The 71,401-nt window shown below is 44.8% G+C and overlaps 1 protein-coding gene across 1 annotated transcript; it reads left to right on the top strand.

The window, feature by feature from the left end:
* Nucleotides 1-32,947: 32,947 nt before the first annotated feature.
* On the top strand, nt 32,948-70,007 carry DDRGK1 (DDRGK domain containing 1). Its single transcript, XM_010222247.2, has 9 exons — nt 32,948-33,068; nt 39,468-39,635; nt 48,492-48,598; nt 50,750-50,851; nt 60,950-61,072; nt 63,343-63,381; nt 67,159-67,215; nt 68,715-68,763; nt 69,555-70,007. Exons 1-9 carry the CDS (start codon nt 32,981-32,983, stop codon nt 69,725-69,727), a joined length of 906 nt encoding a protein of 301 aa, XP_010220549.2. The 5' UTR covers nt 32,948-32,980; the 3' UTR covers nt 69,728-70,007.
* Nucleotides 70,008-71,401: the final 1,394 nt, after the last annotated feature.

Below are 71,401 nucleotides of genomic sequence, written 5' to 3'. Positions count from 1 at the left end.
TCCCCTGGCCGTGCTCTTAAAGTTGGGCAACTCAAGTTAAAGCACTGAAATTCCCATCCTCCTCCCCCATGTCCTTCAAATCATAAAAGTGCCTTCCTAAAGCACAGAGGAGCATTTCAGGCTTCAAACAGCCTGTTTGAGCAGGCAGAAGCTGGCACACATGGGGAAATTCCAGCAGCTTCTGCTACTGGTGGTTTTATCTGCACCACCTTTTCTGGCTGGATCTCCTACTCAAGCTGTCCAAGGCCAAATGAGGCCCGACCTGGGCATGTGTAAGCCCAGGCCAGAACCCTCATTCCTGGAGGACTTGAAGGACTTGAGTAGTTTGAAAGACTTTTGAGCATTGAGACGCCCTAGGCATGAGGGAGCCAGAGGTAGTGGATTTCTCTCCCAAAGATGTGCAGTGCTAAATCAGGGTTTTCTAGTCTCTTGGAGGAATTTGTAGGCGAGGCACCGGAAAGGCTCCGGAGGCTGCCGTTGAATTTTGATGATGTTCATCCATTATGGATGAAGAGATTTATGTAAGAGCCTTCCCTGGCGTTCATCTGAGGCCAGGCTGGCCTGGCCTGCTGATGGCAATTTGCACATTGGAAGGGACAGAGGGAGGGAGAGGGGCCTTGGAGGAGGAATTACTGCTATGCTTTTCCCACTGGGACCACTACATTTCATTCCAGCTCCAAACAGGGTGCTTCAATACCCAATACAACCTTGTCCTCAGTGTAGGATAAACCCTCGCAGAATGAAACACTGTAAAATTCCTGTTTGGACATGAATCATGCTGAGGTCTTTGGGAAGCATCCTCACCTCCATCTTCCCACCTCATTGAAAGAGGGAGTTTCCAGGAAGGAAATTCCCTCCTGCCCTCTCTGGGGATGTTCTGACCATGCTTTCCCTGAGACTGATGAGACAGCTTAGCCTTGCTCGCTCTGTATTCTTTAAACAGGGAGGAGATTAATTAAACCAGAGAGTTTGCTAATGCACCGTTAGATCTGTCCGCAAATGAGGCAGGCAAATGAGCTGTAGCTTAATTAGAAAAGGTATTATTAGCAGGATAACCAAAGCACAACTTGCCTGCATGGCTTATTGCAGATTGATCCCCACTGTCAGGAAAGGAAAGCCAAAGGCTTGGTAGTGTCTTTGGGCAGGTTTTGTCCTTTTGCTTCCTGACACGGTTGTCCATCATGGTAGATTTGCACTAATTACTCATTTTCCCAGAGTGAGATTAGAGAGACGGGTGAATGGTAACTGCCCATGTAATCCTGACACTGCCTCTACTGGCTACCTGCCTTGGATTGCAGACCACACCAGGCAGCTGCTGAGGATATCTATCCTATCTACGTGTCTCTAGGCTGAGTGATCGCGTGTGGATGTGGCATGGAAGGAGTCCAAAGCCCTAGCAGGACCTACAACAGGATGAGATAGGTGACACTCAGCACGGAGGCCACTGCTTGCAGAACTGCCCAGCAATGTAGTCCAGAGAAACCCTTTGCCTGTTGTGTAATCAATGGGCCACCAAAGTGAACACTACAGCTCCTTATCCTTAAAAAAGACAAAGTGCACCACAAGACAAGCATCTGTATGAAGGTAGATGTCAAAGGGTTCACTTCAAGGCGTCCTTTTCAGAAGCCCAATCTTATCCTCAGTTCTATCCAAACATCTGAACCAACTCACCTACACCTTTTCATTCTCACACTGCGCAGTAAAATCCCACCCCCAGTCTACTTTCCTGTAACAACTGTTTCAGCCAGGAACAAGTCCTTCCCAAGCGTCTGCAGGTTTCCAACAAATCCTGATGCCATGAGCAGAGGATCACTCAAGGGACAGGTGCCCCTCTGTGGGCAGGGGACCCTTCCCTGGCCACCCAAAGCCCTGCCTGTGCTCTCTCATGCTGCCCAATGTGTTTGTCACTTTCCTGAGCACTCCTGTATATTGAAGTGACATCTTCACTGAGCTTGTCTGCTCTGATGGCTATATCTTTGCCTTAATTTTCTCCTTCCCTCCCTCCCCAAAGAGGTTTCACTGGTTTCAGAAGTCCTTTGTGCACACAAAGTGTGTCAATTCAATTTGCATCCTCTTCCACTCAATTTGGGAGTCCTCCCACAGGTCCAGATATGGATGTTCACAAAATACCAGGGACTCACTGGAGCAAGGAAAAAGAAGCAATGTGGAAGAAAGTTTTCTTCACTTTCCAGGAGGTTCTCATCTTCCTCACAAATTCCCCTGAGCGACTTGTCTCTCTAGAAGGAATTATGTTGCTCTCACAAGACTGCAAATAAAAAAAAAATGAACATAAACCTGCTGTCTAGGGAGAAATGGACTGCTCATTTCTTCTCCTTGCTTACTCCTCCCATCAGTTTTATTGTATTTGCTCCAGAATTTCCTGTACTTTCCTGTATACAGGAATTTCCTGTACCAACCCATAGGTTTGTATATGTCTTCTTCAGACTCCAGGACAGCATGTTTATATCCATTTCCCACTGAGTCATCCAAAAATTCAGCTCTAACTTTGTCCCTTCAGTGGAGCTGATCTTGATATCCACTACTTGATATCCTCAACTTCCTCCTTCCACCACCACACAGAGGAACCTGACACTTAACACTACAAGAGCCATTTGCCGTCTTCCCACAAAAACATCCTGAAAGTCTGAACCGTGTTCACCACAGGGGAATCCTGCTCGGAGGGTTCATCTCTCTGCTCATCAGCTGCACCTGGGCCAATGGAGGACACTGCCCATGGGATCTCTCTTCTGTTAGGTCTTCATCTCTGCTTTGACACCTCACTCCACCCCACCATTTCCAGGAGCCCAGCTGAGCTCCCCAGTCTGAAATGGACTGCATCCTCCTGTCTCTGCTGTCCCTGACACAGGCTTGGGACTTCTGCCTGCCTTCAGGCTGAAAGCACAGGCTATCAGGCAGCAGCGACCCCGCAAATCCCTGTTCTTGGCTTTTGCTGTATCTGGGCATCCTCCTTTCCCTGCTCAGCATACTGGTGCAAGGACCAGCCTGAGGCAAGAGGTGAGATTCCTTAAGACCAGTTCCAGGAAGGTCTAACTCACATCAGAGAAACACAACATGCAAAGCTTTGGGGTGATTTGCAAGATATGAGTTGAGGGGAGACAGGATTAAGTCCGTCAGTGATATAAATATTAGCACAAGAGACCTTCCTAGAGATCCCCTTCTTCTCCTGTGGACAGGCAGATGGCAAGTCCACCTCCTTGCACCCACCACCCTCAACAGAAGAGAACAAGGACTCTGCATGTGGAAGGGGAAGGCACCAGCAAGCCAGCTTCACACAGCATCCCCAGTGCTTGGGGTCAGCATCCCTTCAGACCTGCTGACACTTCCATTAGCTCCCTCTAACTTGATCCAGTCCAAATGGGCTGCAACAGCTGAAACAGCGGCTCTTTGCTCAAGCAGTTCATTCAGAGGCCGGGTTACTGCGCTTGGATGCAGCAGCTTGCCAACACATGTGGACTGTGGCTCATCCCAGATGATTGCACATCTGTAGCAGGGTGTCATTCATGGTGAGTAACATCTGGATCAGCAACAACGTGGGACTCCAGCCCGCTCCCATCTGACAGAGGGATAATTAGATCTCTGTCCTGCTTTCCCCTGAGACTTCACAGACTGACTGTATGCAAGATGCAATTCCTCACTGAGGGGAGAATTTCCTTTCAGGCCCTGAGCCCTCTCCTTGGCCTGCTGCCGGACACTAAGCACTACAGACACTGCCCCAAGACAAGCAGACACACTTTCCTGGCCACAAAATAAGCTGCAGGGGTGTAGGACTGCTACATGGATCGACTGCCCCAGCACAAGGAGGGGGGTCATCCAGGGCCTTCAAGTGGATGGGACACAAGATTTATGGGCTGTGGCTAACAGGTGGAGGATGGAGGGCAAGGGATAGATGAGCTTGTGAATGGCCTGAAGTGGCCAAGGTGTTAAAAAGCCCTTGGAATAGTAGCTGTGAAGCTTGACAAGTTGTAAGATCATGAAGGGAGAGAAGAATCTGAGGGCAATATGTGAACTGGTTTGTTGGCCGGAGAGCAGGTGGGACATGCAAAGGCAGCCAGACATGTAATGGCCTGAAGGCGTCTCTGCACGTTACCGCTGAAGAGTCTTTCCTCTTCCAGCCATGCTCAGAGCTACAATCTGAAAAGAGATGATGATTTCTGCTAAAGCACAAACAGCCACGTCCAGGGTAACCCAGCTGGGAATGGGAAGAGATGTCCTTCTTTACTCTCTCTGCCATGGACACTCCTCAGCCAGACTCCCCTCAGAAACTGCCATGTCCCTCTGCTCAGGACCAAGACTTAGTTTTGTCCCTGTCACCAAAAGCCAGAAGTTAGGTGGGATGAAGGAGGCCTTGGTGCCTCTAGGAGGAGTGGAGATGTGACAGTGGGACTGATGTTCATGCAGTTACCGGGTTTCAGGCACTGAGCAGCATCAGTGAGTTGCCCTCTGTCAGGTACTTGTGGTACTTCTTCATCCAGACAAGTTCCTCATTGACTTCTAGACTGGACACAGTCCCAGGTGGACGTTAGAGACAAGATGAGCACGCACAGTTCGTGCTTGTTTTCTTGCACCCATAGCTGTTTTCAGCAGCCAACGCCTGCTGTCTAGCAAGATCCATGAATCCATTAAGCAGGGAAGGGAGAAACTCCGCCACAGAAACACCTTTCCATCTGCTAGTCTTCAGCAGCAAGCAGCAACAGTTGGAAGACAGTGGCATTTTTGGGTAAGAAAAAGATAAATAGTTGCACAGGACACCACATAAATGCCAGCTTCTCTGGAGTCCATCCGACACCAGCAAAAGCTGAGGGAAAATCATCTCCCCTCCCGACAGACTGAAACAAGACAACCCCTCAATGAGTCAGGATGTCCTGGCAGGCAAATGAAGTCAGTCCATAGAGGAAAAAAAGAGAGTTAAAGAAACAACTCTCCCCAAGCCCTCTGCCAACATGTTACAGCACTTCCTAGGTTGTTATAAAGACATACTTTTCCTGATGCCCGGCACAGTTCAGGGAAGACTAGAGTCTGAAAGTGAAGCAGGCAATTAAGAAATTTCCTTTCCGTCCATGACTGTGGACTCATCTTCTAGGAAGATAATTAAAAAAGAGAAGGTTAAGAGGCTGTTTTCAGCATCAATGTTGAAATATATATATAAAAAAGTAAAATAAAAACAGACCATGAAAGGTTTCAAGTGTGAGAGGCCAGGGACACAACTAACCAAGGCCCAGGTATAATTAGACCATGGAGCAGTATGTTTTGTGGAGGGATTGAAAGAGAGGGCAGGTCTACCCAGCATAAAGCCATGCCTTGCTACAACGGGGCCTCAGGAAGGAGAGGCAGGAAGATTTTCTTCCCTGTGTGATGCTACGTCTCCTCTCCTAGGCTTGGAAAGCTAATACACAAAGCTCATGATTGGGAAATACATGGTCTTTCTCCTCTTGGACTTCGGATTGGCCCGAGACCTTCCTTTAATCCACCCTATCCAGCCTAGCCTGGGGTTAACCCCAATCCTCTTCCAGTCAGCTTAGTCCAGTGTTAATCCTCAATTTACTCACCTTATTTCACACTAGAGCCTTGTATCAGGAGCCCTCGTGAGTGCCCAATTCCAAAGATGCTATCAGAAATATTTCTGGCTTTATTATTCTTTTTTATTTGGCAGGCATATTATGGAAATATTTTGGGCAATGCCAGGCAGAATGGTGAGAAAGCTGCTCCCTCCTGGCCCCAGCAACACTCCTGCATCCCACGTCGCTGCCTCTCACACTGGGCTTGAGCCCAGAGGAGCAACACGAGATGCTCTGCTTGGCTGCAGCCGCATCCCATGCACTGGGACAAGGGATAGGGATGATAGTTCTTTAAGCAAAACACCTTGCCGCACTTGGATGCTGCAGGGGCAACTGGAGCTTGTCACACAACCAAAAGACCCCGCAGCGTCGACAGCCGTGGCGCTCGTTTAGCTCCAGGCGGGTCTCCGGCCCACGCGGGTCTGCTGCTCTGCTGCTTCTCCGTGCGCTGTGGCACGGGGCCTGGCTCATGCACGGCGCCGGCAGGCACTGCAAAGGGAACAGCCTGGCACCTCCCGGGGCGTCGGAAGCAGGGCCGGGAGCACCGTGTGATCACAGATCCCTTTTTTTAGCTGTGTTCCTAAGGAAACAAGGCCCATGCAATCGCTCAGTGCGTCTGTGACTGCCGGTGCCTTCACGCTCACCCTTCTCCTCTTGCAGGAACCTGGCGAGTCGGTGACCAGTCTCAACGGAGAGGAGTGAAAACGGGCTGGCAGGGAGCGAAGAGACCATCAACCCCTCCAGACACCAGCAAGGCCTCAGGGGAGAAGGTCATCGCAAAGCGGATCCTGCCTTGCAAAGGGCATCCAGACGTCCCGTGCTCCTTGGGGAGGGGTTCACCCTGCTCTCTTCAGGAGCATCCCTGGCAGCCCCATGCTCCTCGCTCAGCAGCAGCAGGTACCTGCCTGCCCTCCACCCCACGACTGCGTGTCCCTCAGGACACAGCCTGGGCAACGGCTTGTTTTTCACTGTGTTTTCTTCAAAAGGTTTTGGAGATCCCTCAGCTTCGTAAGGATGAGTCATTCCTAGCGCATAACCGGCCCATGTCATTTCTTTAAGTCCCTCCTTGGGAATGTTCCTCGCTGTTTGGCTTCTAACTAGCGATCCGATGCTCCAAGGTATGTGCTTTGCGATACGCTTGCTCAAATACTCCCGAATTCAGCCTGAACTCCATGAGAACCTGGGGAAGGGATGAAACCCAAACTCTTCCTGCTGACAAAGGATGGATCTGAGCTGGCACTAAACTCACCACACACAGAACAGGCACTAGGAAGAAAGGAAAGGAAGGATAGGAAGCGCACGAGTCCTCCTATAATCACCATGCCCAGACTTGCAGTGATGAAATCCAGTTCCAATTAATTATAGAAATGCTTATGTAATTATAAGGAGTTATTGTGAGTCCTTCTGCAGTCAAAAATAGCCAACGGAGCAGCAACAGGCCTGGCCTCCATCACATCTTGTTAGGAGGAGAAAACACGCCGGGCTGCTGAGTGGGTGAAGCTCCAGACGGAACAGAATATTCCCGTCCGCTGGCACTGCAGGGCAGTGTGTGACACAGGCGGACGTGCCACCGTCCCCAGCCGCTCCTGGGCCCCCGCATCCTCGCGCTGGCTCTGGTGACACTTGCGCTGTGTCCTGCTCGCGGTGCAGAGTGGTGGTTCCTCGAGCTGGCACAGGCACATGCCCAGCACGACGGCCTTCTTGGGAAAAAAGAGGCCATTCTCATCCCTGCAGGGAGGCCCTGGAGGGAGTCCCCAGTTCCAAGCACTCGCAGGAAGGGTTGGGATGAATCCAGCTGCCTTCCTGCACGCACATGCGGTGCTGTGATGGGCTGAGCCCGAAGCCAGCACACTTGCTCTGAAAGAGCTTTTAATAGAAAGTTTCTAACTCTGCTCCCCAGCGTTGTCCTCTGAAATCTGCCCAAGCAAAAGGGGATGTTTCCTGCCCTCAGCCCCTGGGGAGGCTGGCAGGGCTGAGGCTGAATCCCCATCTCCCGCCACCACCGCAGAGCCTTTTGCAAAAATAAAATAAAATAAAATAAAATTGCAAAACTGCAATGCAAAGGAGCACGAGCCCTTTCCCATTTCTGAATAGATTTAAATGCCAGGTTGAAGTGCAGCTGTTCGGCCTCCAGGGAGGAAGCGGGGAGAACAGAAGATGCTTCTCTCTGCTTTGAGTGGATATTTGGTAGTTTTGCAACAGGCCACGGTGGTGCAGAGCAGGGACGAAGACCGTGTGCTGGTCTCAGCAGCAGCAAGAGCCATCCCAGAATATGATTGCAAAGCATCTCCTCCTGGCAGGTAAAACTGTTTCCCAACCCCTCATCCCGAATGGTGACGTTAATGCCTGCTGGGATGAGCAGCTGGATCAGGCTCTCAGCAAGCCAGGAGAGCTCTGACTGTCACTCTCCTTTTCTGGGAAATAGTTTGTGACTTTGACTCCTGCAACCCAGCACATATTTCTCAAGTCTTTCCTTGCATCCATGTAGAGTTTTTTATATGAAAAAAAAAGAACACAGGGAACAAGCGAGCAGCTCAGAAGAGGTTCATTTGTACAATAACATCATCCAGACACCCAAACCTGGAGCTCGCAAGCCATGCAATAAGGGATTTGAACAAGATATATTCTCTGCAACCTCTACCTAAGGTCTCCTGAGCCTTGACGAGTCAAACTGACCTGTAATTTGAGCAAGAAGCATCCAGATAAACAGATGTGGTGGGAGAGGCAATCAACAGATAACCTTTCTTCCATTTTATCCTTACCAGTGGTGACCCATCATCAGCACTCAGTGGCACCTACTTGTAGTCATGTTTCCTGAAGGAGCCATAAATCCATCCTCCAACCTTCATTTGTTCAAGCATTCAAGATAAAACAGCAGCTGGTTTAACCAAGGCGTCCTGAGCAGATTTGGGCTTTGTTAGTTTTGTGGCATCACCTTCACAATTTCCTGTAGCTTCACTCTAGTCTCGTGTGTGTGCATGCAATGGCTGCATGTGACAAGAAATCGGCTGCAGGAGCCTGCGACCTTCCTCAAGTCTGAACCGCAGCGCGCTTCAGGCACGGTGTGTAGAAACACCCAGGAGAGCTGTGCACAGCGGGAGCAAAGGGAAGCTCCAAGCAGCGGAGCACTATGCTGCAATTTGCAACATTGCCACCTCCTGCTCACTGTCACCTCCTGTTATTGAGCGCTGCCTCCACCACCGAGGGAGGAGATGAATCTTTCATGTGTGCACTAAGCCTGTGCTCCTGCAATTACATATTCTTATTCCTCACACAAATGAACTGGTTTCCAGCATTTGGGACATGGGTCTGATGCTTTGCTCAGACAAAATATATGCTCAGTAAAGAACAGGAAGCACTTCTGGGGTGCAAAGTGCTTCCTTTAAAATGTCTAAAGTTGGTGAATGATCTCCCATAACTTCCTTTCTCTGTGCATTGAGTAGCAGGGAAGACGTGGATGACCAGCAGAGATGTTGATATTTCCAGGGTAGACATTCAAAGAGGAGAAACAAGCCTCCCTATTGGGACTAACCTGGATCTGCACTCTACAGCAAAACAATAAAAGACTCTGAGATCTGGAGGGCTCCAGGTATTTCTTTTCAGAGGGAAAGTTTGATTTTACACCGAGACAACCAGGGGTTTTCCTGGATGTACAGTATTCCTTGAGAAGTGATTTGGAGAGAGTCATGCTGGCCTGGGAATGACTAGGAGTTTGAAGGAGAACGGAAGCACCATCTGGGCTTGGCAGAGACGCTCCTGAGATCCGTCTTCTTGGCAAACCCCAGCAGCACTGAGGCCTTCCAGGATAAAGTGGCAACGGACCAAACATACCAACTCAGCTGCACTTAGACCGGGGTGGGAGAGTGGTGGAAGGGGGCCAGAAACACTCTGTGAAAGTCACCAAAGATGTCGAAACTTTCCTGGTTGCTGGAGAGGGAAGCGGACACCTGCGAGTCCTGGGAATGTTGTGGTGATGGGGGAAAATGGTGCTGGGAAGAAGCAAAGGTGGCACATGCCATTCTTGAGCAGTCAGGAAGAATTACTCTAAGTTTGTAAGGCCAGGCTGGTTGGTGGAAAGCCAAAGAGCCAGCAGACAGATCTGTATCCAGTGGTCTACCCCAGACCATGAAATATTTTACAGACACTCCTCACCAGTGGTGCAGGTTGAAAACCACTGATGAAACGGTGGCCACAGACAGGCTTGTAGCTGACAGCTGGAGCAGGATGTGCTATCCCGGCTGGAAAACAGCCTTGTTCAATTCAGGTTTTGGGGATGCTGAAGGGTGTGAGGTCTATGTGGCCAGCAGGCAGAGGGAGTGGAGAGCTGGTGTCGTAAGAGGCCCTTGGGATCAGAGGAGTGGGATTGGGCTCAGGACCTTTTAGTCTTCTCCAAGTTTATGTTCCTAGTTGGATTCACAGGGAGACTGTACATTCTACTAAATTCCTCTGTCTAAAGACGGAGGTGACAGAGCTGTTCTAAGAACGTGTTAAGCGTGGGATACATGGATACCCTTCGGAGCAGAAAACACCTTCCTGGGCCAGACCTCCGCTAGTCTGTGCACTTCAGAAGACCTGCCGGGAGTAAGCGCAAGTCCACCCTGCCCTCATCCCGACCATGGGTATCTGCACAGCAAGACTGCAAGTGAAATCTGGGAGATCTGTGAGTCAACAGCAAAGGTTCAAGTCACTTTTCTACATGCCAGCAACCAGCACCCAATATGGTGGGGCACCCACACCTGCTCTTGCAGGGGACAGGGGGCTCCTGCAGGCCCCATGTTCCACCCGGCAGCCTCCCACACTCCTGAGGACATCTCAGATGGCTCCCAACATCATGATCCAGCAACTGAATCACAGTCCTGCATTGTGTCCCTTCAGCGTGGGTATCCCAATGCCAGTCAGACCTCACACTGATAAGGTTAGTGGTGGCACCCAGGTAAATCACTCTGTCCTCAGGTTACTAAAGCTAAAAATGACAAATAGAGTTCTTGGGATCCAAATGCCATGGCACAGTTGGGAGCAGTCATCTGAGGCAACACTCTGTATCTCAGTTTGTCTGGTATTAAAGCAGTTTCCAAACTTTGTGTCTGGAAGCGTATTTACTATTTGGAAGTGGTAGGTTTTTCACACAGCAGCATCTAGGCAGCCCACCAGTGAATTTATGATGAAGTTTTGCTCATGGAAAAAACATATTGTGGTAGATAATGCACTCACTGACAAGCCAGATGTCAAAACATGGCAGGGTAATGTTACTGAAAGCCTCAGCTGCTATAAAAGGGAAGTGAAGAGACAATTGTTCCTTCGTTAGACATCAAAATTTGATGGCATATCACTGGGATTGAAAGGCTCATAAAAGCTCAAAATAAAGCACGGCTAAAAGATCCCCAGGATGTTAGCTAGGATCTTCATGGCAGGGGCCAAGGCCCCTTTGGCACACACACACATGACTGAGTGTGCAGGGCTCGTGTGCGCCACGAGCACCTCCCTCGAGAGCTCACCTAGCACAGACAAGTCATGACGAAGGAGCTCAAGAACAGCTTTTGGTTTTGTTTATTGCTCTTATTTATTTATTTTCCTCTCCAATTGTTCGGTGTAAATTATTTCAGGTAGGACACAGTGATCTCAGTCAAACACCTGCCCTGCGTTACCCTGAGCGCAGGAACACGAGCGACTGTCGCACATTAGAGCAAAGGCCGCTCTAGCCCCGTGTCCAGCGGCCCACAGCGAGTGTGACAGCGAGGGTGACACTCGCAGTACATGAAGGCTGGAGGGACCACATCAGCCTTCTCAAGCCATTTTTATTCTTGATGAAGTCTTCTGGGAAGAAGACACATGCAATCACGCCTGCATGAGATCAATCTCCGAAACCCTTCCAGACATAATTAACGAATGCTGCCCGCCAGCTATGCTCAAATATACCCTCTGCACCCTCAACTTGTTTGAGTTTCTGTGGCCAAATGAAACTGGTGAAACACCACATGGCCAAGCGCACCACATGGCTGGAGTTTCCACCCAGCTTGATCATCCCAGCCCTTTGGCAGTTCAAAGGGGTCCCAAATTTTGCTACCCTTACATGATCTGGGCACTGCAGTCAGAACCGTCATGCTGTGAGCATCAGAGAGCTGTTAATCACCAGCTTATGGTTGGATAATTTCTTGCTATCCTCTGAAGGTGGTGAGGAAATGGATATCCTGAGGAATATGTAATTTGAGGCTTACGGGTTGGGAATTTTTTTCCTGTGGCATTAACTAACTTAAGCTTTATATATAGAGACTTTCATTGGAGGGTGTCATGGGAAAGGAGATCCCAACTTTGGGAACTGGTTAGCTTATCACCCAGACATGTTTGCAAACCAAAATGCAGAGGGGAATGCAAGTCGGACAGGAAATTACTGGCAGCTTGAGGAACTGTCTGCTTGAGCTGGCACAAAAAGCTCTTTGCTCTGTGAAAACTCAAAGGCTGTTGAAGCCCATGCCTGCTGCCCAGATTCTCTGCAGGGGCCTGTTTCTCTGTGGTGCCACACTGCTTCTACAGCAATGCCTAAATGCACTGGATGGATGAGGTTGGTTGGATGATACTGGACAGATGGACATAAGACATGGCTGAACCTTGCCCAAAACAACAGGCAGAAATGTCTAATGATCTACAGGTAGAGATCCATGGAGGGGCTCAGGTTAGACCAACGCGAAGGAGATGGGATGCACCTCACACTGGTGAGGGTCACCCAATTCCCCATAATTTTCTGCTCGGACCAATATGTAGTTTTAACTCTGCAATGAAAAACACAGCTTGAGGGTAATGTCCATAGCAATCATCATCCTCTTTATGAGTCACACACACAAGTAGAGACTGTTCAGACTGCTTTTGAACTTTGCTGGTATCATTTATCTACATCCAGTGCTCCAAGCCCCATCTGTCTCCTGAAGATTTTCTCTTGACACCAGGCCTGCATGACAGTTGTTCATCAACTTCATTGTGTCTTTTAGTGCAAAAGCCTCCACCATGGCTCTTCCAGGAGGCTCTGAGGCTAAGGAGAACTGAAGTGCTCCTGCTTTTAACACTTTTTCTACTTCAAGAGTGATTTATGGCTATTGAATACATGAATTGTTCACAGAGATAAATCTCAGTCAGTTGTGTATGGCTCTTCTCCTGAGCACCTTCAAAGCAGAGAAAAAGGGAAAAAAGGCAGCTGCCAAAAAGGCACAGAGATCTCCACAGAATAAGGGTTTCTTCTCGGGGCACTTCATCTTGTGAAGCATCTCAACACATGCTTGAGAAACAGGTTGTTTCATCCCCTCATTTTACAGATTACAGATGTGAAACGTCATCATTCCCACTTGCTTGCGGGAGTGATTAATTGCTGAATAAAAAACACCGGCCTTGCCAGAATAATGCTTTTTTTCATATCTCCACAGCTTGGGAGATTTTTTCACCATTTAACACAAAAAGTAATGGGACCATGCTCCAGGTACAAGTTTCAGCTCAAGCTTCCCTTTTTTGTAAGCCCACCTGAGTGTTTTTTCTTATAATGAGGAAAGATTAACCAATACACCCGTGTTTCAGAGCAAAGCAACACTAGTTTTTCTCCCTTTATCCAGCACTGACTGGTCTAGGTCCATCAAAAAGCCTCCCATCATGACAAACAGCATTTGGGGCCTATTGGTGCTTTCAGGCCATTTATCAGTATGACAACTGCAATGTACACTGGCTATTTGCTGTACTGCCACCAGGATAAACACAATTTTGGACACCAAAAACGGCCCCAAATGTGTGTTGACAGCATTTGCCTGGTAAGGACAGCACAGTTATGTGTCTGCATCCCACAGGTCCCATTTCATCAACCAATAATGTCCAGAGCAAACGCAACAGAACCTTCTCCATGCCCTGAGCTCTCCACAGATCATCATCCTTACACATAAACACTTCCTCCTTTTTTCTGCCCAGTTTCACCCCATTGCTAGAGCCTGTCATTTACAGATGGCTAAAGCAGTTTCTCAAACCATGAAGAAATTGGCTAGAAAACAACTGAGAAGGTCTGTAGGTCCCTCTTGCTCCCTGCCAACAGCCTGCGGGCAGCAGTGACTGCAGCTCATGTCCCTAACATCATGGGAAGGCAGCAGGTTTCAGTGCTGACCAGAAGGCAAAGGGGAAAACAGAGTAGGAGCACAAAAAGCTCTTAGTACTTTTGCTCCTTTAAATGATCCGCTGTTTCTTAAGGATTCACAAAGACACAACTCCCATAACCTCCCCGAACACTTTTTACATGGAAGCTCTAAAACAGTAGGCAGATCATTATCCCTGTTTCACCATGATGAAAAACAGTTCATTCTTGAGCTGTCACTTTCTACCACTTCCTTTTAGTGGGTTTTAGACACCTTTTCAGGAAAATAAATCCGGGAACGCTCTTAATAACCTGCACGCTTGATTAGTGGTTATTATGCTGAGCCAGGAACGTGACACCCCGTTACATCGTCATTCCGTGTCTGGGGATCAGAAGATGAAGTGATTGATGCAAGATCATCTAGGCTAGCTTTGGAGGAAGCAGGATGCAGGACAAGGTCACTGGAGGTCATGGGAGATGGTATAAGTAGAGACTCTGCTCTTCAGCCTGGCTCCAAGGTCCTAATGCCGATTACTCCCAATGGTGCCATTCACAGAAGCTGTGCTTAGCACGTTGATGGCCACGCTGATGCCTCTGCTACAAAAGTAGCATTGCAGAAGTCACTGACTTTCTTTGCTATTGACTCATATCACTTCAATACACACTGACAGTCCACCATATCATTCCAGCACACACACCAGCGTCACCATCCACCTCCAGCCAGGCATCACCCAACTGGGCCAAGCTCTCCCCGTGCTTCCTAGCCACGAGACTCACTGCTGCGTGGTCTCCATTCTGCCCTGCTCCACAGAACCTGCCTTAACAATCCTCCTTCAGCAAGGAGCCTCCCTCACAGACACGTCACCAATCTTGAGGACAGCCTTCCTGAGCCTCCATTCCCAGCTCCCCCCTCACGTCACTCGCTGTCCTCTTACAGTGGCTTTTCCTCCTCTGCTGTCCTCCCTCCTGAAGGGCCTCAGTTTGTGGCCTCAGATGGCCCAGCCGTGTGGGCCAAGCTGCAGCCACTCCTCAGTCATGAAGCAAAGACTGCCAAGGTAGACCTGCTGGCCAGACAGCACATGGGGACAGTCCAACTCAGCTCAGCCAGAGTGGGTAAATGTCGCAGCCAGGAGGGGATGGCTGCGGGCCAGCCTGGGGAGGGGTGGATGGAGAGCTAGGAAGGGCAAAGAGTTAGAAAAACCTCATTCCTTCTCCATGCAGTTCTGACTTTCAAATGTGCTGCTTGGTGTGGCCTTCAGCACACCTCAATCCTCACCCACACAGCCCAGAAGACAAAAGCAAATCAGCCAGATCATACTGAAGAGCAATCCTCTGCTTTCAGCAGATGATAAATTAAAAGTTCTTTGGCCTCTGACTAAAAGGAAGTTTTCCCACACAATAGCTCAGATCCCATTAATGCAATGACAAGCAACCACTTTGTGCCTCAGTTAAAATTTAGCCAGGAGGGAAAATATTACTTAGGATGGCAGAAGAGATTGCTTTTAATTGAAACTCTTTCTGTGCTGAGCTACTGTTGACACTTAGCTTTCAATTAACAGTTCCAATGGTTTTAGTTAGTTCTAGGAGTCAGTACTGCAAAGTGAGAAAAAAAATCAGATCAAATGAGAACTTCTGGCTAATCTTGGAGAAGTTCAAAGGGATTTAAATGCACCAGTCTTGAATATGCAAGTCTGCTTGTTAGTTGCCCTTAGTGTCCTTTATGAAGTAGGTCTCCTTGTCCTTTCTAAGTATCATAAGGTTAGTTTTACTAACGCTCATGAATTCAGTGGAAGACTTGAGGTTGGAAGGCACCTCTGAGGTCTCCAGTTCAATCCCTTGCTCATAGAAGGGTCAACTTCAAAGTTAGAGCTGGTAGCTCAAAGGGTCCTATACAGCTAACTAGCTCTAAGGATGGAGCCTGCACACTTAGTGGGAGGTTTGGTATGTCCAGGTTTGCCCTTCGCTGTGGTGTCTCTTTGTTGCCCTTAAAAAACAGTGTTGTTCCACTCCGAGCCTGCAACTGCCCATTGGTGTGCTGTCTACAGCCATGAGGTCTCTCGTGCCATACTCAAAAATATCTCCCTCTGCATAGAATAACTGGTTTTGCTGTCTGTATAAAACTGCACCATGCAAAGACAAGCAAAAATATAACAAATTAGCCACAGACACCTGGTCAATTAGAGAAACTGCTGTCACAGCTAAACCAAGTGAAAAAAAAAAAAAGCTGCTGGCAAATGAGGAAAGTCCACACTGAGCACTGAGCAGAGCAGACAAACCTCTGTCCTGAGGCCTTGCAAGCTCTGCACAAAGCTAGGGCTTTGTTATTAGCAATGACAACAACGTACTATAGGGTACAAGGTTAGCCTGGAGTGAAGATATGACTTCAGGAGAGTTTTCACAGATTCAGAGAATGCATCAGAGTCTTAACAGAGCTCAGCTGGTCCTTCAGAGATGTCGGGCCTGTGCCCCTTCTGAAGGACCAATTGCATGATAGGAGTAGAAAAGTAAAAATACAAGATTTTTGTTCATTTTTATCATGCGCAAAGAGATTCTGCAAGCAGAATATGCACAACACAGGTGTTTGAAGCAATTATTCACTGGCTCGTACCCAGAGCAGACTCAGGAACTTCAAGCTCACCCTCCCTGATGAGACACCCCAGGAATCTTGGCTGGCTCTGCTGTCATCAGCCAGGTGGAAAGGGCTGGTCTACCCTGCTCCTGGAAATCCACTCTCTGTGTTGCTGAGCTGTTGTCTTCCAATTCTCTGCTTTTCTCCTGAATATTTTATACCTTTTTGCATCAGTGTTTTCCCCCAGGAATCCTCAAGCTGCTATCACAACTCCGTGATCAGGCGTTCGCCTGTTTTTATACTTCTCTTGCAGGGCTTCAGCTCGCATATTTTTTCACACCTTAACAAATTTCTCAGCCAGCCTGAACCAAGACCCTCTGATCTGCCACAGCAAACTAGGTCTTGGACCGTTAAACCCTGGAGTAAGGGATGCTGCATGGATGGGGGGAGAAAGCCTGGCTACTGCTCTGCAGTTTCTCTGGAAGGTGATAACGACATTTTTTTTCTATGATATTCTGCTTTTCCTATCCCATATGTGAGACAGAAGGACCCCTGTCCAGGGCTCATGTCTTCAACTGCAAAAGGAAAGCTGTACATTTGGGAGCCAGCACATTTCTTAGTGGGCTTTGTATGAGCTGCCCACAAAATGTGATCTGAATATTATTGACCAGTGATCTGAATGGGTCAGAAAAGCCAACTTTCAGCAAAATGTCTACAATACATCTTGCCCAAGCAGTCCTTCTGGAAATAACTTTGATTTTCAATCTCTAAACCAGCAGTTTGCCTGGAAAGAAGCTCCTTTGCTTGAAAGGTTCTAATCTAGTTTGAACCATGTGTTGGTTGTGTCCTAAAAGGTAGTTTTTGGCTCTTCACTGAAACAAAAGAGCTGATACAGGTAGAGAGATACAGATTTATGGACAGAGACAGGAATTTTATGCACTTCCTCTGAGATGTTCCTAAGAAAATCCACCAACTTGAGAATAAACTTTTATCTACCACATGCCTGAAGGTCATTTTTGTCCCGAGGAGAGGAGAACTCTCACACATAAGAAAAATCTTAGCCCACTGGTACAGCCAGAGAAGCCATTTAAAATGTAAACATTTGGTATTGCTGCAACTAAGAGCCCTGCACTGGGCAAGAAGCTGGCTGGAGTGGGATTGCTCCCACCAAGCCCTGCTATGGGAAAACCAGACAGTCCCTGCTAAGGCAGGACATTAAATAGGAGCTCGTGGCAGATTGGTCCAAGCTGCGGTCTGCAAGTCTTCCCAAAGACATCAATCTTCTCATTACAGGCTGATTTAAGTGCTAGAATTTTATTGTCTTTAGTCTCTAGAGGTCAATAGAAGAAATGGCCTTATTGTTGGGCAATTTGTTTGATTCGCTATAATAACATTTAAATGGGTTGTGAAGACAAAACAAGTTGCTCCATGCTTGAATCTATCCAAAGGCTGCTTTCATCCCCCGGCCTTTCTTTCTTTTTCTCTTTTTTTTTTTAATGCTTGGTGATAAAAGTGTTGATCTCACAGGTCCTTCAAGCTATTTGCTCTAATATATTACCCGCTGCATCAGAGGTAAGTGCAGCTCTATCTCCTGAATTACGCGTGGGTTGCTCTTTATTATTTTTGTGAGCCCTTCTGGGCTCGGAGAGAGCGCGTGAATAAGGAAAAAGTTGATTTTATTTATGGGATTTTCCTTCCCCTCCCAATGATAAACAGTGATACAGAGATTATGCAGGTGAGCCTCATATGCCACAGGCAGTTAGCAATGTTAATATAGGCTTAAACTTGGTTCTTTATCCAGACAAACTATGCGCCCAGCTGCAAGCCTGGGTGGCACTGCAGCTCTCTGGACACCAAGACACCTGCGTTCTGCCCCCAGCTCTGCCAGGGCCTCACCCCAAGGCCTCAAGAAGGTCACTCCTGACTTCAGTTGGGGTGGGCAAACTTGCTGTTTAAGGATGTCTCACTCAATTCAGCAGGAATAATCTGGGAAGAGGCCTGCCTCACTTGCACAGTCACCAGGCCACTCTGCTTAGCAGCACTGTTCCCAGGCAGAGCCTCTTAAACTGACCGGGTGAATTAAATCTTCTAACTGTTTCAAGGAGAGATATAAAAACTCTGTTATCAAAATGCTGGGGGTCTGCAGGGATATTGGGTTTTAGATGTATGTGGTCCATGTGATGCGCCTGCATGGCTGCAGGATTTCCCTTCATCAGAGGGTTTTGGAGGAGGAATGTGCCAAGGAGCAGATCAGCTGCTCTGGCAGAAAGGCTCTGCATGGACCCCAGGGAAATACAACTCCATCTGCCGCGTGTATCTGAATCGCAGAGTAAGTGCAGTGGGAAGGGGCCTCTGGAGATCTCTAGCTCAATTTCCTTCTCTAAGCTGGAACATCTTTTAACTTACTGGGTTGCCCAGAGCTGCATCCAGCTGGGTTCCAAATAGCTGCAGGGACGGAAACTCCCCAGGCTCTCTGTTCCCCTGCTCCTGTGCTGGAACACCCTGATGGTGATGGAATTTTCCCCGGCATCTAATTAGAACCGGTTGTTGCCTCTTGTTCTTCTTTGTGCATGGAGGGGAAAAATTTGGCTCTGTCTTCTCTGTAACTTTCCTTTGGGTGGCAATAGACCCCAAATAGACCTTGAACCATTGACCACTATGCTTTGAGCCCCAAAGTGCAGCCACTTTTTCACCCACTCTGTGCTCCCAAAAGCATGTCAAACCCAAACCTACAACACTGCTGCCAGCAGAACTCCCTGGGAAGGACACCCCTTTCTCAAATAATTATGCCCATATCCCCATCATCTTCCTGGAAGAAGGGAAGGAAGAGGGAAAAGGGGAAGTAAAAGAGAAAATACGTCTGCTCAGCTCTTGGCTTGGCTTCCTTATTTCAGTTCGAATGGAGGATGATTTTGTTCTCTGCAATATCCTAGCCGGTGTCTGGAGTGGGTGGAAGAGATCTGCAGAATTAGAGAACTCCAGAGCAAACCACAAGTTTTGGAAAGAGTTACAGAATCACAGGATGGTTGAGGTTGGAAGGGACCTCTAGAGATCACCTAGTCCAACCCCCCTGCTCCAGCAGGGACACCCAGAGCATGTGCCACAAGGTGGCATCCAGGCGGGTTTGGAAGATCTCCAGAGGAGACTCCACAACCTCTCTGGGCAGCCTGTTTCAGGGCTCTGTCACTCTCACAGTAAAGAAGTTCTTCCTCATACAGAGATTAAACTTCCTGTGTTTCATTATCCCTTGTCCTGTCACCAGCCACCACCGAGAAGAGCCTGGCCCCATCCTCCCTACAATTATTCACTAGTTGTAGGGAGTTCACTAATTGCAATTAGAAATGGAGGTGGGTTTGCACGCCCTGGAGGCAGGTGAGCAGTCTGGGCCACATGAGTGTGTGGCATGGCCAGAAGCTCCTTGGCAGCCTCCTCCTGAGCAGACCTTCCTTGGCAGGGCCACTTCATTGCTGCTCCGGCGCTCTCTGAGAATGTGTCTGCACTTTCTCCTTCCCTAAATTAGCTTCTGTTCAAGAATTCCTGATTTTTTTTTTACACGACCTAACAAAACTCCAGATAATGACAAACAAGTGAGCAAGACTTCTGGCACCAGCAAACAAGATCTAATCTGTCAGCCTGTGGGTGGATGGTGCAGGGTGGTGTTGGCTGTATTCTCTTAAGGTGGTTCCTTGGATGCCCAGGAGCTGCTTACAATAAAGCAGCCTGGAATCCAGAATTTTATTCAGTACTGAAACAGGGTGGCTAACCCAGAACGTGCTGCTTTTGGGGGAGTCTCAGGTCTGACGCACTGTGTCTGTACTGTCACTCAAGCAGCACCTGCAAAGCAAATGTCTAGACGTGTAAATGGACAGAGCCAGCAGACCAACTTCCAAGCAATTCTTGGGAATGGATTAGTTGAGTTGAATTCGATGGAGTAAGCTAGGTCTCACCAGTTGGTCCTAAGACAGAACAAATTTGTTGATTGATACATGCAGCTACAATGCAGGGGCAGACCCAGAAAAAAAGAAGAAAGCCTCAGATGGGCCTTCAGTTTGATCCAGAACCACTGCTTCCTTGTCCAGATCCCTTTCCAAGCTCCAGCAGAGACTCTGGGGCTGTGTCTCCCCCACTGCAACACTCAGCCTGCACAAGCACCCGCCAGATGAAGAAGGTACCAGCGTGAAGCCACGTCTCACATCTGCAAGCCCACCCTGTGGACACACCCAAGGTGACATCTAGGCTCTGAAGGCATCACTGGCATCCAGGCTCGCTGGGAACTCAGCAGGCAGGTACCGCTAGCCCGTGGTTACAGGGCAAATGTTGCCCTGGGCAGCTTGGCCAGTGCAGACGAAGCTTTAGCAGGCGCAGTTCAGGTGCTAAAGAGCTGGGAGCAAACGAGCTCCTGCAACACCTTCCACGGCCAGTTTTCTCCTTGCCCGTGGGGTCCAGACTGACTCCAGGTTCGGAGCAGCAGCTGTCAGAGTGAGATGCCCCTTTCTCCTTGTAGAGCTCCCATCATCAAGGACAGAGACACACACTCGTGCCGCAGCAGGACCTGGGGCCATGGGAGATCATCCTGCTGCCGCGACAGCATTCAGCGAATTCCAAAGGCTCTGACCACAGGGTGGCAGCAAAATCCATCGCGGGGGGAATCCACAGCCCATCCTCCTGCTCTGGCATGGCTGATGGCTTTGGAGACACGGGTACGGTGGGTGACAGAGCTACTAGAGGTGAGTCCTGAACTCACCCAGCTGCTGCTATGGGGCAGCGCTTAGCAAAGGTAAAACGGCCCTTCCATAGCTGCCTGCTGGAACATGAGTTCACTTTTGGTTCCACTTCTTAGTTATTTTTGCTTTTCTGATGAAATGGAAATCCCAAAACTGCAGATATACCCATGAAAGCTGCCAGTATATTTCTATTTCTTTCTGTCCAAATCCTTCAGGGTTGGATGTAGCCTGGGGATGAGGAAGAGGGATGGGTGGGTTGAAAAATAAAACTGTTTTTTGACTCTTTTTTTTTTTTTTTTTTTTGCAAATACAAATATAAATAAATATTGCAAGGCTTGGGACAAAGCTATGAGATTTGGTTGTGCTGAAACTGCAACTTTCCAAGGGTGTCTCCCTCCAAGCACTAACCTCTGCTGACGGTATGAGATGACGGGGATGAATATGCCACGTGCAGAGGCAGGGAGAACAGGCTGTTCCACTGAGAAATGTGGAGATCTCTGGATAATGAGTTGGCCTCGTTTCCAGAAGGACTGCCAGGATGAAATGGGGTCTCTCCTCCACTTATTCATTTGAATTGTCTACTTAAAACCTCTCCATCTGTGCCATTTCAAGATGAAAAAAAAAATAAAACAGAAAAGGAAAAATGCACTTCCATTTTTCTCTTTGTAGGAATTTCGGAAAAGCCCCCCCCCCACCACGGTAAATCAGGACTTTTTGTCAGAGCTTTCTAGACCCTCATCTACTCAGTATTCTTCCCCTTGTTTCACTCATTTCTAGAAGAGATTAAAAAGTGCAGAAAGAAGGAAAACTGCAGATGTGGGTTTTTCTTTTAAGTAGGACATTTGGGGAAGAAAATATTTTTTAAATGATCCAAGTAGATATTTACTGCTTAATGTGAGACCTCCTTGACATGAAGCTATGGGCAGACAGGAATAAATCCTGCAGACACACGAAGCGTTTGCTCGGGCCAGCCCAGTATTCACCTGGTACCTTGACTTTGCCATCATTGTCGGTCATGGATGTTTCAATACTTCCCAAGGAACACATGGTTTTCCCAGCTGTGATGCTTTTAGAGACAGCTCCAGAGTTTCACAGAATGGCTGAGGCTGGCAGGGACCTCTAGAGATCATCCAGTCCAACCCTCTGCTCCAGCAGGGACATCCAGAGCACGGAGCACAGGGTGGCATCCAGGCGGGTTTGAGGATCTCCAGAGAAGGAGACTGCACAGCCTCTCTGGGCAGCCTGTGCCAGGGCTCTCTCTGTCACTCTCACAGGAAAGATGTTCTTCCTCACATGGAGGTGGAACTTCCTGTTTTAATTTATACCCATAATGTGTTTTGAATCAAATCTGTGGTACATTGTCAGAACGAAACAAGGGAAGTCAAAAGCTCTTTGGACACTGAAATTCCCTTCATGCCAACACATTCTTGGCTCTGGCAAAACCTCCTTTCTCAGCAGGAGAAGTTCATTCATGTCTAGTGATACTGCACCTTCACACACCGTTTTCTGACACTGGCTACAGCGCTGCCGCCATCTCTGCAGAGAGCTGGCAATGATCCGACTGTGCATTTGCTTTCACACATCATCATGTAGCCAGCGCAATGGGGAAGCTGTTGCTGGAGGCTGTGGGAGAGGTTAGGAGTCTGGTACCCAATGACAGGGATTTAGCAGTTGTTCTCAGCCCAGGGCACATCTGCATTTCAGTATCCATTTCAGCATCCACCTGATGCATCTGGCTCCGAACAGGAGCGAAACTTCCTCCTTGTCCTTTCATCCATACTGGTTATTCCGTACCTCAGGCTCATATATCTTAGAACACAGAGGGGGACAAATTATCCCAGACCCCCTCATCACAATGGCCAGAAAAGGAGGGTTTCAACATAACTGTGTAGAAGGCACAGCTGGAAAGCCACTCTGCTGAGAGTGGACAGCTTCGCTCTATCCCTTTGGGGGGTCAGTGAGTGCACAAATCAAATTTCTATTTCTCCAAGGTGAAAAGACCTCTTAGGAGTGTGAGGTTAGGACTGAAGAGCCAAGTAAGAGCAAAGAATTAAGCCTACAATTACTTGGACTGATTTAAATTAGCTTTTTTCCTCTTGCTTTGATTAAAATAAGCTGATTTTCCTTTCCGCTTATGTTTCTTAAGCAGGCTATTTTATTTTATTTTATTTTATTTTATTTTATTTTAAACTTTGTGAAGGTAAAATTTCGGCATGTCCCTTCATTTGGTTGCAAGGAGTTTCCTTAGTGTGTTGCAACTCTTGTGATATTCATTATAATATCATAGTGGTTTATATATACACCAGTCAGCTCTGCTATTAAATGGATTTCCTGTGAGCTACTAAAGAACAATGACCTTCTTTATTCATTATAGAATTATAATGAATATTTACTACAGAATAGTGATCATGCTGCCTCGGGTAGAGCTGATCCTGATTTGGGGCAGATAGATAGATTGAGCCATCCCTGGCATTCTTACTTTCTATGAATCTAGGAAATCTTCCAATAACCTCTACCACTAGATAGCCAATAAATGAATAACACTTTGCTTAATCACGTAATTTTCAAGCTATGGTTTTAAATCAAGGAGAAGACAATGAAGCCAGGGCAGTCATCACTGGCCATCAATTAATCCCTCCAGCTCTGCATTAATTACTCAAAAGACACTACCTTTCCCCACCACCATTGTCTTGATGGATTCATTAACTTCCATACAACCCACCAGCAGCTGTAGGGAGCCCAGCTCTTCGGGGGCAGAGCATGAACACTTTGAACCTGGGCTACAGCTGGAGCAACACCCAAAACGGCTCAGTAAGCACCTGAGGAACACGTGGATTTAGATGAGAAGGTTATGGGAGCCCTTGGACTATGACATTCACTTTCCTGCCTCCCATACATGTCCACCTAAACAGCTTGAAATCAGTGATGTGAATCCAGGGAAGAAATGCCATTTGAAGGCCCTAAAGCAAAGAGAACCTGCAGCTCCAGGAAGTCAAGGAAGCTCTTGCTGCTCTCCATTTACACAGTCTGCTGGCTCGCAAGAACACAGTTGGGATTGCTAATGTTTCGGGACATCTTGGGAGCAGCTTTGAGAACAGCATCCTCAGTGGTCTCTGTGCAGTGCTGTCCTGCATCTATTGTCCATCCAGTCCCTATGTCCTTGTGTTTGGCTACAGGAAGGTCATACAATACCTCACTGAAGCTTCTGGTGCCTGAGACGTGAAAATCCTACTATCATTCAGAGTGTGGAGATGCAACCTCACAAAACTGTGACTCCTCCAACCTTCTAGACAGAAGAATGTGCCTCCTATGACAGATATCGTCAGTCATTTAAAATAATCCCCCAGCTTTCTGGAAAAGTCTCTTGGATCGTGCTTAAAATTCAGGAGGTTCCCATCTTTCTTCTTGCACCTTATGATAATATTCACTGTGAAGAAGTGTCAAGCAGATGAGGAAACTAATCAGAAAATAGATCTACTAGAAATCAAACAATGGATTCACTACAGAAATCTGCCACAGAAAATACCCCGAAGAAAGTTTATTTCAAAAGGTAAAGTAGCAGGTAAACATTTGCCTTCAGCTGGATGAAAGCAAATGGAAATACTCTCATCATCACCAGCCAGTGACAGCACATAATAAACAAGCAATCAAGTACACACATGCGCTTAAGGACTTGATAGTTTTTAAAGCTATGACAGGGAAACTAGGTATTCTTTAATAGTGCCTTTGGCAGGTGAGTATTTCCACTTCCACAATAGCTCATGGAGAAAGAAAACAAGTAGGAACAAAACAAAACAAAACAACCCTCCGAAAGCCCAGCTATTATATGAACATGTGCAGGCATCAGGATTGTTACAGATTCTGGGAAAAAAAAAAAAACATACCACAAGATTGTCTTTCCAGTTCTTGATTTTGTGAAGTGAGAATACAACCAGTCAACAAAGCTGCAGTTCAGAAGTTAATAGCTGCCAGCACAAGCATTTCTTTCTCGACAAAACAGAAATCATGAAGTTCCACATATAATAGGGCTGAGTAAAAAAAGGAAAAACAAACCTGCAAACCCTCATGTATCTTTCCCTACTAGTGTCTGAGGATGGTTTCTGAAATAAAAGGGGGGGAAAAATCATGTGTATCATTTTTTTTATTGTTTCTATTACTATTTTGATTCGACTGACGTGATTGCAAATGATCAAATGTCAGGTAACATGCAAAAAGACAGTGCCTTTCCCCTCCTCCTGCCTCAGCACTTCTTTCTGCCTTTGTGCTCCCATTCCAAGGGGAAAATAGCTGCAACACAAAAATAAACCTGTACACTTTGATCTTTCCTTGGGTCTTTGGGGTCTCGTCTAGTCTATTTTCTATACCAACCCTGCCAAATATTTGTACATAGGCACCTCTGCATCTGTTGGTAAACAACCCAACTCACTTTCAGTGATCAAACAATCTCTCTTATTTTGTAGTGATAAATTGCTGCAATAGCACTGTTCAAAACTGCAAAACCTCCTGCTCCAAACCTAAGCCCTTCACACCAATTCTTTTTTAAAAATCACACTGAGCACAGTTACATTTCAAAATGTAACCTCTGAAATCCCCCATACACACACAGTCATTAACCCATTAAGATGCTATTTGGGCCTGTGCAATTGGATGATTATACTAGCAATTAAGCCTTGTACAGTCTTAGCTCAAACCTACGGCTCTGGACTTTTCAGTGCTCTAAGTGAGGTGCCGTTTCTGGGTGTTTCTCTGGTGTAACAGCCTGCCTGTAACCAAGGACCTAGTCTCATAGACTACTTTTTCTCTAGTTGTTTGGTTTCAGCTTTCAGATGAAATCCAGGATGTCCCTCTAGTGAGGTTTTGGTTTTGTATCTCCTTCTATGGGATCCAGTTCTCCTTCTTTTGCTCTAGGGTCTGCAGCCCAAAGCAAAGAGCATTTCAGATGTTGGAGACAGGTCCCTGCAAAAGGGCTGCTGTGCCTGCTCCTGAGGGATGAAGCGTGCCTGGGTTCCCTGCCCTTGTTTTGGAGACCTTCCATGAGATCTCTAATGTCATCATGGGCTAGTTGAGAAACCTAGACTTCTCCTGAACATGGAATGATTTCTTGAAGGATTAGATGCCACTGCGAAGAGTTTCACTGGAAGGAACCCAGCATCTGCATGCTGTGGTCAGCATCCAACCTGCAGGTTGCCATCCCCACCACTAACATGTCTAACACCCTTCAAAACACACGCACACTGTGCACGGAAAAAGCAGAGGCATCAAAATAACCCTGCAAGCCCCTGTCAAAGGCCAAGTACCATCCTGCTCTTTTCTCATCTACCCGTGGGATGCAAACTGCCCTATCCTGGCTGTGCAAACCCCAACAAACGGCCCCTATAACCAGCCCTGGTCTACATCATTAGTGAATCAAACTGTCCTAGGAAGCGATAGACACTTTCCTGATTTTTTACTGCAAGTTTCCTTACAAAAAATGGAAATAGACTGATACTTGGAGAAAAAGGGAAAAAGAAAATTGATTTTTGCCGCAAAGCCTTCAAGCAGCTCTTAAAATGATCCCTGGAAGTGTGCCGTGCTGGCTGTTGAAGAAAGCAAGACACTACAATATGTGTGTCTTGAGCCTAATCCAGCCTGACAATTCTTATGCTCTTATATTCCCCCACTTATTCACAGATCAGGTACAAGAGAGACAGCTGCTGCGTTTGTTTTCCCCACACTTCCCAATTAATACTAGCTAGGAGCACCACTTGTTGGAGAGAGACGGCAATTCAGTTGAGACGAGTAAAACACGAGATAAAGGCAGAAGCAGCCAGCTCCTGGTAGCTCCTCATCCTGCTGGAGCCCTGCTAAAAGCTTTGGTTTTAGGGATTAGTTTATTTAAAGAAAGACACTCCCTGTCTTCTCCTGCTCTTCTCCAACTCCCTCCAGCAAAATAATCTATTTGGATTAGCTCCAGGGAGATGAAAGTAGCCTTCCTGCTCTAAGAGTTATCTATGAACTCCACGCAATTCCAGTTGAAAGGCAAATATTCCACATCAGTAATGCAGTGGTCAATAGTCAGCAAGAAGCTGCTGAAAATGAACAGTGCTGTTTCCAAGCCAGATAAGGAGACTGCGCATACTCTGTTCAAGCTGATCTATTCTTGTTCATGCAATTCCTTTTTATTTCATGGACATTTGTGGAATGACTCACAAAAAATAGGTTGGAACCGACCTCAGGAAATACATTGTCCAACCTGTCACTCACAGCAGGTCCAACTTCAAAGTTAGCTCAGGTTTCCCATAGCCTTATGCAGGTGACTTCTGAATATCTCCAAAGAAGGTAATTCCAACTCTTTGGACCTGTGACATCATGTTCTCTGTCCTTACAGTGGAATCCCTTTTTGTTATATTTCCTTGGAATTTCCCTTGCTGTAGCTTGCGCTTGTTGCTTCTTGTCCTTTTACTCTACACTTCTGAGGAGTCATCTCTGCCTTCTGTCTTCAGAAGTACATTGACATGGTGCTAGCTACAAGGCAAAACCTTACCTGGCCACATCATTCACAGTTGAGACAGAAAGAAAGAAAAAAGCAGGAAGAAGTGCCAAGAAGCAAGGGTTGAAATCAAGAAGACCTAGACTTCCTCAGCATCAATGAAGAAGTCCGAAGCAGAGATAAACTCAAAGAGACAACCACTTTACTACTGGGTTGAGATTAATTTCTTTTAGTTCCAACTTCTGAGGCTGACAGTTGCCCACAACCTGGCAGACCTAGTTGGGCCCCTTGTTTCAAGGCTTATGTGTGGAAGGTGGTGATGCCAGATCATCTTACAGCTCTTTTTTTTTCCCAATATTTTCTAGGCTGTTATTCCACAGACACTTTTTCTGGAGACAAAAAGATTATCAGAAGCCCTTTCAACACGTGGTGACAGAGGAGCAGCACAGATAGAAGGGATGGTGAGGAAAGCAGAAACAAGCTTTTAGAGAAGGGGAGGTTTTGCCTGAGAGAGAGACCTAACTGGGAGAACCCTAGTTTAGCCTCTAGCCAAGACCAAGTAAAAGTAGCTTTCCATATATCACAACCAGTATGGGAAATTCAGGCAAACACTCAACCTGCTAGTGCTGAAACTGTGATGTTAAATGGTGAGCAACATTGAAATTAACTGGAGTTTGCAATCCAGCTAAATGCAACTGATTTAAGTAACTTGGCTAGGAATATATATATATATATATATATTTGCAGCTAAAGTCTTATCTCAAGCAGCAATCACATTAAATTTGCAAATTCCCAATCAGACCCTGGAGACAGGCTCATGGTGCTATCGCTGCATTACAGCAACTGCACCCCATTCAGTGGGGTTACACACAGCAAAGGGCAGGGCAGGTTGTCATTCTATTCTTTTTACCCCTATGCAGCACAAAAACTAAATCACATTCTGACAGCTCGGGTTTTCTTTTCCCTTCTGGTGGACATGTCAAGCTCTTTATAATACCCATCGCTGTGCAGAGGGCCTGACCATTGAGCTCTCGGTTGTTTCTCGTGTGTTGTCAGCTGAGTCACAGACTTTGCTACCCATTTATTTGAAATGGAGATGACTGCCCTGTGAGAACAAGGTAGCTTTGTAATTAAATGGGTTTTAATGGAAACAAGTGAAGGGACAAATGAAATGAAACTGGGGCTGCAGTGACAGACTACTTAACTAATGCCTTCTGAAGTGGCTACAATTTACATTTTGAAAAGATACAGGAAGCTCATTAAGGCTTCAGACAAACAGCTCAGTAGGCTAGACTGGAGAGAGGAGGGCTGGGCAAATGTAGCAGAACTGTAGAAAAACATATTGAGAATGAGCAGCTACCAGCCATTAATAACACCACTAGCTCTGTAATGGGTGTCCTCCCTGGTACTTTGTGATCAATATTTTTATCTCTGACTTTCAACGAGAAAATCTCAGGGACAGAAATGTTTGGACTAAAGTCCGGCTAGCTACATAATGCTAGTCAAGAATAACACAGCAAAATGATTTTTCAGAAGAAAATGCACATCTAGAAAAAAACTGACTGTTTTCTGGAAATGCCTCCTTTTCCAAGAAACTTTGATTAGGAATCACTGCAATTTACAGTCAATAGAGACGAAGAAAACAATGATGATAAAGTTGTAGAAAGACACTCACATACATGCACAGACCACAACCACCTGTGCTAGACCAGGCAGGCAGTTTGTGTGTGAGCTAGGGACAGTCCCTGCATGAAATCAGACATCATGAGGAGTAGGACACACAAATACATGTATCTTGCAGGGTTTCACTGTCCATCAAAGAGGCTTTGAAACGTTTTGGGTTTGCCTCGGCACACATCAGGAAACTCATGTCAATCACTTCTCACCCACGCTGTTCTTGCAGCACCCTGGGTCTTACCCCAGCACCCTGTCTGCTGGTCCTCAGGGGTAAATCACCACCTCTGCGGCTATGTGGGAAGACAGCACCTGAATTTTAATCTTAGGGATTTCACTTCTGCAGTATTTTTCCTTTAATTCCCCATTAGCACAGCAGTCTCCACCTCCAAGCATTTCTGAAGATTCGCACAAGGAAATCTTTGCCCTCACTATTTCTCTTAGATTCTTAGCTCTGCTGGCATTAGATGTTTCAGATCTTCCCTCAGTTTTTAAGGCCAAAAGAGTCACTCTTATTTTATAGCTTGTAACTGTGATCACCCCAATTCCTCAGGGTGAAGAAAAATAAGAGTGAGATAAATATGATATTCTACCTACATATTCTAACTTCCAATAGTGCTTTGTTCAGGCTAACCATGGCAGGACCACCAAGTCCTGCTTGGATTTGGCTGCACTCCAAATACACTGAGTGCAAATAGAAGAGAAACCCAAACTGCAGTTCTGCTCAGGAGGCAGAGCCCTGACAAATCGGCCCCTGACTGTAGTATCTTCAGTAACACACACAGCTCCTAAAACTTCCTGCAAGGTGCCGAGTACCTTTTGCACCTACTGGCATGAAGAAGTGGGTCCAGAACACTGCTGTTCATTAGCATTCTTATAGACCAGAATTTGGGGGAATGAGGTACACGTCCAAGCGGCAGGGAGCAGGTAGACACAGCACTTGCCTTAATCCACCCTGTAAATCTATTCTATTACAGGAAAGTCACATCTATACTGTGAATTCGGACATGCCCAAACCATGGAAAATAATTATCCCTGTGGATAATTTTTTAGAAAGTTCCCTAGAACGAATCTGGGCTGTGCCAATTCATGTTTTCCTAGATAATTCCCATGATGGCTCAGCATGCAGAACATCCAAGAACAGCTCCCGAGAGGTAGCTCACATCCAGCCGTCCTGTCCGGGAAGGCAAGGCAGTTTACAAGCCTGGAAAAGGGCTGTTTTGTGCCAGTTGGCCACAGGGCCTGGAATTCATTTAGTTCCTGGATGCACTTAGTTTATTAGCACAGATGAAGCTGAATTGCCTCTACTTAGAGCCTCATTACCGGATATCAATACATGGCGCCACTGCACACTTACTGAATCACGCGCTCCTGGACTGCCGGCTGGATTAATGGGATGGCTACTGCAGCAAGGTGGTGATCGCTCACTCTAGTGCATGATTCCTAAATACACGGAGGCCTTTTTTTTTTTTTCTGCTGGGAAAATGTGCTGCTTGACTTTTTGTCAAAATAAAAACTAAATTGAAAGGCCACGTATTTACACGCACACAAAAAAAATCAGGTTCAGACACTGCTTCCTCAGTGAGTTGGGGGAATCATCTGAGTTTGCAAGTCTTGAACTACTACGATCCCACTGTACTGCAAAATTTGTAAGACCAAATGGGATAATTTATTCTCCAAAAGGTTCTTCTCTCAAGTTCAGTAGTATCCACCTCTCATCCAACCCTCAAGTAACCCTATCATATCACATACTGTTTCCCAGTTTCTTGGCAGCAAGCCAACTTCAAAATCCTTCAAAATCTGCTTGGCCAGTTAAAGAAACCAGAGGAACTTCTCCAGATCTGAATTAGGAAAAACATAAAAAAGCACCTGAGAAATAGAGCCCATGGGATGTAAAATATTAAAAGACATGTCAGGTTTCTAAAGAAGACTCAGGTGTCACAACCAAACTGAACTAAGCATTTCATGCTCTGTGGATAATCTCCGATGCATTTTAAGCTGTTTACACGTGGCATAATGCTGACACCTACAGGGAAAACTAAGATTCTACCTCGGCCACCCAGAGAGGGCTGGATGACATTACATCATGAACATTGCCTTAATGACATTATTTAAGGCTGCAGGGACTGTGCAGGCAAATAAAACACATACCACTCACACCAATAAGCATGGCTGCAGATAAACGCAATTAGCTGGATGATGACAAAAGCGGATCTGAGAACTATCAGCTCAGATAAAATTACCTAATACGTCGCTTTTTACCACCAAATCAGTCACAATTTTTCAAATCTGAAGCCAAATATGTGGGGAAAAAACATATTTTCCTTTCATACAGGGTTTTACTTTAAACCCACCCCAACTATTACACAATACAAAATAATTATTTTCTGAAACACACCTTGATGTAGCATGAAGGAAATTTTCCGTTCATACTTTTCTTTGTAAAAGCAAGTTGCTCTGTGCCAGAAACATCTGAATTTGTCTCAAGTTCATGATGACTGGAGCAAAGACAGTCACGCAGTCCACAGCAATAACTAATTAGCTCAGAAAAATCCTTAAATACATCCCAATGTCCAGTTAGTCCAAAGCACCATAGCACAACATATTTAAGGCTTTGAATGACTCTCAAATCTTCCAGTGATTAAACGAAGTAAATCCGCAAGCCTGATGGCGAAGCCAGTTTCATAGCTGCTTGCAAAGAGGAACGTTGAACACAATATAACACCCAATTTCCATTTTTATTAAAATATTTTACTAGGAAAAAAAAATAAAGCTCCCAAGAACAATCCTCTAAATGGCCACACTAAAGGGATCCCCAGAGTAAGATCAGTCAGGACTTTAAAACCACAGAACAAGTCCAAACCAGTAAAGACTAAAGTGCCTCCTCTCTCACACAGAGACTGGAGCTGAGCCCTGCAAGCGGTTTCAGATCTGGGGGCAGATACCCCAACGTGGAGGGAGCTGGGGGCTGTTCTCCACTCCCAGCTCCAAGTTCATGCAAGGAACTTTTGTGCCAATACTTGCTCAGATCTTTTTTTTTTTTTTTTTTAAAAAAGGCAATAAATAGAAATGATTATTTCCCCGCTCACAGAACATTTAAGTGGCAGCAGGCAGATCCTCCATTTGGCTGGACACCAGCACTAGATCAACGTAAAGCAGTTATCGATCTACAGCTGCAGGCTGCCTACCTTGCACTAGCAATGAATAAACCAAGCCAGCTTGTGAACTTCATTTTATATACATACATATATATATAAAACTAGCCTTCTCTGATAAGAGTAGTTGCATTTTTACCCAATAAATCATCTTACTATATTTTTGTCAACTAGTACCCAGCTCAAGGTCAGCATGAGGAGAGATTTCCTATTTCAATAACAAATTTAATTCAGCTCGGGCCAAACTAGGAAGCCAGTCTGGCCTTCAGCCACCTCACAGAGCCGGGCTGAAGCTCCAGCTTCATTACATGTCCACACACCACCGATCTAAGAGGCAGGAGGTTTAAATTACTCAGGGTTGTAACTGAAACTTGGTAGGGATTGAATTCTCCTAGCAAAACGGGCCGCCTCGGGGCTCGCGAGACCAGTGCCGCCCCAACCCCCGCACACTAGCACAAACGCTTCGGTTAACAACCGTTATTAACGGCCGTTGTAACGGCCGCGCGCGGCGCCCACGTGACCCCCACCCCCATCCCCGCGCGCGGGCTACCGCGTGCCGCCTGCCGCGCGGAGACCAATAGGGTGCCGCCCTGGCGTCAGGCGGCGCGCAGGGCAGCCCGGCGCGGGGTCCTGAGCAGCAGCCGGGGGCGGTGCGTGCCAGGTGCCGCCCCCCCCAGGCCCGTGTGGCGGCGGGGGCGGGGCCGGGCGGGGGGGGATGGACGCGGCGCTGCTCGTTGTGGCTGCCGCGCTCTTCGCTGTGCTCGTCTTCTTCGCCACCCGCCTGCGGGGCCAGGCTAGGGCAGGTGGGTCTGGGGGAATCTCCTCCCTTCCCCCTGTGTCCCTCCGCTCTGCCTTGTTCCGGGTTTGGGGGCGGGGGTGCTCTGTCGGGTCCGCCCCTGCTTTCAACTGGGTCCGGTGGTGGGGTTGGTGGGGGGGAGGGTATGTAGGGAGGCCCTGGTGGGAAGGGGGTCATTGAAGAGGAGCCACTATGGAAGGGGAGTGTGAAACTGCACCCCCTTCTTATTCCCCCTCCCCGAGGGGGAACCTGCCTCTGAGGCCTGGCACAACTCACGTCACCCGCTGAGGAGTGAGGGGAGCAGTAAAGAGTTTGCACAACTTTCCCGGGAAGATCTTTTCCAGGGGAATTCCTGCACTCCTGATCAGTTTTCCAAATATGTATATGGGGAGGATTTAAGGCACCTTGTGCACACTGTGTGCCTGAATCGCAGCATTTTCCCCCAGACGGATCTGCGAAGGACAGGGCCCTCTCCGTCCTGCCGGGCCCACTCAGGGCAGCTCCACAGTGGCTGCAGGTCAGCAGGGCGCTCAAACAGGCTAGGAGATGGCAGCGTTGCTTGTGTGAGGAACCTTGGCCGTATTCACTACACATGGTGTGTTTTCGTCTTAAAGGGTGATTTTATATATATATATATATATTTAATTAATCCTCCAGTTTTCCCCCAAAGATCTTGGCAAGTGGGTAGGGTTATGAGCAGAGCTCGCACCACTCGCGTTACGCCTGAGAGCTGCACCACAGGGCCGCCCTCTCTTCTCACTGCTGGCCTCCATTAGACGAACTCCGCAGAAATTTCCCTCTTGGCACTTCTGCTTTTCCATCCGTCAAGGGCCACTCTCTGCTGCGGGCACCGGCAGGAGCGTTTTTAGGCACTGCGTTATGCAGTCCTGTGTGGGAAGGGGTAGATGATGCAGCATTTGCAAACGGCCGTCTCTTCCCCCACGGTGAGTGTTTCCTGCTGGCCAGCAGCATGAAACCCTGCACAAAATGACCTTGTTTCAGTGGTCATGGGAAGGAGTCAGATGCAACTGTCATCTTATCTGCATTGTTATATTTCCAGAATGAAAGCAGGGAGGTTGTTTAGCTGCAAAGGCTCCTATTTGGATTGTTTAGCCTCAGTAACCACTGAAGCCTCTTGTCAATATTGCAGCACAAGTTGCAGGAGTTAGGAGGGGAGCCTTGGGAGGGAGAATACCTTTGATAATTTTTCTATAAAAACACCCTAGTATAAACACAGTCATACCAGTGCACAGTGGTACCATGCATGAGGACCTTGTTAAAAGTATGTTTTGCTGATAGAAGTTCAGTAGTATGTGATTATTTTTTTTTCCCAACAATCTGAGACCTTTTATTGTTTAGATTTGTTCTTAGTCTTTCTTTCTCAACAGGTTAGAAGCTGATGAAGTTTCATTAGTTCATTAGCTTCTTAGGACTGTGCTGTTGATAAAACTAGATGATGCATATCCTAGAGAAATGAGGCTGCTGCAGGAATATTACAAGTTTCATTTGCATGGCTTGGAGTAATCAGGAGGTATGGGCCTGGGATATTTTTTTTGTCTGTTTTTTTTTTTCTTTTTTTTTTTTCTTTTTTCTTTTTTCAGATGCATGAGGTTCTAACTACATGGAAGCCCAAGCATTTGTTTTAAATAATGGGAGTGCTCAAAAAGGCTTAATGCCACTTTTGAGCCATTTAGTTAAAATGAGTTTATATTCAGGATTAACTCAGTTGTTTTGAAGTCTTTCTAATAGTAACTTCTTTTTGACTCTTCCCAAATAGTCTTTATTTTCTTGACCTTAATGTATTGACTACTGTCATTACAAAGTCCTTTACAGAGTTTCAGTCTTGTGGGAGTGATTTTGTTCTCCTGATGTGACAGAAACTATTTTTCAAAACCCCTGGGGCGTTGGTGTGTTTAATAGCTGCAAAAATCAGCCTCATCAGGAATTTGCTTTCCTGTGCCTTTTTTCTTACCCGGAAAATGGAAATGGTACAAATCTGGTAGTAAATTCATGCCACTAACATGGAAAGAACTTTAATGCAGGGAAGTCTAACCTGTAGAAGTGATGGTCGCTGTTGCAGGATTGAGACCCTTCTCTCTCACCTTTTTATTTTTAAATCAATGGGGAGGAATCAAAACTGTGTATGCTCTGACTGGGGGAGCTGCTGTTTGAAAAAGTTGAAGTTCTTGTGGCTTTAAATAATGAAGGAAGCTAAAAATCATAAGAGGCAAACACTGCAACTTTGTATTTCCTTGAAAAGGTCATTTCAAGCAGCAGGATGTTTTTAGCAGGATCACGTCTGGGCATGTTCTGCTCGGAATAGTGAAAAAAGAAGTAGTAGCATTTCTGGTTTTAATAAAGAGATGGCATGTCCATCACTTGTGTATGGCTATGGTCTTTGTGAACATGCCGTAATAGGATAAACTGGACCAGGCATGAGTGCTTCCTCTGGAAAGCCAAGCATATTTCTATCTGTCCTCTTTGGATGTCTCCTTGGATTTCAGGGGCTAGGTCAGTGTGAAGGTGGAAGATGCTGGATGCTGCGGGGAAGCGTGGTGGGAAGTGCCTGTAATCCGCAGGAGTGCAGCAGGTGGAGCTCTTTGTGCTGCATAGTGCAGAGCAAGGGAGCTAACAGCCTAGCAGCCCAGTTTGTAGGGACTCCAAACTTGCCAGCCTGGAACTACGCTGCCGGGGTTGTTCAATGTAACTGAAGACAGGGCACTGTGATGAGCAAAGTACTGACTGATAAGTGTTTGCTCCGAGGAAGTGGAATTCTGCAGAGCTTCGTAAAGGAATAAAGTTCTACCTGGGAATGTAAAACTAGCTCCTAGGAACCCTGTGCTCCGAGAGATTTCTCAGCACTTTTCATAAGGATCTCAAGGTAAAGCTTCACATCCTGCTTCAGAAACTGTTCTGCTTCCTGTAGGATTTTTTTTTGCTATTTCTTGCGTGACTTACATGAGGATAAAGTGACAGTGCAAGTACAGTCTTATGGTTGTTGCTGTGCCCTGACTGACAAGGCACATGAAATAATCTCTGTTACTGCCTCTGTGCTGTGTTGATTTTTTTTTTCCTCTGAAAATGCAGAGACAAGCTGTTCTCAGCACATCAGTAAACCTGCTATCTTCTGAAGTGAGCTATTCCTTCATTTTTTGTAAGGCTGAGTCATCACCTGGAGTATCTGATGCTTTTAATAAAAACTAAACCATGCTTTCAAGCTATGTTAATTTTTCTGACATCATTATTTTCCCACTCATATGGTCTATTAACTTAGGACTCTAATGTAACTTCTCTGTCTCAGCACTCTGCAAACCATCAGACAGGAATGGGCTCATCTGATCTGACCTGCATAATGCTGGTCATTAAGTTCCACTCAGGGGCCTCTATCTCATGGCTAATTGAAGCATGTCAGCCCTGGTGTGACTAAAGGACACACTAGACGTGTCTGAGACTTCTGTGGTCACAGGAAGCTGCAGGCTGAGATGTGTCCAGATAATCACAGCAGCTGAACCGCACCCTGTGCTGCAGGAGGAGCTCAAAAAATACCCACAGGCTCTGACCTGGGAGAGAATTATTCTTGACCCTAAATCTGGTGGCCAATCCATTTCCAAGAGTATGAGTGAGCGTTTTTTTATTTAAGAGCAAGGTTTTAAAGTTTTTTTTTTTTTTTTTTTCCTGTAGGGTTCTATACCATCAGTCTCACCCCTCCAATTCTGTGCACGTGGCTCTCGTGGGTCTGTAATGATCCCAGAGGGGCAGGAGAGAGAACACAGCCAACTTGGTAGATTCTGGAAGAAACAGATGTTTTCTGAGTCCTATAGACAAATATTTGAAAGCTGAAGAACAAGCCAGGTACAAGCATGTTAGGGGAAAAACAACCTTTTTTTTCCTTCCACCCTGTGAGGGATGGGGGAAGTTTAAGGACTGATGCTCACCATTTTCAAACTACTGTCCAGTTGAATGTCCTGCAAATGGAAGGGCAGAGGAAAAACAGATGGATTAAAGCAGGATTTCTACTAGATGAAAATCCACAGAGCTTAGATGTGTTTTGTTGTGTGCAGAGTGACAGAATTTTGGAGATGTGAAAAGCCAAATAGTGTCCAACAACTACCTTGTGCATTTTGCTGTGATATGACACAGTTTGGGCAGGTTTTATTCTATCTGAGCTCACTTTAATGCTAGCCAACTTTGGGGAGTTACAGTCTTCTGGAGAAAATTAAGACTGGGCTCACATGTTTGCCTCCAGGAGAGTTAAGCAGCTTGGTTTGAAATGAATTTGTAACTTATAAATAGGTTCCTCTTTCAGGAAGTGCATAATGGTCCCTGGTTTGCAGGAAGATGGGAACCAAAACAAGGATGAATGAGCATTTGAGCTGCATAGCTGATATGCTGTGCAGGACCAGCTTGGAAAGTTACTGATGTGGGTGTGTTGAAGCTTTTGAATAGAAGGGTGATAAGTTCTGAACCGTAAGGTATTTTGAGAGAAATACTGCACTTAAATAAACCATCTTTTTTGCGCACTCTAACCCAGAGCATTTCAGACATTTAACAGTGTCCCAAGTAAATGATCTGCTACGCTGCCTTTGAGGCATAACGTTTCCCTCATTGTTTTATAGCACTGAAGATCAGGCTGGGCAAGTCCTGAAGAAGCAGCAGAATTATGTGATCTCTAGAGCCTGCGTTCTGTAATATATTGTGGACTTGTTCTTGGTCCAGAGACCAAAGGGAGTGGATGAGAACAGGAGCGTAACAGCAGGGTGATACTGCAATGACTCAACTCAGAATGTCACAGTGTGTTGTCTGCACTGGGAGCTTCCCTGCGTGCTGCTAACAGCAGCATTGCAGCAATCCTGAACTGGTAAAATGGCTTTGATGTCCAAATACTTCCTCAGATCACCCTGCTTTGCAGTTTATGCTGAGCTCGATGCTGTTGCAGCTCTATTATCGGCACCGAAGTTGGCTGCTTTGAAGCTAGTTCCAATATACAGACATGAGCTGTGAGCACACCTTTGATCATCACGTAGATGTAGTCATAGTGAATCTTGTTTTCACATCTTAGATATTTGAACAGTAGGTTTTTTTAGAAAGGAATTGGTTGGATCAGAGGATGCTGGAAACTTCATGCAGTGGGGAGAACTTTCTGTGCTCCTCTTGGATCACAGAAATATAATCCAGCAAAGGACAAGCATTTGTGTCCGAGTTAGAATACGTGAGCAGTTCCACTGCTTTCTGCAACACCATTCGAATGATTAGTTACATTAAGGCTGTAACAATCAACATTTTGCAGGATTGAGCAGGTAACAACGTACATAAATATCAGTTACGCTTATCAGAGGAATATGCAAAGCAGGTATCAAGGCTGATGGTGCCTTTCCCTTATCTGATTGTTGCCGCAGAGCTACCGTACTAGGTAGTGGTAGAAGCATGGAGGTCTCAGAGGGAAACTTTCCGTGTGGTTCTGTGGAAAACTTTCTCAATGAGCCCACCAGTCAGTAGTTTTCTCCCATGCTGTCTGCTGGGTGCTCCTTTGTTGTGATATTCCTCATTTGCAGAGCTCAGTTGGTAACTGTGCACAACTTTGCAATGTGATGGAAAAGTCGGACTCCTTTGGCAGTCTGTCCTCTCCTGGCATTTGCCTTCTGTCCATGTGTGTAGGGGAAGAAACACAGTTTAAATCAGCATGGTAGAATGGCGTTATGTTGAATGTATGCAAGGCATAATGTGTAGCCCTTACTTGTTCAGGTTTTGTTTCAGGTATAAAGAATTACATGCTCTTTTCCAAAGCGTGTGCTCCCAAGTTGTGTTCTAAATTCTACAAATACAACAACCAAAAAAAAAAAAAAAAAAAAAAAGAAATCTGAATGCTTTAGCAGGGAAGAAAAATATTCCTGGGCTCCTGCCTTTCGCTAACTCAGAATTGCCTGGACTGTCAGTCTCACCAGGTAAAATATTTTCTAGTTTAAGAATGAAACAATCTGTTTGGATTAGTTAAGGGCAATTTTTGGGCAGTTCTAGGTTTTTGGGTTTTTTAAGTGTAAGGGCTCTGTCATATCAGATGAAGTGCAGAAATGTACAATAAATAAAAGCCTTATGCTATATGCTTTAAGGTGATCAATACTCAGTTGCAAAAGCAAGTGCTGTCAGGATGAAGCATTGCACAAAGCGCTGTGCACAGATGGGAAGGTACCAGAGCAAGATGCTGCTTAATCACTGGAGAGCAACCTGCTACTTATAGCTGTGGCCATGCAGGGCGGAGGAAAAAAAGCATGTGAGGATGAAGATACACACTCTAATTTGGAAAATCACTCTAGTAATGTACTTCTGATTGCACAAGTTGACTGGCAAAGTGACCTCTGCATCAGAGCAGAGATGGCAATTTCTTACTGAATGTGTTTCCCTTCTGCAGCTGACGAGGAACAGCAGCAAAATGTGGCGGCGGCGGCGGCAGCACCGGTGGCCAGAGCTCGGCCCCAGGCCGAAGACCGAGGGGATGGGATGCCCAGACGCCGGAGGAACCTGGGGAATCGGATGATGGCCCAAAGGAGAGCACAACAGGCAGAGGACTGGGACGAAGGTAACATTTGATTGAGTTCATTTGTAAAGCTCTAGTAAAGTATTGGTTTGTTGCAAAGCGGTGGGAAGCACTAATTCCCCAGTTTATTCCCCACAACATTGACAAAGTTTTCCTTTTTTGAAAAGCAATCCAGGTAATGACTAGAATCAAGTCTGATTAGCACAGAGACTGCAGCATTTTGCCTTCCAGCAACAGATTGCTGCTAATGAGTCCTCTGTTCCTGTCCTGAACCTACAGTTCATAACTACATTTTTATGGTGTGGTGATAGACATGAAAATGGTGGTAAGTAACTCCTTTCTGCACCCACAAGCCCTACTGCATCCACTGCCTGCTCTGGTGAAACTTCACACCTTTTTATCCCTATTACTCTTCAAAGATGATACCAGTGTGATTCTTCTAACTGGATTTCTTTCACTCACAGATCATAGGTTAAGCGTTCAGGGCTCATGTTCAAGTATAGATAAAAGTGAACCTTACTGCACTGGAGTTTCCAGTGGAGACCAAGGTGATGACTTTGGTCTGCAGTTGTTAAGAGATAGTGATGCCTTCATTTGGGGATAATTGTTCTTTTCCAGCTTTTCTTGACTTGAAGCTTGTAGAAAGCATTTTGTGCTCACATTGGCAGGAAAATGTGCTATCCAAGCTAATTACGTTCAACAGTTTCTCAAATGGAAAATTGACAGGCCTGAACTTTTCAACTTCATTAATTTTCATGTGAGAACATCCTGGAAAGAAAATGAAATATAAAAATCTTCTCCCTTTAGATTCCAGACTTCAAAAGTCTGAATGCCAAGGGACCAAAGTGAAGCTGTCAAAGCAGGCTGCTTATCTTAGTTCGTGTCTGTAGCAATGGAAGAATCCATGCATTGGGATTTATAAATAATTCTTTTGCTGCTTACTTTACATCAGATAACAGCCCTGTTGCTTTTGCTTTAAGTTTTCTTTGGAATGATATTTTTCCTCCTTTTTCCAAGTAGAAACAACTTCTTGCTCTCTCTTCTGTTTCAATTTTGTGCTTTTATGTGTTGCTTTTTGCTCATACTCTGGGATGGTCTTTCCAAGTGCTAGAGCAACTGATATACAGCAGTAACACCACAGCCTCGGAGAGCATGAGTGGGCTTTGGAGAGAAGTATCTGTTTCAGAGGTACAGAATGACTGATGGACACATTACTTGGGATTAGCCTCCCCCCTCCCCCCCACCCGCCGACATGATAACGTGTATTATCACCAAAGTGTTCAGCCTGCCAAGAGCCAGTTCTGTTGACTTGAGGAAACGGGCTAATGGTAACTCTTGCAGGCTTTGTAGTTGTGGCTAACATGAGGGTTTTCTTTTTTCCATCTAACAATCAGATTTCAATTCCAGAATGAAAAAGCTTCAAAGATAAAATTAGTAACTCATAGCTTCTGCTGCCCCTACTAAGTTTTTCTATGTGTCCGTATTGAAAGTAATTCTATGGCTACAAAATTCTTGGTAGGTTTTAGTTGCCTTTTTTTTTTTTTTTGTATAGTCAGCTAAAATTTTCATCTTTGCAAGTCATCTAATTGAAATCTTAAATCTTTCTTACTGGAAGTGTGGGAAAGGGAGAGACATTCAGTGTAAGCATGGATAGAAAATGGTTATTTTGAAGATTCAAATCTCCATTTAGCAAGCGGAGCTAAGTCAAGCTGTAATTTCTTCCTATAGCTCAGGTGGGCTGGGGTAGAACATCTGAACTATTTGCAAGTTGTCAAAGACAAAAAAATAAAGGTCAAAGCACTAAATGCCTCTGGTTTCTTCATACAGCTGTAACCCACAGTGCAAATAGCGGTTCCTTGTTCATGGGTTCCATGTGGGTTGTGCTGTGCTGAGCTGTGGGGGCAGGCTTGCTAGGCAGGTGCCTACACTGGCGCGGTTTGGCTGAGTAATGTTTTTCAGTGGTTAGTTGAGTACTCAAAGGAGGTCATCTCTTATGAGAGAATCAATATCTAATAATAGACTGCTATGACCAAAGTTTGCTGGGAACATATTTTGCTCTGATGACAAAGTGATTCTCAAAATGAGTGAGACCACCAAGCCGTGTTCCATTGACAGAACTTCCAGGCCATCTTAGAAAAACGTGTTTGGTTGGTCCTTCTTCGGAGATCTTCTTATGGTCTCTTTTCAGTGGTGGCCACTGATAGGACTAGAGGAAATGGCCGGAAACTGAAACATCAAAAATTCCATAGGAACTTAAGGAAAAATTTCTTAACAGTGAGGGTGACAGAGCACTGGAACAGGCTGCCCAGAGAGGTTGTGGAGTCTCCTTCTCTGGAGATCTTCAAAACCCCCTTGGATGCAGTCCTGCGCCACGTGCTTTAGGTGTCCCTGCGTATGCAGGGGGGTTGGACTAGATGATCTCTAGAGGTCCCTTCCAACCCTAAGCATTCTATGATTCTATGATTCTATGATTCCAGTCCTGCCTTGATGCCACCCTGTGCCCGGTGCTCTAGGTGTCCCTGCTGGAGCAGGGGGGTTGGACTAGATCATCTCTAGAGTTCCCTTCCAACCTCAACCATTCTGTGATTCTCTGTGTGTGGCCGATGTTGCCCGTCTTAATCCTTGTCATTTCACTGCTGTCTTTCGTGCAGTCCTGTGCAACTGAGGCAACCGTTCCAGTCTATGTTCCTCGGAGAATGTTTGCCCATCTTCAAACGGGAAATGGTCTGGAAGGAGAGCTCTGTGCAGCTCCTTAAGTTACTTCTAATATTCCAGCCAGCAGATTTAGCTCTGTTGGATCGTAATTCAAATCTAGCCTGGCCAGAAGAGGCTTTGTGGAGTTAGCTACAGCAAAGACAAATCAACTTACTGTAAGGCATGAACGTGTGTGGATTTTGGGCATTAATCCTTTGGGGTAGGAAAAGCCAAACTGAACAGTGGAAGGAGGAGAAAGGGACAAATTGGAATCAGGTTCTGGATAATTCGTAGCATGGAGCAGTGTCCATAAATAACATTAGCCATTTCCCAATTCCAGGCCCTGCTCCCGTTCTCACTGAGGAGGTCACTATCAGCCCTTGTTTTTGCCTGACTGATGCTCTGAGTGAGTCCGCTTGGACTCCATTTTTGGATGTCTGTAAGGAGGCTTATCTAGAGCTTTTATTTGTTGCTGGTTATTTACAGAAAAAGCAGTTGTCCAGTTCTCAGGTGGAGCTTGTACTTCCAAAGTTGCTGACTGTGCCTTGAGCACTGGAGAGAGCTCAGCAAAGAAGGAGATTATTTTCCTGATGCTACTTTTTTTTTTTTTTCCTGCTTTTTTAAGCAGAAAGTTACTCAGCCAGCCCAGTTTTTGCCTAAAGGTGAGCTGTAAATTCATATCAAGAAACTTAAAGGAACTTCAAACAGCAAGTATGGCTGGGCTCTCTTGATCCTCCTGCAGTAAAAGTAATGAGGACGGTGATCTGAGGCAAATTCTTCATTGCTTGAAGAACTGTTTTACCTAATTTCAAACAGGCGCTTTGTACAAATATGTAATGGGAGAACCCATCTGCCTATGATAAAAAGTATGTGCAGGTGGAAAGAAGCAGACAGGCGCATGGGAAGTGCCTGATCCAGAGTTGTCCAGGCAGCTGGCGAGTGGGACACAGATTTTTCATTCCAGATTTTCTGTCACTCTGAGCTGCACAATAAGACCTAAAACTTGCTGTTGTCCAGGGAGAGAAAAAGAACATACTTGTCTGTTGAAACTGGTGGGTGTCACTGCACTGTGATTTAGAGCAGTTAGAAAGAAACAACCTTCTCTAAGAACTGATAGCAATCTCCAAACCATCAAGCAAAACAGAGACCACTGGGCAGCCCTGTGGGTGGAAGTTTTGGTGGGTATTGTGGGTGAGGCTGAGCTAGTCTGAGAAAGAAGCAAGCAGAAATGGCATGAGAGAGGGAAATGCCTGAGCAGCCTGGTGCGTGGTCCTGGGGAAATGCTTCAAGGGCTTGTTTTTGAAAGGGGGTCAATTCTACATCCTACACACAAATAAACTAAAAAAAAAAATGCATTAAAGAAATAATCTGGTTTGGTCCACAGCTGTAGCTTTGCTGCTTTTGGTAGAAGTATGACTCAAAAATGTTGAATGTCTCAACCTCCTCTTTGAGCTGTTACCCCTGTGCATCTCAGCAGCAGGTGCAGCAACACACAGTACAGTGAAAACTGGGTTAAATTTAAATGACTTTATTTCTGTAGAATCGGTAATGATAAAACCAGCAGCTTTTGACAGGGTGTGTGTCTAGTGCTACCCAAAGCAGCATCTAGCTTCTGAAAGACCTTTATCGTGTTTTATTTTACAAGTCCGATATAAATTAAATTCCAAGTTCCTTTCTTTTTTGCTTGGCACAGTTTGGAGATCAGAATATTGTTTTCCCTCTGTGAATTGCTGTTGAAGATAGCACAAAACCAAAAGAAAGGTTTTAGAAGCTCAAAGAGCATAATGATTGGACATGCTAAACGGTCCAGTATTGTTTTTTGTAGCATCTAAACCTAGTGTTCATAACTTGCAAGATCTGGAAAGTTGCCTGAACGTTTTGTATATATTCTAGAAAAAAAAAATATTCAAAGTAGTAATTTTAGCCATGCGCTTAGTAATGAATGTTGTATAGAGCTTAATGGGAAGAATGTGTTTTATTGCAGTAAGAGGCATCATTTTTTCCTGAGCAGTCAATCTGTCTGTGATGTAACTTTGCATCTCCCCATATTCTGATGTACTGGAAGGGCTGGGAAATTTATAAGCACTTACGTGGTCCTTGGGTGTTCTTGTGAAACAGGTGGCAATAGCACTATATGCACGTAGTAATTGAAATAAGTGTAGTGCTTAATCAGTAGGAAAACCTTTCTAGTGCAGTTAAACTTTGTCTCCATGACTACTAATATCCTAACTAGTGAATCAAAAGTTAATTTTGACTTGCCACTATTCATATAGAAAGTGACATTAGTGTTATCAAGGTATCCACAGTTTGTGTCTGGCCTTGAGACATTTTGAGCACAGATGGTGAGTAGAAGAGGTAGGTGTGTGTGGTTTCTCCATTGTGCCATATGTATGCAAGAAAGAGGTGTCATCAGGAAAGAGCTTTGAGTGGTTTGACTGCTTCTCAAAGGGCTTCGTGTCCTCTGTTTAGTGTCCTTTTTCTGTCCTAGGTGTAGGCCGATTTTGTGTCTACGGATCGATAGACTGCTGTCTCATTTAGTTCCTGAACTGGAGAGCTACCAAATAGTTTTATTTTAAAAAATAAGCTTGTTATGACTGTACCCCACTGCAGAGCTCTGTAACCCATGAAAGCCCACACCTTTCCATAGGGTGGACCGATTCCTTTCCAGTGGCTCATGTTGTGCATCGCTGCAGTGTTAATCACACCATGCGTGTTCTGCTTCCAGCACGAGCTGTTTGCTTCGCAGTGAACCTGGCACCTTCACCCCTCTCCTGCTTCTTGGGTGCCATGTTCATCATAAATAAAACAGTCTGCAGGGCCCGAGGAAGGTTGTGTGAGCAGCCACACGTACTACTTGTGTCCTCTTTCGTGGATGGGAATCCATTTGCTTTGGTTTCAAGTTTCACCAAGCCTCTCTGATACAGGTCTCAAGGCAGCTGAAAAATAAGATGTGTTCTTTCTGTTTCTTTTGGAGTCCATGCATGCTGGACAGTAAATTCCTATGCTAATAGAGAACATCAGTACATTTTCTTTTCTGTTGATATTTGGAGAAATTTTTTAAATGCATGCTGCAGATTTCAGGGAATTCAAACACCTCCCATGGGACCATTAACTCTGCTACCTCTTGCCAGCCTTCAATGCATTTAAAACATTAAGGAGAAGCTGGAGTGCCCTGAAACTCCCTCTCAGCTGGCCAGCTGAGCAAAACTCACATTCGTACAAAGCAAGAGATGTTAAAGTGGTGTGAAAGCCTTCCCTATGTCAAAACATTTCTGCTGTCTGGTGCTTGGATCTGGAACCTAGTGGGAATGCTCTGCAAGCTCTGGAAATGATGGCATAGCTGGATTGAACACATTGTAAACCCTTAATGATCTGCTGAATCGGGGCCTTAAAAACCCATCAGTATGTCTCTTTTGTTGTTTGTACCTGCAAGCACCAGAAAACGCTTTGAGGAAGTGGGACTTACGGGATCACACCAGCTGCTTCAAAGGGGAGGAAAGAAGAGTATAACTGAACAAAGCCACGTTTGATCCAGGCCTGGAAAAATGGTTTAAAAGAATTGCTAGACTTCTGTCTGACCCCTGGCTCACGTACTTTTAATATATAGATAAAATCTGAGAAGCACTCGGGAATTCAGGTTGAGTAGTGTCATATCATAGAATCGTTAAGGTTGGAAGGGACCTTTGGAGATCATCTAGTCCAGCCCCCCTGCACACACAGGGTCGCCTAGAGCACGTGGCACAGGACTGCGTCCAAGAGAGTTTTGAAGATCTCCAGAGAAGGAGACTGCACAACCTCTCTGGGCAGCCTGTTCCAGTGCTCTGTCACCCTCACTGTTAAGAAATTTTTGCTTAAGTTCCTGTGGAACTTTTGGTGCTTCAGTTTGTGCCATTTCCTCCAGTCCTATCACAGGCCACCACTGAAAAGAGGCTGCCCCATCCTCCTCACTGCCTCCCTTGAGGTACTTATAGACACTGATCAGATCCCCTCTCAGCCTTCTCTTCTCCAGGCTGAACAGGCCCAGCTCCCTCAGCCTCTCCTCATAGGGCAGATGTTCCAGGCCCCTGATCATCCTTGTGGCCCTGCGCTGGACTCTCTCCAGCAGCTCCACATCCTTCTTGTACTGTGGGGCCCAGAACTGGACACAATACTCCAGATGCGGCCTCACCAGGGCTGAGTAGAGGGGCAGGATCACCTCCCTCGACCTGCTGGAGACGCTCTTCTTAATGCACCCCAGGATCCCATTGGCCTTCTTGGCCACGAGGGCACACTGCTGCCTCACGGTCAACTTGTCATCCACCGTGACACTCAGGTCTTTCTCTGCAGAGCTGCTCTCCAGAAGGTCAGTTCCCAGCCTGTACTGGTGTCTGGGGTTATTCCTCCCCAGGTGCAGGACCTTGCACTTGGCCTTGTTGAACTTCATGAGGTTTCTGACTGCCCAGTTGTCCAGTCTGTCCAGGTCCCTCTGGATGGCAGCGCAGCCCTCTGGGGTATCAGCTACTCTTCCCAGTTTGGGATCATCAGCAAACTTGCTGAGGGAGCACTCTCTCCCTCAAATATAATGTTTTATATCTTAACGGTGTTCTCCAAAAGTATTTGTCTAAAGAATAATTCTCATATTCACTTGCGAATGAGAAATAGTAACTTCTGATGCTTGGTTGCTCATCTGTTTTGTTTGGAACTCCCCTTGACTCAGTATTTAAAAAATATATATATATATATCTTAAGGTGCAGTAAAATTATAGAAGCTACTGTGTAAAGTCTTCAGTGTCGCTGTTGTGGTGGAGGAAGGGGGAACCCTTTTGATCATCTCAGTAATCAAATATTGGTGCTTTTTTTCTGCAGCCCAGGCTGACAAGCCTGCCTCGTGTTAACTTCCATATCCTGAAAACAGCTGAGCTGTTTGAGAGCCACCTACACAGCTCTCAATTGCATTTGTTTCTGATGATGTGTCTCGGTGGCTTAACCATCGTACCGTACGGTGTATTGGAATTAGTAAAACAAAAGTGTTTCAGACCTAATTCTACATATAAAAGAAAGAAGAGTATCGTTCATCCTTATGCTTGCTTAACAGGCTGAGAAAAACTTGCACACTCTAATATAAATCCCCCCAGATAAACTCCGAATATCAGGAGGGATGTGAGAGCTGCCCGTGCTCTTCCTCACCCACCTGACTCCTATGGAGCTAGATGTAAAGTCAGTGTCATGAATAGCAGCTCTGTTGGTGCTCAAAATATAAATGATTTCAGGTAATGCAGGGGACCCTCATAGTGAAGATCTTGCCCCATGGTCTTGATTGAAATTCTGATTTGAAGGCATGGATCTCCATGTCACAGCCAGTTTCAGGGAGCTGATGGGTTTAACACTCCCTCCTGTAGAGTTAAAGTCAATCCTACAGTATTTATGTTGCAGGAGCAAGGATTAATTTAGATTAGTGAATGGAGTGATTCACACTGTATTGTGGGGGTAGCAGTTTTTAAAAGCTCCTTTCTCTTAGCCCCCAGTGAACAAAGATGTACATATATTTGCACATCATTTGAGAATATGATACTTTCATATTTCAAGTCTGCACAAATCATCTTTAGAAGCAACCAAATGGGTTGTATAACAGTGAATGACATGCAAATTTGTTGTGCTTTTGAAGTATATTAAAAGAAATTAAGGCCAAGATTTGCTTGTTGGGAGTTTTTTTCTTCCCGGTTGGCTATATAAGGTAGTGGTAGGTATGTGATGCTGGAACTAGATGACGACCAGTATCCCTCTGCATCCCAGTCCTAGAAGGGATGTCTGTTGTGTTAAGGTTAAGGGTAACTGGAAAGACAGTCTTTGTGCCTGGGTATTAAGTACTAAAAGTGTAGTAACAGGGTGCGTGTGTGTATATATATAGATATATATGAAAATAGAAGGTATGTTCTTAATTGTGGAAAGCAAGAAAATGTTTATGGAAAGCTTTCCTTCAAAAGATCCAGTAAACTCTTTATTTCTGACCTCACTGCAGTGCATGTGTTTGCCTTGTTACTTTTATTTTGTGGCTTTGGCAATTCCTTTTTTTTTTTTTCCCCTCTATTTGGTCTTGTCCAAAACACACTTGTGTCTCCTTTTCCTCTACTGCATCTGTCTTTTGCAATGGGTGCCATTTCCTAAACGGGCTCTTCACAGATGATTTAAAGGTCTATTTTTTCACTCTTTTAACTCCCTTTGCAGAGGAAGAGGAGGGTGAGGAGGTGCCAGAATTTCAGGTGTCTGGGAAAATTGGAGCAAAGAAGCAGAGGAAATTAGAAGAGAAACAAGCCAGAAAAGCACAGCGAGAGGTAAGCATTTCCTGCCACGTATAAAACCCTGGGCAGAGCCTGAACAGCAGCAGTCAGCAAAGAGCAGGTGATGACTTACACTCCAGAGAGGCAAAAGCCTTGTGGTCATTACAGCTGCTTCATTTTTGTTCTAAAAATGTTAATTCAGTCTTTTGTGCCTCATCCCCAGATGGGGATGTGTTGTTCCCTCCCTTGCCATCTTTTGGTTGTGCTTGCTGGGATTCTTGGTGGGGAGGAAAGGGCTTAAATCCTTCAATGATCTTTATTGGCTGTTTCCACTAACTTGCTGCTTAATCTCTGTGCCCTGCGTCCCCTTAAATGTACAGTCAAGCACGCATTGCATCTGTTCAGCTTCGTCTAGGCTTTTCTTTTGCCTGAGTAACATTGTCTTGTAAAATTTCGTGTTTTCATATGCTCTGTGGTCTCTACTGCTGCAGCATACAAGACCTGGAGCTGACGAGCCCTTTCCAGAAGGCAGCTGCAATGGATGCAGGGAGGGCTGCTGTTACAATGCTGGGTTCACAGCTAAAACTATGGGGAGATCCGAGTAGCTTTGCATGTGCTGTCAAAGCAGGAAAATTTTATGGTTTTACCTCTGTTTAGAGGTGGTCACTGTTTTCTTAGAAGGTGAAAAACAGACCCTGTATTCCACTGAAATGTGTAATGTTTTGCTTGGAACACGGTCTTTAAAGCAGAGCATACAGAGCAAGCACACTGTAGCTTTTCAGTTGCCGCATTTCTTAATTCTTTGTGTAAAATTACCCATTTAGATACTGTTTCATTTTTCAGTTTTGTCCAGCAAGTTGCTATTAATACCTGGGAAGCAAAACACTTTTTGCAGTTTTCCTTTCTGAAGTATCCTTCTGGATGACTGCTGTGTTATACTTTAAATGCTTTTAGTAGTCAGACTTTTGTTTTTCAAACTTGGTATTGTTCTGTAACTTGGAACAAGGGCTTGCAAGAAGTAGATGAAACTCTGAGACCGACTTTGCATAACGGGACCTGAAGTGCAAAGTGGACAAAAAAGAGTGACTTCATAAAACAACTGAAGTTTCAAATGTGAAGAGGGTCCAGATAAAGCCAAGAAATCCTATCTTGAATTTTCATGTAGCCTGAGGTCTAAATGCAGAGCAAATGTCTCTGCTTCATACTGTAATAGCGTGACCTCTGGCAGGGCAGCTGATACAAACCTGGTTATATATAGCCTTCCATTACGATCCTTTCCTCACTCACTCTGTACTTTAACCATTTTGTCATAACTTTCCGTAGTCATTCTACGTAGTTAGGCTGGATTTTTTTTCTCTTCTTCTTTTGTGGAAAATCTGAGCAAAATTGAATGAAGCTAGATAAGCATTGGTTGGTGGAGGAAGGAATCCTTTGTTTCCTTTTAAAAATGCTGATTGTTATTTTCCCTTTTAGACAGATAAATTCCTTGGTTGGGTCTTTTTCACTCAAATGTTCAAAGCCACAAATCCTCTGTAAGAATGTCTTGTACTTGCTGCCTTAATATAGTCTTACTATATTCAAATTTAAATATATTTAAGAGACCGAAGAACAATTTTTAAAAATCTGTAAACAATACATTAAACACTCTTTTTCCCTCTCTTTGCAACAGTATTTCTCCTAGATTTGGTAAAGAAAAATAAAATGAAGAGGCCTGTGCAATTACTTTGTCTTTTTAAATGAAGTTCTGCTTTTTAAAATTTGAATCCATAAAATCTAAATGATTTTTGCAGAGGTTTACATAGGTTGCATTGTGCCTGTGCTCGTTCCCCCTATCCTGTCCCCTGAGGCCGTTCCAAATAGATTTCAAGTGAGGAGAAAAGCAATATTGTGTTAGGGTGTTTTATACTATCACTATAGTAATAAGTTCATATGCACATACCAAGCTTGAAAGGTCTTATTGTGAAAGAGCCTTCAGAGGGATAATTTATAAACTTATCACAATATTAAATATTCTAAGGATCTAGGGGAAAAGTTAATTGGTAATGACTTTTTTTTTCTTTTTTTAATTGGTTTGTTTCTTTATTCTATCTGAGCACGCATCCAGGAAGATAATAAGAAAACCCCCCACGGTATCACAATATGAAATTTAAAATTACATATATTCAAGAAGAATAAGTCTTGGCTTGCAATTTTTTTTTCCTTTAGGCTGAAGAAGCAGAGCGAGAAGAACGGAAAAAACTTGAGTCAAAGAGAGAGGAGGAAAGGCGAAAAGAAGAGGAGAGAATACGTCTTGAAGAGGAACGACAGGTGGGATTGGCTATAATTTGTAGGTGGAAATTTTGAACCAAGTTTTTCTTTGTAACTTTGCTTTTCTTTAAGCTCTGTGCTGAGGAAAAACTCCCTGTCTCTCATTACCACTGTATGCATCTTTTCTGAGCGTTTTTGCTGCTTCATGTAGTTTGAGTTACAGTCATACCGAGTGATTTCAACAAAAGATCCCATCTTTGTTCGCCCAGGTGCTTTGTAGAAGTGAAAGAACTCCTGCTCCAGATGTCCAAACACACATGCAAGGACCCGTGCAGCCAGAGGACAGGGCAACATGAAAGCAATTTCCTTCCAGGGGAGCCTGTCAGCTACTGCTGTGCAGTAAAAATAATTGTTTGGCCTGTTTGCTATGTTGATAGTTTTGGTGTGTAAGTTCGCCCCTAGTTTGTCGGGGATCAGTTCAAGTGTGGGTATGTGAAGAAGGCAGTTGTGCCCAATAGTGGTAGCAATTTTCTGGGCAGCTAACATGGAACATGGTGCCTAGCAGGCAAATTTTGGTTGTCGCAGAATCACAGGGTAGGCTGGGAAGGACCCGTGGAATTAATATGATCTTGCTCAAAGGACCTCTGATTACAGCAGGTTGCTCAGGACCTTGTCCAGCCAAGTTTTGCCTGTCTCGAGGATGGAGAATTCTCAGCCTCTCTGGCCCCTGTTCCAATAGCTGATTATGCTCATGCTAAAAGCTTTTCATGCATTTAACTGATATTTTTTTCTTCAAAATCGTGCCCTTTGCCTGTTGTGGTGTCAAGTGATGCTTGTTAGCTCTGCCTGCCTAGCAGCAATAACCAGCAGGGTAGAAAATGAAAGACACCAGCAACCAATTTTGCAACCATTGTGCAAAACTATAAAGTTTAATTCAAATGATGCAATTTGACAATGTGCTTCACAATTAAAGACTTCTAAACTCTACACATTAGAGTTTGCTAGCAGAAGTGACCCAGAAAAACAGAAACTGTTTTAGAATACTTCTAAACACTTTCCTTAACGAGGAGGGCAAGCAATTCTCTCAAAGCTGCTCTGTGCTAGTGGCTAAGAAGTAGCAGGGAGCAAGTTGTGCAGTAGCTTTGCAATGTGCTCCTAGAGGCAAGAGCCAGGGTGTTCTGCACTACCTCATGTTGGGTAATTGCCCCCCCAGGGAAGCAGAGCCCTCAGCTTCCAGTGTGAACTTCCCAGGATACTTAAGCATGCAGGAAGATTTTGGTTATTAGCATGCAGATTTATTTTGTTTCAAGCAGAAATTTTATAAATGGGAGTGTGTTACTGATTACATTTTAAGGAGAAAATGCCTTGTCTTTTTTCTCTTCCCTCAGTTGCAGACATGAGGGTAGAATAAAGCCACTCATTATTCTATTTTTTAATTAATGCTTTTTTCCATACATTACACTGCAGGCTATATCCATTGGATTGTTGCACAGCTTCTAGAATGTGCACTTTTGTGGTTATTCCCTGAAAAATCATCTATCTTCCAAGCTCTCTTTTGAAGCCTTCTCATCAAGAGAAGGCTCCTAAATTCAGAAAATGAGTGGCATGCGGAGAATATCAGTACTGAAACATCAGTAATGTGGCCCAAGACTTTGGGTTGTAAAACATCTTTAAGAAGACTTTTTCAGGGGGTTAGTTCTTCCAGAGATGCCCTTCTAAGGAAAGTGCACAAATTTAGAAGTGTCTAGTAGTGGCCCAAGCTAAGATTAGGTAACTGAACTCAGCAAGTACCAACCATTCCTCTGTTTGCTCAAGCTTTTTCATGCAAACAGGACTATCTGATGTAATTTCCTATAGATTTGTCTGTACCTTTTACCTTTTCTCCTTCCCACGGACTGCACTAGCACCCACTTCTGCCTTTGATGCCTGTGACTGCTCTCCTGAACATCTCCAGGTTCTCCCTGTGACACGTGCAGCTCAGCAGGAGGCCAGGCAAGCTCTGGCTGCCCCACAGAACACATCTGCTGCCCGTCCCCCTGCTGTGGGGCTCGGCCATCCTGCAGGCCAAACACAACAGTTTACTGAGTTTGGCTGGGAGGTTTCCTTCAAGCAATACATTGTTCTGTGTGTTTCATCTCTACCCAGTTCCACAATCCACAATTCTTCTTTTTTTTTTTTTTTCCCCCGTTATTTTTCTTAAAGCTTTTAGAAATTTAATATTCTAGAAACATCAAAAGTCGGTTGAAATGAACCAAGTGGCTTAAACGTTTTAGGGGAATGCACTGGCTGGCCGGTAGCGTTGTGAAAGCTTCGTTTCCCCCACAGGAGGCCAACGACAGACTTTCAATTCCTTCCAGAGTGGTGGCCAGCAGAGCAGGTGACTTGCCAGGCAAGTACCAGTTGAGCTCAGCCAACTTGCTCAAAATGAATGAACTTTAGCCCCCAGCAAAGATGTTAACTCTGCTGATTACTGTGCAGTATGACCTGGGGGGTAACGGTGCATCTGCCTCATCTGGATCACTTGGGCATGTTTCAAGAACTGAGTAGAAAACAAAGGTACAACTCTAACCAGAGATGTCTTCAGTGCAGAAATTGCTGCATTTGAAAGGATGAAAAATAAAGCAGATTTAGCCCCTTCAGCTCAATTTAGGCTAATCTGTTTTGCTTGACTCGGGAAAATATTATTTGTTTCTGTTTTAATTTTCACTCTTTCCAGGAAAGATTGCACTGGGATGCTTCCCCCACCATTTTGCAAGGCTTAGTAAAAATGAGGAGTATAATTTACAGCTTTGATTTTTTTTTTTTTTTTTTTTTTTTTTTTTTGCTGTGAATAACAATGCCTAACAATGCAAGGAAGTACTTGCTGTAATTTTGAAAAGCGCTCAGATGACTAAATCTAGCTCGATGTTCACTTCAGGCAATAACTTTCTCAGATACTTAAGGTTAAAATTACAGAATTCATTTTTTTGCTTCCCTTGGTAAGTCATAATTAGGGCAGCAAGCCAACCCACTGGGCTACATCATGAATATTCTGCTACTCAGTGGAAAAATTTTGATTGTTATGTGTGTGTATGTGTTATTTTATTAATTTCTGCACTTTTTTTGCCAAGTCTGAGGCAGGTTGGTAATTCAATAGCTGCTAAACATATTGAGTGTGGATCAAAGTAAAGAAGTCTGATGGTGTTTAGTGTTGGACTGCTTAGTTTATATGTCTCTGTCTTCGTATGAGTCTTTAACAGGAAGCAGATCGATGCGAGACATCTGCGTGTTTAGGCTGTGGTGCTCCAAGTTCCTGCCTCAGTCAGCAGAGAGAGCAGTATTTGCAGGCAGTGCTGTAATAACAAGACTCCAGTGTTTTTAGTCTTGCTTGGGTAAGGAGAGGGAAACGAATTGGATGAGTAGATACTTGATTGCTGTACGTGTAAGTACAACCTGTCATTACAATCGTAACACATTACCTTTCAAATCTCCTTGCAAACCCACTGTATGATGTAAAAGATACTGCCTCTCTGATCCTTTATCTCCCATGCAGGGCTGAAATAATGATGCTGTGTTTTGCACAATTCATAGGATAAAGGATGCTGTTTCCCTAGAAAAAGGATTTTTTGTTTGCACCAGTAGCATTTTGTGCACTGCACATGTACTACCCTCCTGTGTGTGTTAAATGCAAAGGCAACTTTATGAAATGTTGTTCAGGTGGTGATTTGATCAGACATGAGTTTTAAAACAGAGGGCATTTCTGGAAACAGTTTGGTTACCGGCTCTTCTTCAGTTTATATAATCCCACAAAGTGGAAGAAATTCAGAGTTTATTACTGAAGTTTTTCTGAGAAAAAAAAAACTGTTGTCAGATGACTCCGTTTTTCCCTTCTTTTCAAGTACAGTTCAGGAAAGAGGCTAGTGCCAATGAGGACGGTTTATTGCCTCCAGGAAAAGTCAGTCTTTGGTGCACAGGTTGTGCAGTGTTTCACTTGCTGCACATTCAGTGATGTGAACCACCTGCTTTTTTCACATGAATTTACTGGCTAAGTTTAACTTAATTGCAAATAGACTTAATTTGTTTGCCAGAGAACTTAGCTGCCAGAGCAGCTAGTCAAAAAACAAGTTGTCCATGCAACCAAATTTGTTAGCTTTTTAACCAAAAATGTCTCAACTTCCATGAACACTGAGATGTCCTTAGTGTAAAGGAAACTTCCAGCCTGTTAGCTAGACCCTTAAGCTGATAGCTGGATCCTAGGCAACAACAAGGGAGGATTTCAGTGCCATTAAATACTATCTAAAAAGTTTGTCAGATGATAAAGGAAGCCTAAATAGGATCAAGGAGATAGAAAACCATGTTGCAGCTTGCAGGTCTTGTAGAAATCCCTCTGCGTTGATCTTTGAAGCCACTGAATATTAACCCCTCTGTCCCACAAGAGATATGGAAGAAATAATGAATCCCTAAGTCAGGTGAAAAACAGATATATCTTTCCAATTATTTTGGGGCAACTCCACACAGCATTACATGTTGCTGAAGTGTAAAAGGGACTTACGAAGGCTGAAATCTTGCATATTCTTGAAAAAAATAACCCCTTGCTTCTATTTAAGCATATTTGTATGCACATATAAATAAAATGTGGTTGCCCCTTGGCTCCAGTGTTGCAAACCAGATAGTATATTTTTAAATTCAAGTTTCCTTTCCAGTGTTCTGCTGACCTGATTGGCTATATATGTGAGGAAGCTCCTTTATAATTGGCATTTGCTTCAGCTCTGCTTTACCCTGGGGATTTCCCTTTCACTCTTGGAGTTTTTTAGTGGTGAGATGGTTTACCAACCGACACCTTATCAATGAGAGCGAACTTCCTCTGATGTTGCAAAACAGTGTCTTTATACAAGACCTTGCAGATTGCTCACAAAGAGCTTTTTATTATTTCTTTTTCTCCTGTGCACAGGGATTTTTGTAGATTTTTACTTGCTCAGCCTAGCTTTGCTATGCTAAGGAAGCAGCTTCTAGTTATGCTGATGCAGAACTCATGGTGATCTTGCTCTTCTGCACCAAAAGGCAGCATCAAACAGGGTCTGTCACCTGCAAATCCATCCTGCGTGAGCTCTTATTGAAACATGGCCTGATATCCTAAGAAAAAATACTGATCTTCCAGCGAGCAAACTTTCAACTGGTAGGAAGTAAAAGGAGGCTGGTGCAGGAGTGGAAATGGGCATTTGTTTGCCGCTATATTTAAAAATAAAAATCTGGTGGGGTCTTTTTTGTTGTTTCCTCAAGCACAGCTTTACCCAAAGTTTCCAAACTCAGGATACTAAATTTAGTCTTGTGGCTTTGTTTTTGAAGTACCCAAATAAAAAATAGTTTGCTTCAGAGCTCTACAAGTGGGTAATCTGCTAGTAACCCCAAACATAGTGCTTTTAACCCTTAAATTTCATCTCTTTGGTTTGTTGTGTAATCGTGTAAGAACAGGCACCCACTTTAACAGTGTTGACTGGTGGGTTACGTTGTGTAGCGCTGGGCACACACTGAAGTGTTTGCTTCTCAGCAGACCCTTTCAGTAACTGGCCTTGCATTTATGTCAGCTATTCATGCATCCTTGTGCACTTTGGAGGCTGGCGAGATTTGCTACAGGTTTTCAGCATCCGTTTTCAAGCATGTACACTTTTCTAAAATATAATTTCTTCTGAGGAATCACAGATTGCTTGAGCTTGCAGAAAACTCATTCTGCACACTCTCCAGGGATTGAGGACTGGTAGGAAATGCTCCTTTTTTATTTTGCCTTTCTAAAGGTGTTTTCCTTTCTCTCTCTGGGCAATGAGAAAAACCTAGAACTCAGTGTGCTCTATGCCAGATTGTTCACTTGTATTCAAGGCTTGCACTCTCTTCAGGAGCTGCACTATCAGACCGAAAACTGGATGTTACATGGGGTGGAGAAAGGATGTCTCCAGCCTGTGAACCTCAAAGCATTTGCCAGAGGAGCCCAAAGTTTTTTTCCTCATTCGGCAAAGAAAGGATTCGGAGCCACAAGCAGGAACAACCAGCAGCAGACAGAGGCTGACGGGAGCCCAGTGCTTGCTCTACGATCCTCCCCGGCAATGAGATCTCTTCCACTGAGCGGTGGAATAAGCTGCCTATGAATGATTTGTTTGTCAGCAAGTTGGTCCTTTATCTGATTTGGAGGAGAGATGGCCCAGCTCACAACTAGCAGTTTCCATTCTCAGCAAAAGCTGCTTAGGCAAAGCTCTTGGGAAAGCTGCTTATCACATGGGCCAGTATCTCCCCGTCTCTGCACCACCTTAAATGGGTTATCGCAGCGAAAGCTCAAAGCAGGGCTCGATATTTCCCTGCTGGGCAGTGTCCCCTTGCCCTTTGCTGTATGCCAAACCTTTAGAAGCTGTAATGTTACAACCAGCCAGAAAATTGCAGTTATTTATGCAGCATCCTGAGACTCCAAAGGGCTCTTTGGTCCCAAGAGAAGATGGCAAAACTCAGGGTCTGCTTCCAGCTATGAATCCAAAATAATTTTAAAGTCACCCTGGATTTAAGCTGATATGAGATCAGGCTTTTGCGCAGTTGGCACAATTAGTGTTTCTGATGCCATGGAAATAATCTTTGTGATCAAGATCAAAGGCGAACAGAAAGTAATGATCTGAAAGGAGCCTGACGGCAAATCCAGGCTCTCGGTGGGCAACAGGGATGGAGGGAGCCTGGAGAGCAGCGGGAAGGCCTGGGAAGCAGAGCCGAGCAGTTCCAGGAGGGGAGAACGTGCTGAAAAGCGTCTCCCCCAGCGTTGGAGCTCGGCAGCTCCCGGGGCTCTGCCTGCCAAAACACCACGCAAGATTTACAGCACGCAGGTAGATGCGAGGGGATCCGGGCGATAATGTGGGCATTTGGCTGCAGAGAACACAAAAAAAGTGTCTTTTTGAGGAAGCTTGAGCTTATGATCTTTTTCAGTGACTAGATCAGAGTGGGGAGTTTCTGTCCTTCACGTGAAACACAGGCAAATGATCAAAAAGGAGTCCTCACTCTATAACCAGCCCCCAGTTTGGCTACCATTTAGGTGGGTGAGGAGAAAAGCCAACCTGCTTCAGCTGCTTTGCATTTCTTGTTCTTTTCGAAGGTGAGCAGCAGCAGCAGCCACCAGCTCTGCAGCGTGCTGGGATTTCCCTGCCCTAGGGCCGGGGAGGTGGCCCAGCTCTTCTCTCTCCTCCAGGCTTTGCCACTGAGCTCCACCACCATTAACAGCAGATAGAACAGGGAGGGCTAAAGAAACCCCATCAGTGAATTTAAATTTTGTTGTTTAAATGCATTTTTAAGCTGAGTGCAGCCTCTATGGGACATGCAAAGTAAGTGCTGCACCCTGTTTAATTAGCGGACCCTGAAGTCCTGAACTGGAGCTCAGTGTTTCCATGTGTAGGTTGTGCTTGCAGACAGGTGGGGTTTTTTTGTGGGAAGGAATCCTGGCTAAAGATGACCATGTATCTTTCATGCAATTTCTGTAGGACTTGGGAATATGAAAGAAGGTTAGAGTGACTGTGGAAAAAGTAAATAATAATTAAAAAACTGAAGATAACTGTGTTAACAACCAGCCCAGCTTCACTAGGGTTCCACCTGTCCAGCTTCTGCTGCTTTGGCCAGTTGCACTTGTGCAAAGTCATCTCTCTCCTTGCTTTGAACCCATTTAATGTTTGGATATTTCCTTTTTTTCCCTAGGCTGAATTGCAGTGGAATTTAGGTTGAAAGCATTTGAGGCCTCTGCAGGGGAATGGCTGGGATTTGGGGGCTGTTGGTTGAAAAGATTCTGGAATTATTTAGCCTTGTGGAGGAGGCAGCAGCCAATAGGAAACATGAGGCTTTGAGGGCTGGGGTGCCTTAGCTGCCAAAACAGTGTCTCAGACCACCTAGAAAGGTTCCACCAACCACAGCGTGAGAATTTAGGATGTGGAAAATGGATTGGGTTGTAAGGAGATGGCCAAAGAGGGGCTGCTGTCCAAGAGCTCTGCACTCCACCTTTCTCACTTGCAGAGAAGTGTGTGTCTCTGCTGAGCTGGAAATGGAAATAATGATGTTAACATGCTGACAAACTTGAATAAAATTGAAGTTACTGCTCCTTGCGTAGATAAGAAAGACAGCAACGAGGCTTGTTCACTTGCTGGACCTTCCGAAAATAAAGGAAAATATTGCTCAGTTTTTATTACTCCCACTTGCAAATGGGGCAGTGTCTTTGGATATTTTTGTAGAATCATTTGAATTTATTTGCCAAAGCAGTTTTCAATTTTTGTAATTTTTCTCCTTTCAAGTTATGTCCACTTACAACCGTTGTAATAGATAAGAAAAAGAACCTTATTCTTTTATTTTCAGGAGCAAGATTAAATTTGATGTGATTGTTAGCAAAGAAGAGTTGCTGTCACTTCCAAATGAAATATGGTTGTGTTGTTCCTGGCTCCTGCCATACTTACAGGAAAATAAAAACCTGCAGCTGGACTTTTGCTGATAATCGTTATGGTGATGAATGACCCAGAAAATGTTTTCTTTTCGTTTTTTTTTTTTTTTCCTTCTTTTCAAGAGCTTCCTCAGATCTGTAGGTTTTCATGAGGCTGACATTAAAAATGGTTTTGACTTTGCATGTTCAGTAGGATCCTTTCAGTTTAGTTTTTCCTGCGCTTGCACGTTGATAGCATTTTTTCTTGTGACTTCCCAGGAGTTTCATGAAATACAATTAAGAAAATAAATTTTCTTAATTGAATGGAATACATTTTTAATCAGAGGGCATCACTCCTATGCCCTGTGGGCACAATCTAATGGTTTATCTGACTGTTTTTGGCCTTATGTAGTGTCTTTTCTAACATGGCCATTTTTCAGGATGTTTGATGTATAACTTACCTCTATGTCTTAATGTTTTAACGGAACAAGTGCTTGTTTTCCAGCCATTTAAGAAAGCAGTTACTGTATTAGTGGGAAATAAAATCAGAGCAGTCAGCTTTTAGAAATCAATAGAGTTGTTATTTAAGAGATCAATTCCTGCACAGCGCAGACTGTCACTGAAACGTGGAGAGCTCTTCCCAAGCGTTAATCAAGCCACTGCAAAATCAAAACGGGCTCTAATGGTACCATGTGGTATGCAAACATGCCTTTCTCTTGGGTAAGGAATTGTTGTATAAGAACCATTTTTATTCTGTTTAAATTTGTATATAAAGTGTTTCAAGATTAGCAAAGGGCGGGGAGGAAAGCTGCAAACTGATAAAATCCAACTAGAAAACTATTTTTTTTGAAATTCTTTCTTTAAGATATTGTGTGTGATAGAGATCACTTTATAATTACAGTTTTGCTGTGTGAACATGCATGGCTGTTCTGCATTACCATTTCACTCATATTAATGTGTCTGGTTTGGAGTTTTCTGGGTCTGCAGTTGTTTTTTTTGCAAGGGCTTTTTGAGGACTTCCAAAAGTTCTTTTAGAGTAGATAGATAAAAATTCTTTTAACTGTAGATAACTAAAAGCAGAGCCTGTAGGTTTTGATTAGCAGTCCAACCTGCAAAATAACTTCATTTTTCTTAATCTTAGTACAGTCATGCCTTGCCTCATATGACTAAACCACGTTTTTATTGCAGTCCTTTCCATTAACATGATGTGCTTTGCTTGCATGTCGTCAGGAAGAGGTTTTATTGCAGCTCCGTTACCAGCCAGCTTCTCCCCACACGTGGATGGACTCCCGTAAAACTCCCCTATGGCCTGTGCTTGCTCCAAATGTGCATCAGTGCATGGCAGGCGAGTTGCTAAAAACGTGGATGTCACATCAAAGAGCGGGTGGGGGCAGGGCCTTCCTGTCAGGTGATCTGCAGAAGACCCGTGTTCATGCAAATTAAGACAGATCTTCACTATATAAGAGCATTTTTCTCCCCTCTGTCAGATCTGTTAGGAACCAGCCTAGGGCACTGGGTTGCGTGCAGGCTTGTGTTACCATGTCGGGTGGTTACTCTCTCAAACAAATTTCTCAGGCAGAGCAGCTTGAGAGATTACTGAGGCAACTGGGTGAGAACTTTGGTTTTCTAACGTTCTCTATCTGCACTCTGTCCTAATGGAAAAGTGGCCTGCAGATAGAAGAGAGACTCAACTTCTGCAACTAACCCTGACTTGGAGAGGTGCTGCCTGACCACTTGCCATCTTTTCTGTCCAGGAAGAGGAAAAAAGGAAAGCAAAGGAGGAAGAGGAGAAGAGAGAGTATGAAGAATACCTGAAGCTGAAGGAGAGTTTCGTAGTTGAAGAGGAAGGAGTTGAAGAGTCGATGACAGAGGAAGAGGTATGTGAGACTGTTGCAGCAGCCCCCTTCGTCTGTGTTACTCGTATCATCCTTACTGTGCTGTATCCTGTAAAAGGCGCTTGGAAGTGGGAGTCAGCCAATGCTTTTTGGTTTCAAAGGCTAAATTGTGTACACGGCACTTGAACCCGAAATATTTCCCAGGGAATGTTACAATTTTTCATTCCAGAATCTGCTGGAGTTAGTTTGAAGTGCTAAAGCAACTGCTTATTGCTGGAAACGAGCTCTCTCCTCCCTTCATGGGTGGATTGGAGTAAAATCAATCCTAGGGATTGGGCGTTTGTGACTGTGGGCAGCTCTGCCCCATCACTCTGCAATGTGCTAGTGGGTCAGGTAATACGAGATGAAACCGGGGCCAAATTCATAATTTGGAGCCCATATATGTCTGAGGGATGGCCTCATTTTTGGTTCCATTTTCTGCAGGAATAGAGATGTGCAGAGCTGTGAAATCAAATGAAAAATCAAGCTGAAACAGAGCTCGTCTTAAAAGTTTTCATTTAAGAGAAATCCCAGGACTCAACCTAGGTGCTCTGGGTTATGTGTTAGAAAACTGCACATTTTGTTTGCAAAAGGTTGCGCTGGTTGATAGTATTTTAAGCACTGCATAACGCTCTGGTGCGCTGCGGCTGCCTGCAGACGTGGTGCTCGAGGTGGCATAGGGGACATAAGAGCCCAGCAAACGTGGACAAGTTCAGCTCTTGTGGGAGGCAGCGTTCCCGTTCACAGTGTGCCGAAGAGAAACCTGTCAGATGCTAATTTAGTACTGAAGTGGCTCTTGGGTTGCAGCTGCCAAATTTGAGCTGTCCACAACTCCCTTAAATTCTGTATGTTATTTTTGGGGGTCGCATGTGTGTATTCATTGCTCTTCCTGCTCTGCTGCTGTGACCCTTGAATTGAATGGGTTTGTCCTGAGTGTGACTCAGAGACTTCTAATTAGTCAACACAGCTTGGCCTCAGTCACAGGTTCTCACCATGTTCCCTTTGCCATTAACACATTAACCCTTGCAATGTTCCCTGCATCGTGCCAGGGTTAGCACCACGAGATGGGACATTTTCAGAAAAGGAAGGAACAATTAAATGCCTAGCTCTTACCTAAAGGCCCTTCCAAAATGTGCTCTTATCCTCTATCTTTCCTATGCAAAATACACTAGCTATAAAGACTTGAAAGAGGAAAGCATGGTGAAAAGATACTGTTCCACCTTTTCGTTAATGAAGTGTGCCCAATTAAACTCTATAGAGACTGCTAGAAGATCAGATTATTGATAAAAATTGAATTGGTCCATTTTAGCTTCACTTCAAAGCTAGAATGTATCTGTTGGCTGTTCCTTTAGCTACCTGTCAGAGAGAAATGAATCTTCCTGCATGTGGAGCAGAGCAGGTCATTCCTCCCTCACAACAGTATCAGAAGATCTCTGGGTTGCGGGGGGTGGTTAGATGTTTTCATAGCACATGTTTGGAAAGTGTTCTCCAAAAAACAGCCACGGGCACGTAGTTAATTTGGGACACTAACCTTGCAAAAATGGCAAGGTACCCTTCTGCTTTGTGCCAGATAATGTACCGGAACGTTTTGGTATCCTGTTACCTTCCTTGCTCTGCCATGTGTTGCTGAGACTAGTGTTCTCAAATTGGTACTCCGAGTTAAGGGCCTGGATGCAAAATTGAACAGGTAATTAAGGCTGATTTGCTTTCCAGGGCTGCAGAGTAACCCGATCTCCTGTTAACCTCGGTGCACATTGTTTGCACTGCCTTTGAAAGCTGAGCCACTTTTATGAAAGTGCCTCATTTCAGGTGCGTAGCTTTGACCATGGCCCGAGTTCCACATGTGCTGTGCAGCTGTGCTGCGCTCGGCCATCTGCATGAGCTGCCTCCCGAGCTGCTCGGTGCTCTGCCTCTGCACAGAAACATCCTCGGTGCACGTAACTTAATGCACGGTGCACAAAGGCACCCAGATGTGGTTATTTCAGGTTATGTATGATGTGAAGAATAAGTATTTGCTGAAGGACTTGCTTTCAGAAGATACAAGTGGTGCTTGAGCTGTGCTCTGTCTTAGAAAATGCCCAGCATAAATCCACATTAAAATTAAATGCAGAGTTCTTTCCAGTTCAAAATCTCCCATGTGTGTAAATTTAGGATTGCAAGCTGTTTTGTATGCAAGTTAAACATATTTTTCATAATTTTTATTCTCAGCAAAGTGATGATGCGTTTAGTGTTCAGTAATTTAAAATAATAATAATTTTCCTTGCTGTACCCAGTCTCGAAGCTTTCTATTGGAATTTCTCGAATATGTCAAGGTAAGCGACTGCTGGTGTTTTTCTCCTTCTTCTTTACTTATTAAATTATGTAAAATGTCTTTATCAAAGAGCAGAGTCACGGAAAGAAGGGAAATCTTTACTTGCTTTTAGTTTGCTTAAATGACCAGCAAGTAACAAAAGAGATACCTGAAGTGAAGTCTCCGTGAGTTACTTAACCATGTGTGAACATGTCCATCATCGTTAAAATGGTTTCTAATTACAGATGTATCTTCATTCCTGGGCAGGACTGTAGCCTTTTACCTAAACTCTGCGGCTGGTGAAGCACACATCAAATTTATGAATGGAAATGTGTGCTGTTGGTTGCTGGGTTGGAGACCTTCAGGCTTTTTTGTTTGTGGATGTTAGCTACTGAATTAGATTCAGAAAAAAAAAAAAAGGCAGAATTTTTGCCTCAGCTCAGCACAGATGAGAACTGCTGTACCTGTATGTGATCTGCTCTGCAGGATGTGTTTGTGTCTGTCTGAAATGCTGGCTACCTTTGTAAGGACTGCTCGAGCTTTTTGCATGATTTGTTTTCGTGCTTTTCTACTTACAATTAATAGTGTTTTCTTAGTGTTTAGAAGAGGTAATTACACAGGGGAAAAAAATCATTTGGCTTTAGCAACATGTGTTAGTCTTTCTTTCACGCTATTGTATGGTTATTGAAAAGTCGTGGTGTGTTTGCAATTCTCTGCACTTCTGAGCTGTAGGAGCAAATGTTTCTTCTGCCATTATTGCTGTGTCAAATTCAAATGCATTTTTCCTAGCCTAACTTAACTACCTTTAGACCCAGCTAATCCTTTTCCACCTTTATTGGAAACCAGCCTGTCAGTTATTGCACATGTGGAAGGTGTTGGCGGAGCTGGTGCTTCTCTTCATTGCTGCAGCCTCACTGGAAAGAGCAGCAGTTCAATAACCCAGGTCGCGACGTGAGGCAGCCAGCTCCGATCGGAGCCACCAAACATGGACCAGAGAGCTGGGAATGAGCTGGAATAGCCATGGGTGACGCTCAGAGCTCCAGGGTGGAAATAAAACCCCTGTGTGAAGATAAGCCGTCAGATGGTAGATGTAATTTTGTAGCCATTTGGTATTGTCTTCCACAGAAGCCAGAGAGATTTCTTTGAAAGAGATCCCTTTGAAAAAGACTTATTTTCCAGAGATTTGGTTGCGAGGGGGATTTGGAAATGGCCACACCTGGTAAGCACCTCCTCCATTTCAGTTGCTAACTGTGCAGATGGTCTGCATCGTATGACCCTCATCATAGGATCCATGAAGGCTTTTAAGATACCACCGAAGACTAAGGAAAGTCTTGATTTTTTTTAATTAAATTAAACAAGCTGCTGTGAGATAACAGTAGGTAGAACAACAGAATATTTCCATGTCCCTGATCATCTGCTGCTAAAATGAGGATGATTTCTTAAGGATAATGCTGCGGGGTCTGGTTCTGCACGTTGCTCTGGTAGTTTTGTTGGATGGAACAGATTAGTCACAAAAGTCTCAGTTTAGTGTTTGAACATATGTTCGGTTTTCTGTTAGTCACTTGTACTTGACGTCAGAGAAGTTAAGCATGGGCTGAAGAAGCTAATTCAGAATGCGCTTTAGCACCTGATTTGCCGCATAGAGATAAGGTGCAGAACTGGGGCACGGCTTTCTTTTACAAATTCTATTAGTTATTTTTTTAATAATCATAAAAATGTTCTTAATACATAGACTGTATTGCCCTCATCTTCTGTCCTATTCACAGAAGTTGTTGACTTACATCTAAAAGCAGTGCTAAGCTGCCAGCAGCTGTCTGTAAGATTTGCAAGTTAAAAGAGCAATTGCTACTTAAAAAATAAGATTTAATTTAGCCATTCTGTTTAATAACCCAAAGTTACAGCCTGACCACTGTTCTCAGAGGAGCAGAATAACCAACCTTTATATTTTTCAGCAATGCTGTAGCTGCACAGGGTTTCCCTTGCAAACCAGCTCTCCGGGCGCTGCCGGCACTTGGAAAGGAATCGAGTGGGCAGTGGTTGAAGAGCAGCGGAGCGGTTCCCTTCCTGGGGGTGCTGCTTCTAGCCCAGAGAGATAAGAGCTTGCACTTGGTCCCTGTTTTCACCTGGTTCGAACAGTGCTCTCATCTCCGAGCACTTCTGAATAATAGCTGATGAATTAAAACAGAGAACACCTTCAAAATATAGTGAAAAGGGAATAGGAAAGAACCCAGAGACTTTATCCCTTCCAGCTTAAAAAAAAAAAAAATGCATGCATTTAGTAAAATACGGGTGCCTACATACTGCCCTCCAGAAGTTAAGCCTCTCTTGAAGATGTGAGGAGAGCAGGGAAGCGTTTTGCTGGCTTGGGATCTCACAGTGTGGCTGCTGCATTTCAGATCTCACGTGTGGAGCGCAGCTCCTGGTGCCACCTCGTCCTCTGGGTCCTTCCCACAGTAGCATCTGTCTTAGAGAGCTCCCGGTGTGTTTGGTCGTTGGGGATGAGTACTTTAAGCCAAGGTTTCAATCCTGTTTTTCTTGCATAATGTGGTTCTGCATCCCTGCCCTTCTGAAAGAAGATGTGACGAGTCTTGGCAGTTCCCAGCTCTGAGAACTGAATTCCATGGACTGGTTCCAGTTCTGTATGTTCAGTCCATGGTATTCAGTTCTCTAGCTTGGCTGTATCGAACTTCACAACCACTGTGTCTGTGTGTGGCTTATTGCTTTCTCTTCTAGTTTTATTAATGAAAAAGAACTCATCTATTTCAGTCTCTTTAGTTCTTCAGTGTCTTTCCAGGGTGCTCTCAAGGTCAGAAATGAATGTGTTTATTACTTGCAAGTATTACATCCATTACCATAAGTGTAACTCACATAGCTGTAAACACACGTCTCCTAGGAATATAATCTGGAAAAATAACTAAATACATTTCAGCAGTTTTGTATTTTCAAAATTCCTTGCAAACAGCATTGCATCTTTTCACTGCATCTGAAAGGGTGAGTTTCTAAAACTTTTGCAGATCAGAAAACAGGAACCAGGTAGCTCCAGTCCAGTGCACCAGCTGTTTTCTGTGCAGTGGAGTCCAGAGAAGCATAAAGCAGATGTGAGCAGTGGCTGCAGTGTCTGGCTGAGCAAGGCTGCAGTAAGAGGCTCTTTCCAAAACCAAATGAACATCTGAAATTCCAACTTCTGCTGCTGTTCTCTGAGATCGTTGCAGTGCTCACACAGAAGCATGCTACCTGTGCAATTCCTGCATTGGCAATTTTTAATAAGATGCTCATTTGCCTGGGAAGATTATTATGGCATTAATACATATGACATTAGCAAAACGGAGGGAAATGCTCAAAGCTGCAGAAAAGATCATGTCTGCACACTTAAAGGTATTTTGCAGCATCTCTCACATAGAATGGGGCCTTGCTAAAGCATAGATGGAAATCAGAGGTAGCACTGAAATTCAAGTGCCAGGAAGAGCAGTGTCATGGCTATTTAAAACACCAGTGCTCTTACTGTCCTCATAAGGTAAGAAGTGATTCAGGAGAAACATTGGCCACTGTATTTCAGTCTTCCCTTACGTGGGCCAGCACATTCAGTCTTTACACAGAGCAAAATGGTTTAAGTAATGCAAGTTAGGATTTTTTTGTTTGTTTTTCACAAAAAAAAGCATTTTCTAGGAACAGTAAGATAGAACGAAAAGCACTACTTTTCCAATTGAATGCATTTGCTTTATTTTGGTGATACAGAAAAAAAACAACCAAACAAAAAAACAGTAATTCAGCTGCATTTAACTCTTCCTTGTTTCCATAGAAAGCAAAAGTAATTCAGCTGGAAGACTTGGCTTCCCATTTGGGCTTACGAACACAGGTAAGCACGGCGCTTTGGGGTGCATGTGTAAGTGCTGAGTCTGGAAGTTTCTAGTTTTGAGAGAAAGCAGGAAGATAGGGTAATTTTCAAGCAGGTCTCTTATCCCTCCAGCAAATGCTTGGATTTGGGTGAAGTTTATCAAAATGAGCCCTAAAAACGTAGCCATTCATCAGAGAAGCACAGAGCCCGCAGGAGATCCCTGTCCTACAAGGTTGTTGCAGTGGAACGTGCCCGGGCTGCCCCTTGCCCAGATGCTTGTTGGCTAATGCAGCTAAGGGTGCTCCGAGCGGGTGAGCGGCAGGTTGGGGCGCTTGGAATCGGGAGCGGAGCTAGAAGCCAGCTCAGATGCTGACTGGGTAACTGGCCAGTGGGTTTGATGTTCGCAGTGAGATGTGAAGTGCTGTGTCTCAAGTCTGCCTCTCCTCTCCACTATTCCTTGTTGCTCTTGATTTCCTGCTTATTAGAATGCATAAGATTTATTTTTCTTTTAGTGCATTGCTTGAGAATACTGTCCGTCTCAGCAGCATTTAGAACCTCTCCTCTCCAAGTGAGCTTGTGATGTGATCTCTCTGCTCCGTTTGTCCCCTCTGTCCTTCTCTGTTTGCTCCATGTTTTGTGTTTAGACTCTGCAGTTCGAAGTAGCCATGGATTCTGTTTGTTTTGAATTTGAGCACATTTGCAATACTTTGTAAGTGGATTTTTGCTGTTCTGTACCCAATCTGATATTGGGTTGCATCTTCACAGCAGTGTGCACTGATGTGAATCCAGACTTGTGTCCCCCTGCCTGGGCCTTATAACCAGCACTTCATTTATGTGAGGCAGTGCAGGGAGTTGAGGTGGTAGCAATTGCAGCTGTAGCTCGTTTTTGCAGCCATATGAGTGGAAAGAAGGGAGAGAGGCAGGACTGCAAGAACCTAAGCTTAGATACTAGCTTAAACTGCAGTGGAACTCTATGCTTGGTGTGATCACAGCGTTTCCCAGGCACAAATTCCTCTTTAGAGTGGTAGAGGACACTTTAACTGGAGGGAGGGGGATAACTTTTTTTAAAAAAAAGCAAAGCTTTGGAATATACTCAGTTTAGCCAGGTTCTTGGAGAAGTCATCAGTGATTCTGCCATTCTGTGATTCTGTGAAGACTTTATGGCACTAGCTTGTTGCACTGACACAGCACAGGCTTCTCCTGCAAAGATGCATGTAACTTCCTTCTGGGAAATAGTTCTGTGATAGCCGTAAGTTCCAGATAAGTCTCTTTTGTGGGTATGGAAATTGCAGACACTTGCTCTGTTCTCATGGACCCAAGCTCTTTCTGACAAAGGATTTAACTGCATCCGTCTGTATGGAGGTGCTGATGTGAGTTCTTCACTGTAATATTTCTTACTGACACATTCAATGTGAACTTCCATCTCTAGTGTGTCTGAACATTTGATTTTTTTTTATCCTTAATCAGTTAGTTATTCCTTTTTTTTTTTTTTTTTTTTTTTTTTTTTCCTTTCTGAACAGGATGCAATTAACAGAATCCAGGACTTGATGGCAGATGGCACTTTAACAGGTGACAGACAAAACACTGGGAGACTTTAATGGGTGGATAAGCAGTGCAGAAAACATCTTAACTGTTTTAAGGGGAGATTCTTAGTGTAAATTCCATTTTAAAAAGTAGAGGATCCCAGCAGGACATGATCAATAGGTGTTTTACTTATCCCTGCTTCATTTCCTGGTGTGAAACTCTTCTCTTTAATGCCACTGTTATGTATGTGGTTGCCCCTGTGATGCATTAGACAAAGTTTTGGGCTAAGTGTCCATAACAGTGCAGGGACCAGCTTAAGCCCTGCATATAGTTTAAGTCCTCTTTAGATATTGCTGAGCAATGAGGTGCAAATGATGTCCCCCAGATTGCTAACTTCAAAAAACCCACATGGTTGTTTTGGGTGGTTTCCAAGTCTGCTGTAAAGATGTTTTGTCTAAAGCCAGTACCATGGCTGTGGGGCAAGCAGACATCACAGAGCAGCCCCAAACTGAGCCCTCTCTGCCCGTGGACCCTGTGCAATCAAAGCTGGAAAGTAAACAGGGTTGGAGCGTGTGGGCACATTCCTGCCCGAACAAGGTGTGCGTTTCCCTGCTGGGAAGTCATTGCTTCCTGAGGATGAAGTAGGGGAAGGGGCCACTGCAAACGTATTTACAGACCTGGAGGTTGTTTGCGAGCCGTGACCGCAGTGTCCTGGTGAGTGCATTGGGATACCCATCTAAAAGTCTTCCTTCCAGAAGAAGTGGCTCTGAAGTGAGTGATGCCTGCTGGGATTTGGGAAGATCTGACTGCTGAGCCCTCTCTTTTCCCCCTTGTAGGTGTGATTGATGACAGAGGGAAGTTCATCTACATCACCCCGGAGGAGATGGCCGCGGTGGCTCGGTTCATCAAGCAGAGAGGCCGGGTCTCCATCGCCGAGCTGGCCCAAGCGAGCAACTCCCTGATCAACCTCCAGCCCGAGAGCGGAGCTGCCACTCACGCGGTGGCATGAAGTGCAGCTTGAAGACACAGCACGAGTGTAGCCTGGTACTGAATAAGCCATGGAATTACAAACAAACAAAAACCCCAACCCATTCACGGCCGCTTCAGATAAGACACTTTTTTAAGCATTATCTGCAAGACTTCGCTGAAGTTTTGCTTTTGAGTCTATGAGGGAGTCGGTGTAAAATTGGACTGTCATTTGTACAGCAGATGCTAGTGAAGAATTTGCAGCTCAACCACTCTGCTGCGCCTGTGCCCCAGAAATTGCAGCAATTTGTGCTTAGTTAGTCTTTTTTTTTTATCTTGGCAGGTAGTCCCACGTGAACATCCCAAACTTCTCCTTGTTTCCAGGTCCTGATGGCATTCAATCTTCTCCAGGCTTACTCTGAACATGCTGAGCTGAGGCATTTAGGGGCAGTGATTAATACAGCCTGGAACAACAGGTCTGTGGGGATGAGCTTGCAGATTGTGTCTTCTGCGTCAACGTTGGGAGGGCATAGGAAAAAGAAAAGAAAATTTGTTCTTAATGAAATGATAAAACCTTAGGGAGTGCCTGTTGGGAGAGCTTTCAAAGGCAATTTTGGAAAGCTTTCGCCGTATAAATGCTTTTGCCATATAAATAACTGTTTGGTTTGTCTAATACCAAAGGTTTGCTTGCAGCCAAGCTGTGATTATGTCTATTGCCAAAAGACACAAACATCTCCCGGAAAAGGCACATTCCCCTAGTTTGCTGTGCAGGCCAGTTCTGCTGATACCAGCTGGATTCTGAAGGTTTGTTACAGCTCGATAAGCCCCAAGGCCTCAGCCTTGTGTTTAATAATCTAAAACAAAAAGGAGAAACGCCAATTTGGGGGAATGTGAATCATGCAATTAATGTTACAAGTAAATGATCATTAATATATTTTGTAATTTTAGGGCTCAGTTTATTTCCTGCCTAGGAAATACTTTTTTTCTAATAGCCTCGTTGATGCTTTGTGATTTTTTTTTTCCATTCTGAAATGAGCAAAATCTATCAGGAAACACAGCGGCAGGGTGAGGGCTGGGCTGATTTCCTCTATACCAGCGTAGAGGTGAATTGGCTTGTGTCATCAGTGAGAGGAGAGGGCAATAAAAGAATGGGAGTTGCAGGTTTTCTGCATTGGCATGTCTGCAGTGCGCTGCAAGGCAGTTACCAGCAAAGCGATTACTTGGTGTTGGAGGCTTATCTCTAAATTATTCAGAATTTTGCCCTTTTGGTGTTCTGTCCTGGAGTATTCTTGTAGTAAAATAAATTTTCTTGAAAGAATTGCAGAGATGTGAGTTTGTGAGTTCTTTTGATGCGTGAAAGCATGTTGCTGTGGAGTCCGCTGCGCTGTGGAGTCTGCTGCATCGGTCAAAGGCCAAAGGAAGCCCATTAAATCCACTGCACTACAAGGTGCACTCTCCATTTCTGTGAATGCAGCAAAAATATGAACGTGGGCACCGTGCAGGGCGAGCTGCTTCTGCTCTGCTCCTGCATCCGCGTGGGTGCAGAAGCCCTCTCGTTTTTTCGGATGGGGCAGCTTCTGCATCGCGGTTCTCCAGGGATGCCCCATCTTCAAAGCTAGACATTGCTTAGCTAATCACTGAAGCAGGCACATGTTAACTCTGGCCATGTCCCTTGCATGGAGTGTCTGTGCAAAATTCTGCACACTGTCACCCTCGT

Source organism: Tinamus guttatus, unplaced genomic scaffold (genome assembly GCF_059628265.1).
Source record: "Tinamus guttatus ecotype Peru unplaced genomic scaffold, ASM5962826v1 Tinamus_guttatus_pri_ptg000218l, whole genome shotgun sequence".
Classification (NCBI taxonomy): domain Eukaryota; kingdom Metazoa; phylum Chordata; class Aves; order Tinamiformes; family Tinamidae; genus Tinamus; species Tinamus guttatus.
This window is presented reverse-complemented; position numbering and strand designations above follow the sequence as displayed.

What these genes read in the sequence shown, in the direction of transcription:
- DDRGK1 (XM_010222247.2), top strand. Translation starts at nt 32,981, where the DNA reads ATGGACGCGGCGCTGCTCGTTGTGGCTGCCGCGCTCTTCGCTGTGCTC. An exon ending in ATTTGGGCTTACGAACACAG is followed by an intron (nt 67,216 to 68,714) that starts GTAAGCACGGCG and finishes CTTTCTGAACAG; the next exon opens with GATGCAATTAACAGAATCCA. An exon ending in GGCAGATGGCACTTTAACAG is followed by an intron (nt 68,764 to 69,554) that starts GTGACAGACAAA and finishes TCCCCCTTGTAG; the next exon opens with GTGTGATTGATGACAGAGGG.